General features: G+C 39.8%; 5 protein-coding genes and 1 pseudogene across 5 annotated transcripts; 4 read left to right on the top strand and 2 right to left on the bottom strand.

Annotated features, from left to right (window-relative positions):
• The first annotated feature begins 12998 nt into the window (after positions 1–12998).
• Positions 12999–13922, top strand: LOC135270156 (olfactory receptor 9G19-like). The gene has a single exon (XM_064365476.1). The coding sequence runs from the start codon at positions 12999–13001 to the stop codon at positions 13920–13922; it is 924 nt and encodes a 307-aa protein (XP_064221546.1).
• Positions 13923–19006: 5084 nt separating this feature from the next.
• LOC135270155 (olfactory receptor 8K3-like) lies at positions 19007–19980 on the bottom strand. The gene has a single exon (XM_064365475.1). The coding sequence runs from the start codon at positions 19946–19948 to the stop codon at positions 19007–19009; it is 942 nt and encodes a 313-aa protein (XP_064221545.1). The 5' UTR covers positions 19949–19980.
• Positions 19981–23610: 3630 nt separating this feature from the next.
• LOC135270071 (neuronal PAS domain-containing protein 4-like) lies at positions 23611–26259 on the top strand. Its single transcript, XM_064364795.1, has 4 exons — positions 23611–23988; positions 24754–24905; positions 25085–25187; positions 25306–26259. The coding sequence occupies exons 1-4, from the start codon at positions 23814–23816 to the stop codon at positions 25569–25571; spliced, it is 696 nt and encodes a 231-aa protein (XP_064220865.1). The 5' UTR covers positions 23611–23813; the 3' UTR covers positions 25572–26259.
• A 1290-nt stretch (positions 26260–27549) lies between these two features.
• Positions 27550–30465, top strand: LOC135270228 (putative POM121-like protein 1; annotated as a pseudogene).
• A 15245-nt stretch (positions 30466–45710) lies between these two features.
• On the bottom strand, positions 45711–51168 carry LOC135270154 (olfactory receptor 8K3-like). The gene is made up of 3 exons (XM_064365474.1): positions 51145–51168; positions 50273–50330; positions 45711–48044 (listed from the first exon to the last, which is right to left on the bottom strand). The coding sequence occupies exon 3, from the start codon at positions 48019–48021 to the stop codon at positions 47080–47082; it is 942 nt and encodes a 313-aa protein (XP_064221544.1). The 5' UTR covers positions 48022–48044; positions 50273–50330; positions 51145–51168; the 3' UTR covers positions 45711–47079.
• A 10830-nt stretch (positions 51169–61998) lies between these two features.
• Positions 61999–62937, top strand: LOC105709326 (olfactory receptor 8H1). Its single transcript, XM_012441200.2, has one exon. It carries the CDS (start codon positions 61999–62001, stop codon positions 62935–62937), a length of 939 nt encoding a protein of 312 aa, XP_012296623.2.
• The last annotated feature ends 7920 nt before the right edge of the window (positions 62938–70857 follow it).

Genomic DNA, 70857 nt, shown 5'->3' with positions numbered 1-70857 from the left:
GAGAGCTGTGGGTGCACTTCCAGGCTGGCAGCTTAGAGACCCAGGAGAGTCAATGGTGCAGATTAAGTCCAAGAGCAGAGTGCCAGAGAAGTCCCTCTTGCTTAGGGAGGTCTATTCTTTTTCTTCTTTTTTCTATTTTGGCCATTAACTGATTGGTTTTCTTATTTAAGATTGACCTAGTAGTTTTTTAAGATGGTAGATTGGAGGTTTGGTTAGTGTGCGTCTCACACTTGGACAGACTAAATAGTGCAAAGACATGCTGTGAGGATTTTTCCAAGAAGCAACACAGGAACTTAACAGGAAAACTGAAAGAAACCACAGACCCTTTGAAAGAAGTCGTGGCTGCAGCCTTCACCATGCCAGGTGGAAAACTGAGTTTCCAGAGCGTGAGATGGGGAGGAACTACATCAGGGTATACACGCCCACTGGGGAACCTGGCAATCCAGGCCACGGAGGAAGGCCTTAACGCTACCCAGTACTAGAGTTGGCCTACTGAGCAGTGCTTTGTGCTGATCTCTGTCCCTTGTCTTCCATCAGTCCTTTCTCCATTCTGAACTTCAAGAGTGGGTTTGCATGAATGAGCACTGGGTGAGTTGGGTGGAGGAATTTTTCTTCAAATCCACTTGCAATGGTGATACTATTCCCATGGCACAATAAAGAGGTGACTTGCAGATTTTCAGACATTCAAAGACACAGTATTTTGCTTGACACAGTGTTTTCTCATCCCTTTATTTCCAGAACTCAGGCATGAGTTCTTGGGGATTCCATCAAAAAGCACTTCTCTCAGGGATGTGATGTTGAATTTTGTTTACTATTATAGCAGAGAGTGTCTTACAGGGAGCAATTTCAAGAACTTCATTTGCATGTGAACCTTTCAACAATGATAATTTTCATTTCAAGTGTCAGAGAAATAAAACTAAAATGAAGATTCTGCTTCTTTCTCTGTATCTATACCCAGTATGATTTTGGGCATGAACTATAAACTTGGTGCCATTGAGCCCAACTAGAGATGCACTCAGGCCAAAACAATCTTTCTTACCACATTGGTGAGAATGTACCTCACTGGTATTTTTCCACCTCTAGATATTAGTGTTAGTTCAAAGCCTGTATCAAAGCCAAAAATTCTGGGATGTGTTTTGCAGAGTGTAGGATTACTCTGGTAAATGCCTGAAAATGATTCACAAAAATGCTCGGAAAAAGATGTAAGTACAGTCATGCCCTTCAGAATGACAGCCAGTCAATGATGAACTGCATATATGACAGTGGCCCCATAAGATTATAATGGAGCTATATGATGGAGCTATATAATAGAGATTATATATTAGGTGGAAGGCACCTAATCCCAGCTACTCAGGAGACTGAGGCAGGAGAATTGCTTGAACTCAGAAGGCAGAGGTTGCAGTGAGCTGAGACTGTGCCACTACACTCCAGTCTGGGTAACAGAGTGAGACCTCATCTCAAAAAAAAAAAAAATCTGATCTGGTAATATTTACAGGGCCTTATCAAATTCTATTGGCAAGTATCTGGGGAACAGGTGCAGGAATGGATTCTTATGGGACCAAAGAGAAAAAAATATTAAGTTTCATATAGCCAAGTTTATTGACTTGGGCATATTCAATAAGGATTTGAGATTTAATGTGATAGCTTGAGCTCCTGGAATAATGGCAATAATTTTCTAAGCTGTTTAACTGAATATTAAACCAAAAGAGGTTACAGTTATTGAGGTAAAAATGTTTGATCAACTTAAACTATTGAAGATGATGTCTGAAAGTACATGAAGGTAGATATAGTGTAACTGATGCCACATGTGTAATCTGCTGTCACTAATAAACCTCCTCTTGTCAACCTCTATGTCTGTCTGTCTATCTATCTATCTATCTATTGCCTATTGGTTCTGTCTCTCTGGAGAAACCTCACTAACATATCCTAGGACTAATAACTTCTGAGAGCTGTTGCCACCTCTATCCTTAATGGTACGAGAAGAGAGAGAGGTTATGGGCACTGAAGAAAGAGTTTTGAAAAAGGGTCACCTGTTAGGAGCTATGGTCTGAGGCCATGGATACACCAGCTGTGCCATCTCTGGAGATAAGGAGCCTGGGGGAAACCCTCGGCCTTCACTCTCCTCCCTGCCATTGATAACCATTGGGTAAACCTATTAAATAGAAAGCAAAGATCCCACTGATGCAATTAATACAGGTGAAGATCTTGGAGCAAAAAAAGGAGTTTAGAAGGATGGAGAATGGATTTGGAGGGACAAACGAGATATATCCAACATACAGTAGAAATAGTAAGGAAGGTCATATGTGCTTTAATAGGCATATATATACATATGAATATTTATAACACACGTAATATATGTGTATACATATTATAGTTAAGCTTCTATGCAACTCAAGGGAGAATGAGAATAAAAATTACAACGAATTACATTTTTCACCAGGGAATCATAGTCTCCAGAATTTTTCCTCCTTTCTTAGTAATAATCCCTGATTTGTCAACACACAATTTTGCTTAATTGCCTTGTTTGCTATTCTCCAAACTGTGAAATCCTGAGGGATTTCAGGAATTTGTAACCCTGGGAATTCATATTCTGACATAAAAGATTCTGGGAAAGACAAACTTAAATTCTATTGAGATGATGGTGTTGCTGAGAATTTTAGGTAAGTTGCTTAATTCAAATGTTAAATATAGATGGAAAATTGTGCATCTTCCTCACAACCAGTCCAATAACCATTTACATAGTAATATATAACAAGTGCTAAGGAAAGCTTTTTTTTCCTTGAGACAGGGTCTAACTCTGTTGTCCAGGCTAGAGTGCAATGGTGGTGCTATCATGGCTCACTGCAGCCTCAATCCCCCAAGCTCAAGCAATCTTCCCACCTCAGCCTCTGGAATAACATGGCCTGTAGGCACACCCCACCACAACTGCCAATTTTTTTATTATTAGTTTTTGTAGAAACAAGGTTTCATCATGTTGCCCAGCCTGGTCTTGAACTCCTGAGCTCTGCCTTCTCTTCATGCTTTCCCCAGCTCTATTTGTCAGGTTATATATATATATATTATATGTATACATATATATATACACAGAGACACACACGCATATCTTCTTTTTAACTTTTTTTTGGCAAAAGTGTATTTTCATACCCATAACTTTTTTCCTAGCTTTGTCTCTCTCCTACTTACTGGTTCTTTTCCATTGCATTCTATCCTATCCTTTTATACCTCTTAAATTTATATTTTGCAAAAAAAACCTTTAAGTAACCCCTAAATTGGACAAATTATTCTTTTTCCTTGATAAAGAATATACTTTTATGACTTTCTTATAATTTTTCACTAAAACACATGTTACTTTTTTTGAGAGATTTTATATTATAGTTCTATACATATTAATTAGTATTTTTAATTTAATAACCTTAAATTTTAGTGAAAACCTAGGAAGCCAGAAATCTTCAATTATCTGTCATATCAGTATTTTATACAGAAAAACTTTTATAATTTTTAGAAACATATTTTTATGTATAATAGTAGAATCAATCTATTTAGTCTTTTTATATCATTTAAAAATCCAGGAAAAGAAACATACATTATGGTCAGAGTTTTGTTTTATCTTATAATCTTATTTGGAAATGACTCACACATTTAATGAATATCTATCTTTTCATTCAATATAACATAACGTTAAGATTTCAAATTACATGAAAACTATATTTACAAACATTTACCTCATTTCTATTATCTAATTTATTCAATTTTTTACAGTTTACAGAGATTCATTATGAATATTGAGATATGAAATAAAGCTAATCATAATTTCTAGTTATTTTCCTATTTTTAAAGCTTATGAATATCAGCTATTCACCTAAGTAGAAATCTTAAAGATAAATGCATGAATAATTAACTTAAAACTTAGAAGATACAGCTATTTTTGCCAAACAAACATTATTAAACTAGTCTTAATTACAAAGAGCTGCACAAAGATTATTCTATTTTAGTCTGGATTTATAGTTTTATAACCTTTGTGTCAAACCCCAACACACTAAAACATCTAGCAAAGACAAATATAAAACTTTGACCAGTACATCTGGGCAAAAACACATGTTGACAATTTTGAAGATATTTACAGTTACATTTTATTGATAGTTTTCAAACCAGATTATTTATTAAAGATTTACGTAAGTCATGTGAACTAAAAAGTGGATTATTATACATTTTATATGAATGTTCATTTATCTAAGCTAAGGTGAATAGAATTTCTTAAGAAATTTTTTGCCAAGAATGCCAGATTTTACCATGTAGAAACATGCAACATGTTTGTACACATAAATACACCTAAACACATACGTGCACACACAAATAAAGATGTGATAGCTTTAATCAATAAGTAATCTAATGAAGGCTGCAAACCAAAATTTGGGGTGATGCAATTTATACAGTAGTTTTGTTTTTTTCTTGTTTGTTTGTTTGCTTGCTTTTCTTAGCCTCTTTAATATTTCTATTTTATTTATTCAGTCTCAAATGAGTTTAGGGTTAAATTTTCCATTGTTTAAATTTTAGCCAGGACTGGTTGAATTGTATTAGGAAACAAAATCTCCAAACAGTGTTGAACTAGTAACAAATCTATCCTTTTTTTTTTTTTTTCGCATGTCTATTCTGCTTAATTAAGAAATGAAGGCAAGAAAGAATTTTAGCAGGATTTGTCAGCTTTTTGGCGGGGACTAGGGGATTGGTCTTTGTGTGGCAGAAAAAGCAAATATTTTATGCCAGACAGAGATGCCTTATATTGTTCTGAGTTCAAGATTTTGACCTGGTTAGACCTGAGAGCCTAACATTAATGTATATATATATATACACACACACACATATATATACACACACACACACACACATATATATACACACACACACACACACACACACACACATATATGTGTGTATATATGCCACAGTAAACTATATGCATATTCGGGAGGTAATGGGAAAAAAGTTGTTTTTTTATTTAAGTGAGAATTATGTGATTATTTTGAAGTAATAATCCTTGGCTACAAAGATAGATGACAAGGGTGATGCCTGGTTTTTGTTGTTGTTGTTTTGTTTTGTTTGTTTGTTTTGCTAAAACATGCAGACAATTTTTATTTATCACAAATGTTAATACATATATTTGCTTGCAGAACAGAGTCACAGAGATATATGCAGGCAAGGTATTAGTAGGATTCAAGGGTTTAGCACATATATATGTGTGTGTATATATATGTGTGCATATATAAAGTACTTTTTATAGATTACTAATTTTTCAATAAATTATGTCTTCACCATAAACAAATTTTAGTCAGGCAAACCTAAATTTACATTTTCTAATGATGCCTAGGTTGTTGGTAACCATGGAGCTCTTGTAATTTGTGAAGCTATTAATTTAAAACCCCTTTAAGACTTTTTTTAAAATCTTGACTAGAATGCCATAAGCAGTGAGTTTTATGTCAACCCCAGTAGAAAAGTCAGCAAATTCAAAGTGGGCAGTAAGAAAAAAAAAGAGAGAGAGAGAGAGAACTTAGAAGGTTCTAAATGTTAGCATGACAGTTGCAGGTCTTTACAAACAGTTTAAATAACGAACATTTGAGCTCTGAATTTTTCTTGATGTAGCATTGCTTATCAATTTTAAAGTATGCATAAGTATGGGTCATAAAATTTGGCTAGCTGGAGTCTCAAAAACCTGTTATGCCTTTATGTTTAAAAAACCCATTCTGTTTCTTACTTGTCTCTTGAGAGCAAAGAAATTCCTACCATTACTATCAGGAAATGTCAGGAGTTTAGACCAGGGTTTTACATGGTAGCAATTGCACTAATGGCTTTTAATTGACCTTTCTGCACCCACCATTTAGAATGTATTTTTGCTTTCAGAATAATTTTAGAAAAAAACAAGGGAAAAGAATCAAATCAAATCAAAAGAAACCAAGATAAGAGTGTTCATAAAAATTTCAAGCTCAGCATACGAATCAAACAAAATATTAAACTAGGCACAGAGATCAAAAGTGAATTCACCAGAAAAGACATGCCTCTTAGATAGAATGTAAATTCTGTAGAACCAGAGTACTCAATCCAGAAAGACAGGTGTCTTTACACCAAAAAAGATTTACCACAAAAGACAAAAAGTCTTTTATCACCCCAGGAAGGATGCATGGTCCCTTATTAAGGTAACTATATAAAAAACAGATCCTAACTGATATCAAAAAGCCTTTACTGAAAGAGGCAGGCTCAGCCTAAGAGAAGACTCATTAGGGCAGAAAAGTGTGCCAAGGAAGTAAAGTGCAAAAGCCTCCAGTGATCACTGCACATCTGTTCAAGAATCACCAATTTCATTCAATCGTTATCTTTTTCAGGTTCTAATTCTGACACCACATATGTCAACCTAAATAACAAACACAGAGAGGCTATCTAAAAGAAAAGTAGATTTATCTGAGGATAGAGTGTTGCCACGGGAATACAAATGCCACAGTAAACTATATGCATATTCAGGAGGTAATGGAAAAAAAAGTGTTTTTTTTAAGTGGGAATTATGTGATTATTTTGAAGTAATAATCCTTGGCTACAAAGATAGATGACAAGGGTGATGCCTGGTTTTTGTTGTTGTTGTTTTGTTTTGTTTGTTTTGCTAAAACATGCAGAGAATTTTTATTTATCAAAAATGTTAATACTTATATTTACTTGCAGAACAGAGTCACAGAGATATATGCAGGCAAGGTATTAGTAGGATTCAAGGGTTTAGCACAACATCTAGTACACAGTAGGTTGCTCACTAAGGACTTGTCATATTTTGCTCAAATGCCAAATTTTGGTACAGTAGATTGTCAAGTAGTCATTTCTTATATAGATGCCTTTTTGGAAAGTTGTCATAAAACATTTTACCAATTAAAAAGGCTACAGTAATCAAAACAGCATGGTACTGGTACCAAAACAGAGATATAGACCAATGGAACAGAACAGAGACGTCGGAGGCGACACAACATATCTACAACCACCTGATCTTTGACAAACCTGAAAAAAACAATCAATGGGGAAAGGATTCCATGTTCAATAAGTGGTGTTGGGAAAACTGGCTAGCCATATGCAGAAAGCAGAAACTGGACCCCTTCCTGACACCTTACACTAAAATTGACTCCAGATGGATTAAAGACTTAAACATAAGACGTAACACCATAAAAACACTAGAAGGAAACCTAGGCAAAACCATTCAGGACATAGGCGTAGGCAAGGACTTTATGACCAAAACACCAAAAGCATTGGCAACAAAAGCCAAAATAGACAAATGGGACCTAATCAAACTCCACAGCTTTTGCACGGCAAAAGAAACAGTCAATAGAGTGAATTGGCAACCAACACAATGGGAAAAAATTTTTGCAGCCTACCCGTCTGACAAAGGGCTGATATCCAGAATTTACAATGAACTAAAAAAGATTTACAAGAAAAAAACAAACAAGCCCATTCAAAAATGGGCGAAGGATATGAACAGATACTTTACAAAAGAAGACATACATGAGGCCAACAAACATATGAAAAAATGCTCATCATCACTGGTCATTAGAGAAATGCAAATCAAAACTACATTGAGATACCATCTCACGCCAGTTAGAATGGCGATCATTAAAAAATCTGGAGACAACAGATGCTGGAGAGGATGTGGAGAAATAGGAACACTTTTACACTGTTGGTGGGAGTGTAAATTAGTTCAACCACTGTGGAAAACAGTGTGGCGATTCCTCAAGGACCTAGAAATAGAAATTCCATTTGACCCAGCAATCCCATTACTGGGCATATATCCAAAGGATTATAAATCGTTCTACTATAAGGACACATGCACACGAATGTTCATTGCAGCACAGTTTACAATAGCAAAGACCTGGAACCAGCCCAAATGCCCATCGATGATAGACTGGACAGGAAAAATGTGGCACATATACACCATGGAATATTATGCAGCCATTAAAAAGGAGGAGTTCACATCCTTCGTAGGGACATGGATGAACCTGGAAAACATCATTCTCAGCAAACTGACACAAGAACACAAAATCAAACACCACATGTTCTCACTCATAGGCGGGTGTTGAACAAGGAGAACACATGGACACAGGGAGGGGAGCACTATACACGGGGGTCTGTTGGGGGGGAGGGGGGATAGTGGGGAGGTGGGGAGTTGGGGAGGGATAGCATGGGGAGAAATACCAGATATAGGTGAAGGGGAGGGAGGCAGCAAATCATACTGCCAGGTGTGCACCTGTGCAACAACCTTGCATGTTATTCACATGTACCCCAAAACCTAAAATGCAATAAAAAAAAAAAATTATATTCAACTAAAAAGAAGGAAGATAAAGGAAAAAAAAAAAATTTCAGTTCTTTTTTTTTTTTTTATCATAGTTCAAGGTCAGGTAGTAGCGACCCGCTGCCCCCTCCCCTGCCAGACAACAGAATAGTATTCTTATTAAAAGTTCCTAGAACCAAGCAATTCCGGCATGCGAATTGAGACAGGACATACCCAGGAAAATGAGAAACTGTAGCCCTCATCTAGAGATAATATATTTCATCACTGTTGCTCCTTGCAGCCTGCAGGTCCTCTTCAGCATCCTCTCCATTAAACCCATTAACATGCAGAATCCTCATCTGCTTCACCATGTGCTTTTACCAGGTTCTCCGGCACCCAGCAGTAGCAGATGGGGTGCATGGCCCGGTAGATACCAGTTGGACAGGCAGTTTCTGGGCAGATGTCCTTGCAGAAATACTTTTTGTGTAAGGTTGTGATGACCTCTGTGCGAGGATGTGGTTTTTGCAGTCTTTCATGATAGTTTTATCAGTCATACAAGCATGAGAAACCTTCTTAATTGCCTTCTCTGGCTCTTTTTGTCACTTTTTAAATTATGTCTTATGTATGTATGTATTATAGAGACATGGTCACACTGTGTTGCCCACACTGTTTATGAACTCCTGGGCTCAAGAGCCCCCCCCCCACCTCAGCCTCCCAAAGTGCTGGGATTAAAGGAATGAGCCACCATGCCCAGCCATATTTGTCACTTTTTTTTTTCTAACATGAGTTACTTCATTTTGATTCTGACAACTTTTATAAATGCAACTGATATTCGTTTTAGCATTTCTCAACATAATCTACAGACAGTCCACATTACAAACACTTGGACTGCTTTAATGAAAGCAGATTTTTGGGGGCTCACCTGCAGCCTGCTGAGTTAAAAACACTGGGGCATTCTTAGGTGCAAAGAATTTGAGAACCACTTGTTACTTTAGTGTTTGTCACATGCTAGGTATTGTACATAGTCCTTACTTAAGTAAACTCCTTTATAACAACACTAAGAAGTGATAAATCATCCTTATCTTACAAGTGAAGAAATTTACATTGTTGACTAGTGATGGAGGACTTGAATCCTCAATCGTTGAAAGACGAATGCTTTTTCCAGGATATCCCATCTGTCTCTAGTGTGAGCAGTCAGCTCTGATATCTTAGGCATGCTTCCTAAACGTCATGACATATGACATGCAATCTGTTGCTCAGATGAAAAACACTTTCTTCACAGACACTCCATTTGGGAAAGCAAATATTTGGTTAGGCTGACTATATTACGGAATGATTTCTTTGTTTGTCCCTGCACCTGTCTTCAAAAAACACAAATGACTTGGGATTGCTTGTGCCACAAAATGCATGTGGAATATCAAGCAATTCTTTAATGGTTTTAGAGTGTAATGACATCATTAGAGGACACCCAGAAAATCAGTTCTCTTGACTTGTTTCTCTTTTGAGTCAGGGTTACCCATTTGTTTATTTTGTAAATATTTATTGTATGTCTATTATATGCCAGGTACTATTCTAGGCAGTGGAGGTATGATATGTAACATGCAAAGGAAACAAAAATCCGTGCTCTCACAGAGTTTATCCTGCTGGCTTCTATCTCTACTTCACCCCAGTAACCCAGTGATAAAAAGCAAGTTGACAGCTGTATTGCCACAGGTAATTCGACCACTTCGGAATGTTTTCATTATTTTGTATTTCTTTACATAATTCCTGGAAAAATCTATGAAGATTCACAAAGTAAAATGCAAAGTTTTGGGGTGGAGTCTCCATAGATGATAACATCTTTTAAAGAGTGTTCTTTTTTATTTTATATTCAATATGTTTTATTCAATTATTGTCATTATACTTTTTGATATGAAATTGTCTAAAATGTATCCAATGGAAGGTTCTTCAAGCTAGCTTCGGGGTCCTTTTAACATGTCCCTATAATTTTTTAATATAAGTTTCTGCCACAAGATGTCCCAGACTCATCTTCTCCATTCCTTAATCCAAACCTGGGTTAGCCATTTCTTCAAGGAGTTTTTGGTCCTTTCAGTGGAAAAATGGTATTTAGTTACCAAAACTTGTGCATCATGTGTGCTCATGGCTGCTGGTTTTTATTTTTCTTTATTTTTATTGTTATTTTACTCTTAAGTTCTGGGATACATGTGGAGATGGTGCAGGTTTGTTATATAGGTATACATGTGCCATGATGGTTTGCTGCACTTATCAATCCATCATCTAGGTTTAAATCCTGCATGCATTAGGTATTTGTCCTAATGATCTCCCTCCTCTTGGCCCCCCACCTCCCAACAGGCCCCAGTGTGTGATGTTCCCCTCCCTGTGTCCATGTGTTCTCATTATTCAACTCCCACTTATGAGTGAGAACATGCGGTGTTTGGTTTTCTGTTCATGTGTTAGTTTGCTGAGAATGATGGCTTCCAGTTTCATCCATGTCCCTGAAAAAGACATGAACTCATTCTTTTTTTTTTTTTTTTTATTGCATTTTAGGTTTTGGGGTACATGTGAAAAACATGCGAGGTTGTTGCATAGGTGCATACGTGGCAGTGTGATTTGCTGCCTTCCTCCCCTTCACCTATATCTGGCATTTCTCCCCATGCTATCCCTCCCCAACTCCCCACCCCCCTCTATCCCCCCCTCTCCCCCCAACACATGAACTCATTCTTTTTATGACTGCATAGTATTCCATGGTGTATATGTGGCACATTTTCTTTATCCAGTCTATCATTGATGGGCATTTCTTAAGTGTGTGGTTGCATGTTTTGTGATCACAAAGATCAGAGGACTGCTGGATATTTAATATGTAGTAGACAAGTATGAATACATCCTGCATTTATACAGACAGCCCTATGCAAAGAAAAATGTTCCATTTCTTACATCCAGACTCTCAATGCATATTTGTACATTAGAAAGATTGTTATAATTACATGAGTTTGAAATCCACTCTACAAAGAAAACTTATATTTTGCAAGGTTCTTCTATATAATAATTTAATAAAACCAAAGAAAGATTGTCATATATTTTATTTGGAACTTTGTCAAGACTTGACCAACTTGTCAGAAAAATATCACCAATGTAAATGTGACTCCTGATATTTGAGTCACCAACACATTTATGATGATTCTATATGTGTCGATTTTACTCTCTGTATCTCACCAAGTGATCAAGCATTTATATATGGAAATTCAAATTATTTTATAATGAATCCTATGTTATAATTATTACATGTAATAATTTTATTATGAATTATTTTTCTTTTATATCTCTTTTACATTAGACAAGATAGTTTACATATACATACATATATATGTTTATACTTAGGTTACATTAACTATACATATTATTTCAAGATTCTAAAGGAAGTATTTCTAAATGTTTGTTTTACAAGAAGATTTTTCCAATTTAATAGCATTCAGAACTATTTCTGTAGATAATATCAACTTGGAATAACTTTTTTTATTGTGTTTTAGATTTTGGGGTACATGTGAAGAACATGCAGGATTGCTGCATAGGTACATACATGGCAATATGGTTCGCTGCCTTCCTCCCCATCACCTATATCTGGCATTTCTCCCCACGTTATCCCTCCCCAACTCCCCAGCCCCCACTGTCCCTCCCCTAGTTGCCCCCCACAGACCTCTGTGTGTGATGCTCCCCTCCCTGTGTCCACGTGTTCTCATTATTCAACACCTACCTATGAGTGAGAACATGCAGTGTTTGATTTTCTGTTCTTGTGTCAGCTTTCTGAGAATGATGGTTTCCAAGTTCATCCATGTCCCTGCAAAGAACACAAACTCATCATTTTTTATGGCTGCATAGTATTCCATGGTGTATATGTGCTACATTTTATGTCCATGACTACTTACAGAGACCAAGAAATAATGCTGAGTCTCAACATTTTATACCCTAAAGACCATAAAGACATCACACATTTTTTTACTTGGCAGAAACAGATAAATTCATTGATTTTTACCCAAGCTTCACCTTGATTCTCAATCTGATTCCTTCCCTGAGATTTAAGATAAATGTACCATAGACTCCTGCAGAGTAACTGAGAGGATAATTTTTTCTGTGATTGTGGAAAAATACATCGTTACCATCTTCTAAACCATAGGAATCTTCCCAGATCTCACAGGCACTGAACAATTTGTCCATCCACAGCTGGGAATAGGAAAAGGATTTTTTTCTCCCTGGGTCTAAATTTGATTAACTCTTCCTAGTTTGTTTTTATCCCATCATCTAGTTTTATTTTCTTATTAGCATTGAACATTAATTGACACTGTACTTATTTGTTTTTTACATATCTATCTCTTCTAGAATAAAAGCTCAGTAGGATAGGAGTCAGCCTGTCATCTTCACTGCTATATCCCACTGTCTGGAACAGCACATGAGACTCAATAAAAATTTTGTTCTTCAAGTAAAATTAATAACCATATTAATAGCATTAAGGCTTTCCTGTTATTAAATGCATTTTATCACAAGAAATATAGTGAAGCTCAGAAAACTCCCACCACCTGCCCAAAGTAGCCAAAATTCTTCCTTAGTGTTGATGACATGTCAGGTGCTTAGCATAGAAAATGCCGTCATTTGGTATTGGTTGAGGCAATTAAACTCTTTTCTACTCTATTTGTAGGTGCAGTATCCATAAGCCATGGAGAGGAGCAATCACACAGTGACTGAGTTCATCCTGCTGGGCTTCACCACCGATCGAGGGATGCAGCTGGGACTGTTTGTGGTGTTCCTGGGCGTGTACTCTCTGACTGTGGTAGGAAATATCACCCTCATGGTGTTGATTTGTAATGACTCCCGTCTCCAAACACCCATGTATTTTTTCATTGGAAATCTGTCGTTTCTGGATCTCTGGTACTCCTCTGTCTACACCCCAAAGATCCTAGTGACCTGCATCTCTGAAGACAAAAGAATCTCCTTTGCTGGCTGCCTGTGTCAATTTTTCTTCTCTGCTGGGCTTGCCTATAGTGAGTGCTACCTGCTGGCTGCCATGGCTTATGACCGCTATGTGGCCATCTCCAAGCCCCTGCTTTATGCTCAGGCCATGCCAAGGAGATTGTGCATCTGTTTGGTTTTATATTCCTATGCTGGTGGTTTTGTCAATGCAATAATATTAACCAGCAATACATTCACATTGGATTTTTGTGGTGACAATGTTATTGATGACTTTTTCTGTGATGTCCCACCTCTGGTGAAGCTGGCATGCAATGTGAGAGAGAGCTACCAGGCTGTGCTGTGCTTCCTGCTGGCCTCCAATGTCATCTCCCCTACAGTGTTCATCCTGGCCTCTTACCTCTCCATCATCGCCACCATCCGGAGGATACGCTCCACCCAGGGCCGCCTCAAAGCCTTCTCCACATGCTCCTCCCACCTGATCTCTGTTACTTTGTACTATGGCTCCATTCTTTACATCTACTCTAGGCCAAGTTCCAGCTACTCCCTCGAGAGGGACAAAATAGTTTCTACCTTTTATACTGTGCTGTTTCCCATGTTGAACCCCTTGATCTACAGTCTGAGAAATAAAGACGTGAAAGAAGCTCTGAAAAAATTCTTCAAGTCAGCATAATCCAAAGTCTGAATTGACATAAAGTTCTCAAATCAGTGCTAAGTGATAACAAACTGCTCAGAGAGGTTGCGGAACTGGATTTTTGTATCTTTTTTACCATTGAACAAAATTCAACAGGAAAAATTTTGTTTCTTTGCATTTTTTGTTTGTTTGTTTTGATTTTGAGATTAGACTATAATATATACTACAGAATTGTAGATTCCATTCGATATTAATACAGTTTTTAAATATCAGTATCTTCGATTAATGCAAAATGAAAGAGTAATACTTCTGGCATCCTAAAGTAAAATTATATTTTACTTTGTTTTTTCCCCTAATGTTTTTCCTACATAGAGAGTATTATGGAGAAGAAAAGAAAACATAATATGGATCATTAATATTTGGGGAATACACCCCAAATCCTTCTAGTCAAGTACTCAAAAAGCTTCCTTTTTGATAGAGGCATAAGGAATGTTAAGATTATTTTGATACAAAGAGGTAGGACATGTTAGAAAATAAATGCAGCTGAACAGAAAGATGAGAAATGTCAAAGCAAAGACAGATGAAATGGCTACAACTATTTGTCATAAATTTTTTAATTTTAATTAATTTTGTAAATATGCTCATTAAAGCAAATGCTATAGCCTTTCATTAACCAAGTGAAAACATCTGAGCTGCAAGCTTCTGATTTGAAAAATGTTGGGGAGGAAGATTCAAGATGGTCGATTAGGAGCAGCTCAGGATTGCAGCTCCCCGTGAAAGTGCAGAGGGTGAGTGGATGCCGCATTTCCAGACGGATTTTTATTGCCCACAGACCAGGAGATTCCCAGGTGGAGGAGCCCCACGGGTCACCAGCGTGGCTGGTTTGGCTGGCGCAGCTGCTTTGCCCAGCATGGCTGCTTTGCCGGTGCCCTGGGGCGGTGGTTCTCCATACAAAATACACAGGTCCGGGCAACATTTTAGCTTACAATTGGAGCTCCAGGAAGGCAGAGTCACCCATTCATCTGATTGAAAAGGAGACTGAAACAGGGAGCCAGGCCAGGAGATTCCCGGGCAAAAAAAATGCCACAAATCTCAGTGCCGCTGTTTCAGCCAGTGCAGTGGGTTGCCGCACAGGAAATCACACAGATCCTGGCACCTTTTCAACAGGAGACAGGAACACCTGGGAGAGAGTCAACCGCTCAACTGAAAAAGAAGCTGGGACTACAGGTGCACACCACCACGCCCAGCTAAGTTTTGTATTTTTAGTAGAGACGGGGTTTCACCATGTTGGCCAGGATGGGCTCGATCTCTTAACCTCGTGATCCGCCCGCCTCTGCCTCCCAAAGTGCTGGGATTACAGGCATGAGCCATAACATTTTATACAGAAAGCTAAGGAGGTCCACATAGTGGTCATAGGCCATGGCTGATGATACGAAAAGTTCAGTGATAATGAACGTAATGAAAGCCACCTGCGTGGTACATGCATAACAGGAAATGGCATTTTGAGCCACAGTATCTTGGCATAAATGACCTTAGAATTATCAAGATCAATAAAACTCAGGTACCTGGTTTAAAAAATACTAAGTGTTCTGTAGATCCAAGTTCACGTTGTTCAAAATGATTATGCACTTTTTGCTCACCACTGTGAATGTGTACATGATGAGGAAGACCCCAAAAAGGGGGAGCTGCAGCTCAAGCCACCTCATGATTTCCGTCAGGATGAATTTAGTAAGCACTGTTAGATTCCTTTGGCCCATTTAGTCCAGTTATCTCTTCTAGGAAGAAAGAGAGTGGTTGTTACATGCTTTCATGTAATGTCATCCAAACAAATTATAACATTTGTAGACAAAAGGTTTTATTCACAATAGGAAATAAACATTATTTTCAGATCTGATTCTAAAACTAAAAACAAAGAAAAGAAACTTCTACTACCAAAAGAAGGAACCTATATGAAAGACACACATAATTATGATGTAGATTAAACTCTAAATATCAAAAATGTTTGGAACACAACAATTGATAACAAAATTATATAGGTGTTAGTATAGAAATGCTAGACTTTATTTCATCTACACAGTGACCTCACATTTTTTTTTTTTAGTATGTTTCCATGTTTGCCAAAGAATTCTTGTGGAGCTGTGATATTATTAAAGAGTGAGATAGAGAGCATGAAACTACTGCAGTTTAAATTTTAGTTTCCCTCACTTGCACTTCCTGGTTAGGGATTTAGCAATAAATTCACAAGTCATGTGTCTTTATAAAAGTTCCTAAAGCAAAGATACTTTAACGATAACCAATTAAGCTCACTTTCTTTTCATATTCTGACTTCCACCTTATCACACTTTATCTAAGCAAATATTGCCTTAACAAGTCTGCAGGCATTTGTAGGACCCAGTTAACAAGGGATTTAGTTAATGATACTTTGATGTTTAATGGGTATATTACGTGGTTCAAAATCAATATTTATTATTAAATAATGCTATCTCTTTTGGTGTAGGAATGATCACTAAGAACACTCTTACCACCAAATGTGCAGAGATTCGTCTGGAATTTTATTAATACAATTATATTTATAGATTTTATGATCTTTTTGACCATCAGTTTATGACTAAAATTTTTATTATTTTTTCTTTCTAAATATTTACATATATTTCAACTTAAATGTGGAATTCTTTTAAGAAAAAAGAAAAACTCCCAAACATATATAAGCTTAATGATAACCAACATGTACATCTATTCCTACTAAAATATTTGTTAAGTGTCAATATATAAGGATTTTTAGTATTTAATTTTACATGTTTTCTTTCCTTTATGATAACAATGTAAATACATAGGGTTTACAGGACATTTAACACATCACGTATGAATTACTATTTATTTCTAATATTGCCCAATAGAGTACATATCATTACACTGTAATTTTCAAACATTTCCACTGATAAGTACTGGTCATCTCTAATTAATGTGGGACATGAACAAAAGAAATGCAACAGGTTTGATTAAAGTTACTAGAATCTGCTTTAGCCTAATCTCTTTGTCTCTTCTTTTCTACCATTCAGTTTCTCCTCAGTGAAAACATGGAATTCTGCAAGCACGAATTTCAGTTGGTGCAGTAGTTGCTTTTTAAAAAGTTTAGTCAAGTAAAATACGGAATTTAGTTATGATTTAATGGAATGTCAGCTTTAACCCACACAACTGTCGGGTAGAAACTTCTGGAGCCCACCACAAGGTCCAAACCTGTAGCTTAGAGGAGTTAGAGCACTCACACCTTGTGGAAGTTCGCAGTAACTGATTAGATTTATGTCAAGATTTTGCTGTTCTGATTCAGGAAATAAGAACAGGGGAGGAGAGCAAGGGCAGAGATTGGAGTGCTGCTGGCAACCTTTCTTCCCAGAGGAAGCTGTCTTTTCTTTCTTCATTAAATTCCACTCTGTCTTTTTGGCTCTTTCCTCTCTTACAAGTAAGAACCATAAGTATAGCATTTTTGAAAACATTCATTTGAACTTAAAAGATGTCAGGATATACCTCAGTGTGTGATGCTCCCCTCCCTGTGTCCATGTGTTCTCATTGTTCAACACCTGCCCATGAGTGAGAACATGTGATGTAGAACCTAACTCACAGAGCTGTTATGATGGCTAAATTAATTGAGACATGAAGAATCCCTAAAATATAGTACTCAGTAAGTGTGAGATATTATTATTACCTGGTAATTTCTATGACCATCCTGAAAATTCATTTTCAGTACAACAACAATACGGTAGTCTTTACAATCACATGACAATGTACTATGCATTGATTCAAGTTTCTTTGACTGCACATGGGATTTTATTTTATGATGGTGAACTAAGGAAATATTGTAGACACTGATACTTTCAGTAGAATCTTAGGAGTACTGAAAAGAGTAAAGGAAATCAAAATACATAAGAAAGTTAATGAAAGCAACCATGTTCAAAAGGCAAGATAATGACATCACTACATACAGATCACACCTGACTTGCATGTTGAAGGTCTGTAGCTGTCCAAGGACATCTGCAACAGCCAGCAGATAAATACAGTATGGTATAGTGTGTTTTATTACTTTTATTTCCTTTGTTCAGGTAGAACAATCAACAGATGGAATCAAACAGTGAAGCCAATGAAAATATAATGCATTCTATGTAGTGCATATTGATAAAAATTATGAATTGTCAACTCAATGAGAAAGAGACTATAAAGTTAATTCATCATAAAATGGTTCTCTTACCCAAAGATGTAAAAACAACTGGAACATAAATTTTGATCACAGATTATTGCTCTTTTTAGATAAAAAGGGGAAAATCCATGAAAAAAGGCAAGAACAACTAGAGGAAATGTATAAACCTGAGAGTTTCTATGGTTGTCTTCCAAACTGTATTATAATTGATATATCTACTCATGTACACAGAATTGGCTGACGGAAACAATATCAGGTGCTAATCAGAATACAGATTATTGAGCTACAAAGTATGTTCAATTAACAGACTTATATGTGGAAATAAAGGCATTGATAAGGAAAAGGGGGATCCTAATGTTTGGAATAGTTATTACTCAAGCACATTTATAAGACATAAAATCATCACATATCATGTAAACGACCAGTATTAAATGCAATGTCAAAATACACAAGCAATAAGTATAAAGGCTAAAACAGATGGAAAATGATTATATACAAAAAATACATTAAAAGAAACATACAGAAACACACACACTGCAAATTTATTACAATACTTAATAAACACACTAGAATCCTTGCCACTCCCTTCTGTAATGACTACTGTTTCCTACTCCTACCCAGCATACTAGCTTTCCTTGTCTTCCATTTTTCCTTGTCTGTAAGCATCTTGCACATTCTACTGTTATATAAAATGGACTTAGTGTGAATGTAATTAATCGGTCCATCAAGGAAGGCAAAGATTTCTACTGTTGTTTTTTTTTTTGTTTTTGTTTTTTTAACTAATCTATGTATAGCAATTAGAAGAGTCTGTCATGTTTTAGACATATGTAAATAAATATTGAATCAGTTATGCTTGCTATGTCTTCTGGAGGTATAAAGAGAAAAAACTGATGCCTATAACCTAATTTATAGGAATCATATTGTGCAAAATTTAAAGAAAAATATTACGTAAGTTTTTCCATGTCCTTTGTAGAGCACATTTTACATCTCTGTTTCTTAAACTATAGATCAAGGGATTCAACATGGGGATAACCAGGGTGTAAAATATGGAAGCCACTTTATCAGTGTCAGAGGATTGACTAGACTTGGGCTGCACGTACATGAAAAGCAAAGTCCCATAGAACACTATGACCACCGTCAGGTGGGCTCCACAGGTGGAAAAAGCCTTGTATCTGCCCTCAGCAGAATTCATCCTGAGAATGGCTACAAGGATGAGCAGGTAAGACACAAGAACTATCAGAAGAGATGAAATCAAATCAAAAGCTGCAAAGATTGAAATTATCAATTCAACTTCATGAGTATTGGAGCAGAGTAAGCGTAACAAAGGGAGGCAGTCACAGTAGAAATGACTAATGACATTGTAGCCACAGAAGGATAAAGTAAAAATCTTTAAGGTGACTAGGAGAGAAATGAATGTGCAGTAGAGATAGGGAATTGCCACCAGCACCTGACATACCCTTTCTGACATGATTACCGTGTATAGCAGAGGGTTACAGATGACCACATAGCGGTCATAGGACATTGCTGAGAGAATAAAAAGTTCATTACCAATGAACACAAGAAAGAAAGTTAGCTGTGCTGCACAAAAATAATAGGATATTGTATTCTTATCCACAACAAAATTTACTAACATTTTGGGTCCCACAGCTGTTGAATAACCAAGATCAGTGAGTGCCAGGTGCCTGAGAAAAAAGTACATAGGGGTTTCCAGCCTGGAGTCCAACTTGGTGAGGATGATCATGCTCAAATTTCCTATCACTGAGATCACATAGATCATGAGGAACAATGCAAATAATGGTGCCTGCAGCTCAGGAATATCTGTGATTCCCATGAGAATGAATTCATTCACCACTGTTAGATTGTGGTTTTCCATCCAGGTTCATCAGAAAACCTATTCTGGATAGAGACATTAAGATAGTCAATATCTTTCCTTTATTATCTCCTGAGAAATGTTTTAGTATGCAAAGGTAACATAAATAAGTTATATCTAAATTCACAATTTGTGACATTTAAAAACAAATGTATCTCTCACAAATAAAAACATGTTTAAATATAATTCAAGAAAGAGATAAGACAGGTCAGCAATTTTCATTTGGTTTTGATTTTACTCATCCAACGACATTTTGCAATGTCTAGAGACATTTTCTTTTTCACAGTTTGGAGGTGGGCTACTGTTGCATCTAATGGTTAGAAGCCAGTAACCTGCTAAACATTGTACTATAATCGATATTGAGCCCATCCCAATAATCAGCCCCAAATATCAGTAGTGCTAAGGTTAAGAAACTCTGATTACATACATAAGTAGATGATTGATAGATAGAAAGATAGACAGATAGATAGATAGATAGATTATGGATGATCAGATAGATTCATATGAGAAAGAGAGAGAAAGAGATACAGATAGAAATTCATATCTGTATATATATATATTTTTTAAAGTTAAATACTTTAAAATATATATATATATTTTATATATATATATATATATATACTTTTTTATATATATATATATATACTCTTTTCCTTCCATTGCCCAAGCATCTCTGAGCAGTAGTGCATAGCTGGCTGGGGATGCTGCACACTTGCCCAGTAGGTTTGGCTGAGAGGCTCTGCTCTCCCATTCCTTCTACACACTCACCCCAAAGCCCCTCTCCCAATTCATTCCCTTGCCCACTTTCCCACAGCCAGCAGGCTCTGATGCCTCCCCCATCTCAGGCTTCTAATTCTTAGCTTGTTCTGCTGCTGCTGCCTGCCACTTGGGGGAGAGAGTGGGGTGACTCAGCCAGGCCAGGATGACTCACACTGCCAGTATTTTTAGCAGCGGCCAGGAGCTCTCTAGTGTGCCAGCCACCCCCCTCCTCCTGCTTGCTATTTCGGAACCGTCACTGGTGATATAAATAGCTCCTCTCCCACGACCTGAAGCTGCTGCCAAGCTATTTTTGGTTCTGCACAGTTAAAAATAGCTTCATGGAGGTGGGAGGCAAGGGGAGTGGGAGCTGGCCTAGGGAGAGGAGACATCGGGGCATACAGAGCTTCTTAACTTGAATCAGAGTGGGCGAACTAGGATGAGCTCTTCTCTACCCCCTCCCTTGTCCCTTTCTAGATCCTTCTTCCCTTCCAAAGTGCTTCTTTCTATTCCATTCTGGAAAAAGCCAGGGGCTCTTCCCTTGAGCCCAGTTCTCCTCCCTTGCTTACTTCACTCCTACTAGATCCCAGGAATCTTGGCCCCCTGCAACTCCCCCATATTCATCCACATAGAATAAGGGGACAGTCAAAGAGGAGGCTCACTCTGAGGCCTGTGGGAACCCAAGCCCTACCTTGATGTCCCAGGCAAACTGTAGCCTATCTCACTTCCGTGGTGACTCTTTCAGCACCACGGACAGCTTCCAGAGCCCCATTCCTTCCGTGCAGATTCGCTCAGATTTCTGGAGGCCAAGGGACCCCCCCAGTAGACTCCTCTGATTGTGGAGAAGGACACTCAGAATGTCTCCCAGGCAGCTTTAGCATCAGTGGGTGAAGAACACAGGAACAACCCCCCTAGAATATCATACGGAAGGGGACCCAAAGATCAAGGGGTTCTTCAAATAGAAGCTTGAGAGAGGGGTGGATGGGCACATCAGAGGTCAGATCGAAATGAAAGAAGCAACACAGACCCATGTCCAGAAGGAACCATCTCTCTGTCATCCAGGTCAATAGGATTACAGACAGTGGCAGACAGACACATGGACACCGTTCCCTCCACCTCAGTTGTGACGCTTACCGCAGGATGGCCCCAACCTCTGCCAAATGCATAAGACACCAGGATAGGGTCTCCACAGCTTTGTACCCCTCTTCTAAGACATAGGTCTCCTCGACTGCCTCTCCTCCCACTCTACCTCTCTTGCTACCATCCCTTTCCACGAGGAATGGGGAATTCCCTGGTCTCAAACTGCCCTTTTTGATGTCAAAGTTCATCTCCAGGCTTCCTGTGTGACTGGGACTTCCCAGTCCCACTACCCCAATTTTTAAGTGGCCTGATTTCCAGCCCCTTAAGTGATTCCATGCACACACAGCTACTCCATCAAATGAGATTTCAGATAAGAACATTCGCTAGCCCACTTGCTTCTTGCATTATTGAATCCCCAGGTAAGAACGGCATCTCCTCGCCCCTGTAGAGAGCAATCATCTGTGGTGAAAAGAGAAAGAAGGAGGAGTATCGGATAGGGCAAAGGTGACAGGATATGGAGAAGAAAGAAAGGGGAAGCTTCAGGGGTCGGGGCACTAAGCTGAACCGACCACCAAGTACGCTAGGAGAAAAAGAAACGAAGGTGAGAGGTGGAGAGTTGAAGGTGGAGAGGCAGAGCCAGCAGCCCTAGCGCCACAGATGTGGAGAAGGGTAGAGGGAGCCTGGCGAAGTTACAGGGTCCCTGGTAGCTGCAGGGGTCACGGAGGGTCCGGCGAGGCCCCCTCGCTTCTCGGCTGCTCCCCCATCTTGCCCGCCTAGGCAGAGCGGGGAGCCCTGCAGAGCTGTGCGGAGGCAGTCATGCCCCGCCCGCCGCCGCCGCCGCCGCCGCCGCGGCAGCCGCCGGAGGATTCCTGTCCTAATATGGAGCTGGGATTCCCCCGGCCCCGCCCCCGCCCCCGGCCCGCGGGGAGACCGAGGCTGGCAGCAGGGCGGGGGGAAGCGCTCGCTTGGGGGCCGGTAACGGGGTGGAGGAGGGGGGAAGGGATGCCTAAGTGCAGATCCAGGTCCTCGCTGCCCCCCGCGTCCCTGCCTCAGTTTCCCCCTTCAGCAGCTAAGGTTAATTAGCTGACAGGGAAACCAAGAATCACTGCAGCCTAGCGCTTGTGTTGGTTTCTATTCCTGGCTGTGAGAAGACAGGATCAACGCCAAATTCAGCTGGTCCCTTTCCCACTGGACCCCCTTTCCACCCATCCTAGGGACTTAGACCCCCATGAACACCCCCTGATAAACCGCCAAGGCCCGGTTTGGGAAGAGGGGGAGGGGATTTGATTTGTTTTTTGAAAACGGCCAAGGGAATCCCAGGTTGAGTAGTCCCCAGAGAGGAACCCCAGCTGTGACCTGTCCCACGAAGGCCAAGGAAAGTCCTCCTTCACTGCATGTGAACGTGACCTTGTCTGGCAAGTAACGAGGGAGATTTGTAGACAGCCCTGTTCCTACCCATTCCCTCAAATCCTCAGAAAAATTAGTGTCAGTGCCGGCCCCTCTCTGCCCTCTGCAGACTCCTGCCGGGGGCTTCAGGCCGCCCTAACCCTGGCCCTGTCGCTTCCCTCAACTGAACGCGTTCGGACGCCTGGGTCCCCACACCCCATTCAAGCTTTCCTAACGCAGCGCCTGCCTCTCCGCTCAGCTCCCGCCAGGCTCGGCCCCCTCTGCAGCCTCCTGCTCCCCCCTCGCTCGCCCCCCTCCCGCTCTCATTCTACGTCATGGGATGACGTCGGAAGCCGGGCGGGAGGAGGAGCCCCCCTCCCCAGTGAGCGGCTCCCGCTGCAGCTCGCTTAGCCCAGCCTCCCGCTCTCCCGCCCCCCAGCTCTAAAACGAGCCCCCCACGCCTGGCAGGAGCTATATAAGGCGGCGTGAGGCAGGCGAAGGGGGCAGCGCAGCCGAGCGGAGCCCAGGAGAACAGAGAGCGAGCCTGAGCGAGAGACGGGGAAGCACGGAGGAGGAAGCCGCCGGTGCGTCGGGACGGGAGCGAAGGTGCTCGGGCGCCCGAGCTGGAGCTCCGCAGCCGCCGGTCATGTACCGCTCCACCAAGGGCGCCTCCAAGGCGCGCCGGGACCAGATCAACGCCGAGATCCGGAACCTCAAGGAGCTGCTGCCGCTGGCCGAAGCGGACAAGGTCCGGCTGTCCTACCTGCACATCATGAGCCTCGCCTGCATCTACACTCGCAAGGGCGTCTTCTTTGCTGGAGGTGAGCATGCTGGGACTACCGGAGATCCGAGCTGCCGGGAGCCGGAGACCCTGGAGCTGGGGAACCCGCTGGGGCTGCTGCATGTCTAGGGCAGCGTGCTGGCGAGCTGGGGAGATTCGGGACTGTCTATTTTTCCTCCTGAGCTCCCTCCAAACCTCATCTTAGTTCTGAATGAGAGTTAGAGAGCCTGGACGGTATCTCTAACACCAGGGGCCTTAGAGGAGAGGAGAGGAGAGGAGAAGAGCCAGGACAGAGCGGCCTCGGTGCCCGACAGTGCAAAGGCGCTCGGGGAGCTGGGGAGGGAAGCCCGGGAAGTTGCAGGGATGGAGCGGCCTGAATCTAGGGAAGCGTAGCCCTGTCCGCGGTGCTGAAAGGGATTTCCTGTCGCCTTCGGGGGGTGCTGCCCGTGGTGCTGACGACCGCTTCGGCCGAGCAGGGAGCTGTCCACGGTTCTGAACCCACAGTCCGCTTTGGAGCTCTGTCCGCGGTTCTGAGATTCAGAGCCTCTTGGGAGCTCTGACCACGGTTCAGAAATTCAGAGCCGAGGAGGCGCCGATCCGGTTTAGAAGTCTAGGGCTTGCGGGCTATGGAGATACAGCAACAGGTTCCCTGGCCAAGAACTGCGGGCAGCGGGTCAACAGGTGTTTGCAGAGGCAGGTCCATGAGAAATTCCTCTGGATTCTTTGAAACTCAGGCCATGCCTTCCTCACTTCTGCTTTGCCTCCCAGTCTTACTCCTGACTCACCATGTCTTCTCGCCCTGCAGGCACTCCTCTGACGGGCCCCACGGGGCTTCTCTCAGCTCAAGAACTTGAGGATATCGTAGCAGCACTACCCGGCTTTCTGCTTGTGTTCACAGCTGAGGGGAAGTTGCTCTACCTGTCTGAGAGTGTGAGCGAGCATCTGGGCCACTCCATGGTGAGTGCTGAGAGTCATTTCAGCTGAGGCTGGGCATGAAGGGGGCACCATAAGCCTTACACTCCTGAGGAACTGGGAATTACAATGGAGAGAGAGGTTATACCCTGCAAGATACCATAGATCAAAGATTGGCTCCCTCTGTTCTCACTAATGGTCATCTCTTCTTTTCCTTTCTCCAGGTGGACCTGGTTGCCCAGGGTGACAGCATCTACGACGTCATTGACCCAGCTGACCACCTCACCGTGCGCCAGCAACTCACCCTGCCCTCTGCCCTGGACACTGGTAAGGACTCCCTTCTTCCCTCCTCGGTCCAATTTCCTACTTGCTTCCCTTCTCCCCTGCATCCACTGTCTCGCTCAGCCACTCACCCTCTTATCGGTTTTTCTCTTCACCCATCTAGATCGCCTCTTCCGCTGCCGTTTCAACACCTCCAAGTCCCTCAGGCGCCAGAGTGCAGGCAACAAACTGGTGCTTATTCGAGGCCGATTCCATGCTCACCCACCTGGGGCCTACTGGGCAGGAAACCCCGTGTTCACAGCTTTCTGTGCCCCACTGGAGCCGAGACCCCGCCCTGGCCCTGGCCCTGGCCCTGCCTCACTCTTCCTGGCCATGTTCCAGAGCCGTCATGCTAAAGACCTGGCCCTACTGGACATCTCTGAGAGGTAAGCTTGGAGTGTTCAGATTCCAAGAGAAAGGCAGGCCGGAGATGAGGGAACCCTAGATTCTGGAGTCAGGGGCAGGGAGGATGGGGTTTAGGGGGGCAGAGAAAGGAAAGATATGCTAAATGCTACTGCAAGTTTTCTAGAAGTGTAAAACTATTGGGAAGTAAACTACTTTTTAATTAAAAATGACAAGATTAATATCATGTCACTAAAGCAGAGACAGCAGCATCAAATTTCATTATAGAGGCCAAATCCAACCCAAATCTAGCTCAGGGGACTCTGTAAAACCAAGCGCCCTGGTAAGAGTAGAAACGTTATGTCAGTATTACAGGTGTTACATATGTATGACAGACATCACATCAGTAATATATGTGTTGTATCAGTCTTATTATCTGTTTGTATTACAAATGCTATATTACTATTATGAGCATTACATTAGTATTACAGGTGTTAGATAAGTATTACCGTTGTTCCATCAGTATTACAGTTTTTACATTTGTATTGTAGATGATATATTGGTATTATGAGTATTACAGTTGAATTACAGGTGTCAAGACAGCATTACAGATGTTACAACAGTGTTACCAATGTTTTATTAATATTGTGTATTGTATTTTGTATTGTGAGTGTCACAGTTCTATTATGGGTGTTAGATAAGTAGTATGATCATTATATTTGTATTGTGAATGGTACATTAGTGTTATGAGTGGTTATTTTTGCATTTATGAGTGTTACAGTTCTATTAGGAATGTTAGATCACTCTCACAGGTGTTACATTTGTATTATGCATGTTAAAACTGTATATGGATGACCGAATAGGAACAGCTCCAGAGCCCAGTTTCCAGTGAGAGAGATGCAGAAGGGGAGTGATCTCCACATTTCCAACTGAGGTACCAGGTTCTTTTCAATGGGACTGCCCTAGGAGGGCAAAACAAGGCAGGGCAGGTTGCTGCCCCACCCAGGAAGTGCAACTGACTGGAGAATCAGGGACTTTAACTTCTTGGCGCCCTGGTTCAGATACTGTGCTTCTTCCCTGGCCGTTGCAAACCACAGTCCAGGACAATGCCACTGAGACAAAAAGCACCCCAAGTTACTAACACAGATCTTAGCGACAGCTATGGCTGGCCAGGTGCCACGAGTTGTTGGCGCAAAACTGGGCAGAGGCTTTGACTAATGGCAAGAGTGCCAGCAGAATGGAACTACCCACCTCCCAGATAGAGGGAGAGCTAAAAGCAGGGAGACAGGTGATATAGCTTGGCAGGTCCCAGCCCCATGAAGACCAGTATATCGAAGCCCTTTTGCTTGAGAGTTTCATGGCCAGCACATCAGTTCAGGCTTGACCTGGGACAATCAAGCTCAGTAGGGGAAAGGACATCCACCATTGCAAAGAGGGTTCTAATCTCACCTGTGTCTGTGTAAATTAAAGCCAGAGGAAGCCTACGCAGCAGCCGAGCCAAGTCTGAGGCAGCCCAGCAGCACCTCCGCAGGCAGACAAGGGACAGACTGGCTCCTCAAGAGGCTCCCTGCCCCGTGTATAACCAAAAACAAACAAACAATAACAAAAAAATAAAACAAAACATTGTTGGCCTTGGCCCCAAGTGTCCCCAGGTGCTGATGGAGCTCCTGGGGTGTGTGAGCCCTGCCGCCAGGGCCCGGCTGGGGGTGCGCCAAGGAGCTGTCCGTGGTTCTGAAACGATGCCGGCTGAGGCGCGGGCTGTGACAGGGCGAATGAGCGCTGTCCGTAGTGCTGAAGAGGTTCCTGGGCCCCGGCAGTGGCGGCAGCGGTGCCTAGGAGGCCGGCAGCCGGAAGACCAACCAGGGTCCTTTGTGCTCGCCTCTCCCTCCAGTACCTAGTGCGCGCACCGCTCCCCACCCCGCCCCCGATCCCGCAGTTGCAGTAGGTGCCTTGTGCCCTTACCTTGCCGCGCCGATCCGTTAAGGTCCCAGGTCGTTAGTGCGCGCGCCTCTCCCTACAGTACCTCATGCGCGCGCCGCCCCTTCCGTTGCCATCAGGTGCCTTGCGCGCGAACCTTGCCGGCCAAACCGTTAAGGTCTGGCGTCCGTTGTGCGCGCGCCGCCCCTTCCGTTGCCATCAGGTGCCTTGCGCGCGAACCTTGCCGGCCAAACCGTTAAGGTCTGGCGTCCGTTGTGCGCGCGCCTCTCCTTCCAGTACCTATCAGGCGCCCTCTCTACCCCCGCGCCCTCCCCCGCCGCCATTGCCCGCAGGTGCCTCGCGCTCATATTTTGTCCGCCGACTCCGCATTGCCAGCGGGTGCCTGGCGCGCATACCTTGTCCCGGGAATCCCGTAAGGTCGCACTTCCGGCGCGGATCTGTCACTTGCGCGCGTCTTTGCACGCGCCCCACTCGCTCAGATTTGAATGATGCGTTTCCTGGCAACAGGGGAATGCTCCCTTAGCCTTTGACCGAGTTGGCAGCAGACAAGAGGACGCTCAGAGCCCAGCTCTCGAGAGTTCAAGGGTCTGAAAATACCCCACTGCTCCCAGGAGCGGTTACCTGGACACTCTGTGCCCCTTATCCCTGTCCCGGTCCCGTCCCGGGGCCGAGGACCCGCCAGTAGGACTCAGTTGCCTTGAGCCTGCTGCCTGCATCCCTCGTTCACTTTCCTTGTGGGACCTCTCCGTTGCTCCTGCCCCTGGACGGAGTGGCAAGCCATCCTGCAAGTACCCAGACACACGGAATCAGCCTGGTGTCGAAAGAACTCCAAGGTTTTCGGTATCCTACAAGCCCTGTGTTCCGTTCCGGCGATCCTGCCTTCAATTTGAGGCACAGGTACCGCAGCAAGCCAGTGCTGTGTGCTCGCAATAGCAGAATGTCCTGCAGCTCAGCGAGTGCACTGAGCATGAGGACTCTTAGTGAGGCACTGGAGCAGGTAGTCACCGTTTTGGGGCCCACAACACCCAGCTGTGCCCCACATTCCTATCCAGAGAACCTGATCATGTCGAGGGCCCTCAAGGTGAGTGGGGCAGGGATGCCTGAGCAGGGCAAGGACCCCAGAGCCCAAGAGAAGCCTGATGATCAGAAAGGGGGCCCTGAGGGCACCAGGGATGCACGGTCTGCATTTAGGCCGCTGCGGGACAATGGAGGCCTCTCTCCCTTCGTGCCCAGGCCTGGGCCCCTGCAGAGAGACCTCCATACCCAGAGGTCAGAAATCCCACCTGACAAGAAATCCCAGCCCTCTGGGATGAGCTGCTTCCCCAAACGAAATGCCATCTCCAGCTCCTACAGCTCCACGGGAGGCTTCCCGTGGCTAAAGAGGAGGAAGGGGCCAGCCTCATCCCACTGCCAGCTGCCCCTCACTTCTTCAAAGACAGTGAGTGAGGTCAGCCCTCCGGCTGTCTCTCGGGGTCAGACCCAGTGTGAAAAGGTGGCAGATTCAGCACCTGGGGAGAAACCGGCCCCCAGGAGTGGCTCCCAGACATCTCAGGCCTCTAGGCCTCCTAGACGAAAGTTCCCTCTGCTGCCACGCAGGCAAGGGGAGCCTCTGATGCTGTCACCTCCCTTACAGCTGGGGTTCCGGGTCACTGCTGAAGACCTGGACCTGGAGAAAAAGGTGGCGCTCCTGTGCATTGACAGTGCACTGCGGGGTGAGGCCAAGAGCATCCGGGACTGCAGAGCCTCGCTGCTTTCCCACGCTTTGTCCTCACCTGCAACAGGGGCGTCTTCTTTGCCTTCTGTCCCTAAAGCACCCAGCAGGGATGCACAGCGGGAGAGATGCAAGTCCCAAGGCCGCCGGGACCCCGTGGCCCTCCTACCATCTGCTGCAGGGTCCCCCTCTAGACCTCCTGTGTCTGGGAGGAAGCGCAGGTCAGCAGACCCCTTGGTCTCCTCCTCAGACCCCCTTCCTGCCACCTCTGCACACTCCCGGGACTCAGCCCAGGTCACCTCGCTGATTCCTGCCCGCTTCCCAGCTGCAAGCAGCACCTTGAAGCGGGCTCGTCCATCTTCAGATCTAGCTGCTTCAGCTGCAGCCCAGGGCCCCAGCACAGCCTCAGGTAAGGACACCACCACCCTGGCCGGACAGAGGGTCAGTGGTCCCAGCCCAGGGCTGAAACTTCCCATTACCGCTGCAGCCACCACCCAGCCCAAACCTGTGGTCCTTCATGGGCAGCAGCAGGGAACCCGCGGCTTGAAGCGGGCTCGTTCATCTTCAGATCTAGCTGCTTCAGCTGCAGCCCAGGCCTCATCTTCTGCTCCAAGACAGCCAGCCCAGGGCCCCAGCACAGCCTCAGGAAAGGGCACCACCACCCTGGCCGGACAGAGGGTCAGTGGTCCCAGCCCAGGACTGAAACTTCCCATTACCGCTGCAGCCACCACCCAGCCCAAACCTGTGGTCCTTCATGGGCAGCAGCAGGGAACCCGCGGCTTGAAGCGGGCTCGTTCATCTTCAGATCTAGCTGCTTCAGCTGCAGCTCAGGCCTCATCTTCTGCTCCAAGACAGCCAGCCCAGGGCCCCAGCACAGCCTCAGGAAAGGGCACCACCACCCTGGCCGGACAGAGGGTCAGTGGTCCCAGCCCAGGGCTGAAACTTCCCATTACCGCTGCAGCCACCACCCAGCCCAAACCTGTGGTCCTTCATGGGCAGCAGCAGGGAACCCGCGGCTTGAAGCGGGCTCGTCCATCTTCAGATCTAGCTGCTTCAGCTGCAGCCCAGGCCTCATCTTCTGCTCCAAGACAGCCAGCCCAGGGCCCCACAGCACACTCAGCTGCAGGGGTTTCCTTACCCACCACTTCCACCTCGAGCCCCCCCGCCAAAAGAAAGTCGGCCCGGGCTGCAGGCCCAGCTGGGACCCTAGCTGGCCCAACTTCTACCTCTCCCCGTGATGCACATGCTCCCTTCTCACGCTGTGGCTTGGCCAAAGCTAGGCGGCTCCACTAAACACTTGGAAGCAGGACCCTGGCCCCCTCGAGGTTGGTGGTTTCTGTAACATAAATGGGGCTGCAGCAGCAAAGTGGCAAAGAGAAAGGCCCTGAGAACCACAAGGCAATGCAACGTGAGGGGGCCTGAAAATGAGGCCCCCCACCAAAGGCAGAGCACCCCCATGGTGACTGGGGGACCCAGCACCAGGAGCAACTCTGTTGGGTGGCATGCTTTTTTTTTTTTTAAGAGATGGAGTTTTACTCTTGTTGCCCAGGCTGGAGTGCAATGGTGCGATCTCAGCTCACTGCAACCTCCGCCTCCCAGATTCAAGCAATTCTCCTGCCTCAGCCTTCCAAGTAGCTGGGATTACAGGCATGTGCCATGACGCCTGGCTAATTTTGTATTTTTAGTAGAGATGGGATTTCCCCATGTTGATCAGGCTGGTCTCGAACTCCTGACCTGAGGTGATCTGCCTGCCTCGGCCTCCCAAAGTGCTGGAATTACAGATGTGAGCCACCATGCCCGGCCCTTGCTTTGCTTTTAGTGACTTAAAAATAACATTGATTGAACACTTTGCATACACCAGTCATTGTCCTAAGCTCTTCACATGTATCCACTCTTTTAATCATCACAGCCTTATGAGGGAGGTGCTGTAACTTCCCCATTTTATGGGGGAGGAGATGGAAGCACACAGAAGTTATGTCACTTGTCTGTGGCCTTGCAGATGGAAAGAGACAGAGCCAGGACTCGAACCCAGGACATCTTGCTTCTGAGTTGGTGTCCTGAAGCAGCACATGTTACTACCATATGCCAGCATGATAAGAAGAAAGATGAGTAACATCTCACTGCAACCTCTGCCTCCCAGGTTCAAGCGATTCTTCTGACTCAGCCTCCTGAGTAGCTGGGATTACAGGTGCACGCCACCATGCCTGGCTAATTTTTGTATTTTTAGTAGAAATGGGGTTTTGCCATGTTGGTCAGGCTGGTTTCGAACTCCTGACCTCAAGCAATCCACCCGCCTCAGCCTCCCATAGTGCTGGGATTACAGGCGTGAGCCACCATGCCCGGCAGGCAGCAAATCCTAAAGCTCTGAAGTGATCTCCTTTGACTTCGTTTCTCACACCGAGGTCACACTGATGCAAGAGGTGGGCTCCCGTGGCCTCGGGCAGCTCTGCCCCTGAAGCTTTGCAGGGTACAGCCCCCATCTTGAATGCTTTCACGAGCTGGTGTTGAGTGTCTGCAACTTTTCCAGGTGCACAGTGCAAGCTGTGGGTGGATCTACCATTCTGGGGTCTGGAGGATGGTGGCCCTTTTCTCACAGCTCCACTAGGCAGTGCCCCAGTGGGGACTCCGTGTAGGGGCTCCCACCCAACATTTCCATTCCTCACTGCTACCCAGGAGGCTGAGGCAGGAGAATCTCTTGAAGCCAAGAGGTGGAGGTTGCAGTGAGCTGAGATCGTGCCATTGCACTCCAGTCTCGGGGACAAGATCGAGACTCCATCCCCCCCCAAAAAAAAAAAATTAGTTGGGCATGGTGGTATGTGCCTGTAGTCTTAGCTGATCAGGAGGCTGAGGTAGGGGCATAGTTTGAGTCCAGAAGTTGCACAGAGAACACCACTGCATTCCAGCCTGGGTGACAGAGTGAGACCATGTTTGTTTGTTTCTTTCTTTCTTTCTTTCTTTCTTTCTTTCTTTCTTCTTTCTTCTTTCTTTCTCTCTCCCTCTTTCTTTCTTTCAGACAGGCTCTCACTCTGTCACCCAGGCTGGAGTGCAGTGGCACCATCTTGGCTCACTGCAAACTCTGCCTCCCCGGTTGAAGCTATTCTCCTGCCTCAGCCTCCTGAGTAGATGGGATTACAGGTGTCCACCACCGCGCCTGGTCAAGACCGTGTTTCTTTATATATATGTAGACATAAGCAGAGAGACAGGGATCAGGAACATCACACAATTTCACATCCTAGGGTCCTCCAGAGCTGAGTCACTCTTGTGTCACTCAGTGCAAAAGTATTCCCCCTTAAACATAGGTGGGCGCCCTCTCAGATTATAGATGGATGGCAGGGAGGGGTGTGTCTACCACTCTAATTTGTTAATCTCCAGAGAGTCGCTTGAACCTGGGAGACGGAGGTTGCAGTGAGCTGAGATTGTGCCACTGCACTCCAGTCTGGGGAAGAGAGCGAGACTATTTGTCAAATAAAAACAGATTGCCTAAAAAGGCCATCTCGGCCTTGCCTGAAGTCTCCACAAAGGGGCAGTCGAACATTTGCTTACGAGTTCCCCAAGGGAGAAAGACTGGTTTTTAACCGCATTCGGGAACAGAAGATGGAATCTCAGGTTTTGACAGGGGTTAAATTAGCAATAAGATCCTTGCACAAAGCCAGGACCCGTGAAGGGCTGCAATCACTTTGTAAGGAAGACCAATAAGCTTCCCACTGGCCAGGAAGGCAACCAGAAAGCTCGTCTCAGCTGTTGCCTTGGCTGGGAATAAAACAAGGTTTCCTTATCTCCAGGCCGGCAAGGAGCCTGACTCAGTCTATTCCGAGGGAAATTTAAGCTGATAAATTATCGTAAAAATTAATCCCAGGCGGCCAGGCGCAGTGGCTGACGCCTGTAATCCTAGCACTTTGGGAGGCCGAGGAACGTGGATTGCCTGAGCTCAAGAGTTTGAGACCTGCCTGGGCAACACAGTGAAACCCTGTCTCTACTAAAATACAAAAAATTAGCTGGGCGTAATGGCATGCACCTGTAGTCCTAACAATTTGGGAGGCTGAGGCAGGAGAATTGCTAGAACCGGGGAGGCAGAGGTTGCAGTGAGCTGAGATTACATCACTGCACTCCAGCCTGGGCAACACAGTGAGACTCTGTCTCTAAAAATAAAATAAAATAAAATGAATCCCAGGTTGTTTCTGTAAGGTTGGCTGCCTCGCAGGGCGTTCGGACACGCCCCCTCCCCTCGCGGGGAGTTCGGACACGCCCCCTCCCCTCGCGGGGAGTTCGGACACGCCCCCTCCCCTCGCGGGGAGTTCGGACACGCCTCCTTCCCTTGCCAGGAGCTCAGACATGCCTCCTCCCCCCCGCCGGGAGCCCGGGAAAAAAGCCCCATCAGGACATACCTGATACCATTTTGTCCCATCCAGGCTCCACTCCCTGTCTACTATTTTGTCCTATCCGGGTCCCACTCCCCTTCAGTTTGTCCCACTCACCTTGGCCACAGCCAATCGGACGCCTCCACCCCGTGCCTGAGAGGAGTCCGCGCGACTTCTCCGGCCCCTCCTGTCGGGCCGCAGAACCTCGTCCGGGAGCCTGAATAAATTCCCTGGCATTGGATCATTTTTGTGCTGGCCTCAGTTTCTTCATTTCGTCCTCGGTGAGAACAGACCTTACAGATGGTGCGTTGGCCGGGAAGGAGTTTTAAGACCCCTCCCCGGGGAAACTGACTCCTCCACGCAGAGCCGGACCGGGAAGCTGCCGTTTGTTTCACCACAAGGTAAGACTTCTGTTACGCACTACCCCACCTGCTGCTTTCAGGGAGTCCCTGTCAGGAAACCGCTGCGCAGCGTCAGGGATTCCCACCGCCGCGGGGTCCGTGACCCCCGGCTTCCCTGCTGCGGGGTCCGTGACCCCCGGCTTCCCTCCCCACGGGTCCGTGACCCCAGGAGGCCTCCCGCCGCGAGTCCGTAGAATTCTAGTAATTCTACTTTCTCCTGCTTTCTATTAACTCTGCTTTCTAGTAATTCTGCTTTCTAGTAATTCTGCTTTCTAGTAATTCTGCTTTCTAGTAACTGCTTTCTAGTAATTCTGCTTTCTAGTAATTCTGCTTTCTAGTAATTCTGCTTTCTAGTAACTGCTTTCTAGTAATTCTGCTTTCTAGTAACTGCTTTCTAGTAATTCTGCTTTCTAGTAACTGCTTTCTAGTAATTCTGCTTTCTAGTAATTCTGCTTTCTAGAAACTGCTTTCTAGTAATTCTGCTTTCTAGTAATTCTGCTTTCTAGTAATTCTGCTTTCTAGTAATTCTGCTTTCTAGTAACTCTGCTTTCTAGTAATTCTGCTTTCTAGTAACTCTGCTTTCTATTAACTCTGCTTTCTCCCGCTTTCTATTAATTCCTTCTATTAACTCTGCTTTTTCCCGCTTTCTATTAATTCTACTTTCTCCTGCTTTCTACTTTTAACTCTACCATCTCCTGCTTTCTACTTTTTATTTATTTATTTATTTATTTATTTATTTATTTATTTTTTTATTGCATTTTAGGTTTTGGGGTACATGTGAAAAACATGCAAGGTTGTTGCTTAGGTGCATATGTGGCAGTGTGATTTGCTGCCTTCCTCCCCTTCACCCATATCTGGTATTTCTCCCCATGCTATCCCTCCCCAATTCCCCACCCCCCCGCTGTCCCCCCCACTCCCCCACAACAGACCCCCATGTATAGTGCTCCCCTCCCTGTGTCCATGTGTTCTCCTTGTTCAACACCCGCCTATGAGTGAGAACATGTTTTTTCTCCTTTTTCTTCCTAATTCCGGAGTAAGTAAGTGAGTGAGTGAGTGAGTGAATGTATGTGTAGTTCCGCGGCCTAACAGCTACGGGGCTTGTGTGGGCCTCAACCCGCGGTTCCACAGGGACGTGACCAGGAAAGCATCAGACTGGTCTCCCATCTGGGGGACACCCACCCTTTCTTTGTCAGTCTTGTATGTAATACTGTCTTAATTGTAGCCATGTGACACATAGCCCTGGCCATGTCTTTTCTTGGTTTCTGTCTAATTATGATTATTAAAAACGTGCAGGCTTTCTGGTATCTTCGTTCCCAACCCACCCTCTGTTCCTCTTGCACCACCACCAAGGTACTTCTGGCCAAAGAAACCTCCTCTTTGCCCTTAGCCCCTCCACCCTCCTCTTCCTTTTCTGACCCTGATGTGTCTGAGGAACTCTCCTTTCCGCTGGCCCGACCCAATGATCCTCCGCCTTATGATAAACCTCAAACCCCTTCAGCTCCTCCACCTCCTAATTACAACCTGGCCTCACCTTCTCTACTAAAATACAAAAAATTAGCCAGGCGTGGCAGCACGTGCCTATAGTCCCAGCTACTCGGGAAGCTGAGGCAGGGGAATCGCTTGAACCTGGGAGGTGGAGGTTGCAGTGGGCCGAGATTGCACCACTGAACTCCAGCCTGGCAACAGAGCATGACTCCATCTCAAAAAAAAAGAAGAAAAAAGAATAAAAAGAAAGAAAGAAAGAAAAGGAAAGAAAAAAATCGTATCTGAATATGGTGGTGCACCCCTGTAATCCCCGCTACTTGGGAGGCTGAGGCATGAGAGTCACTTGAACCTGAGAGGTGGAGGTTACAGTGAGCCAAGATCTTACCACTGTGCTCCAGGCTGGGTGACCAAAAGAGACTCTGTCTGAAAAAACCAACCAAACAAATAAATATATATATATATATATATATATATATAAAAATATATATATATATATATATAAAACAAATAACAGTAGATTTTTAATATCCGTGTCCATGCGATCATTGCTAGTGCATAAAAATACAATTGATTTTTGTATGTTGAGCTTATATCCTGCAATCTTTTTTTTTTTTTAATAAAGACAGGATTTTACTATGTTGCCCACGCTAGTCTTGAACTCCTGAGCTCAAGCTAACTGCCCACCTCAGCCTCCAAAAGTGCTAGGATTAGAAGTGTTAGCCACCACACCCAGCCATATATCCTGCAATTTTGTTATTTATTACTTCTAGAGTTGAGTGTTGTTGTTTTGTTTTTTTCTTTTTTTGGTAGATTCTATGTAAAGAATCATATCATTTGCAAATAGGCACAGTTTCATTCCTTCTTTCAATCTGTATGCCTTTCATTTCCTTTTCTTGACTTATCTCAGTGGCAAAAACTTCTAGTACTAAGTTGAATTAAGATGGTAGTGCACACCTGTAATTCTAGCTATTTGAGAGTTTGAGGTGGGAGAATTGTCTGAGCCCGGGAGGTCAAGGTTGCAGTGAGCACCATTGCACTCCAGCCTAGGCGACAGAGCAAGACCCTGTCTCAAAAATAACACTAAAATAAAAATAAAAGCAGTGAGATCTGACATCCTTTCCTTGTTCCCAATCTTAGAAGCCATTCAGTTTTGCCATTAAGTATAGTGTTAGCTGTTGTGCTTTTGTAAATGCTTTTTATCAAGTTCAGAGCATTTCCCCTATTCTTATTTTTATTAATGTATTATTATTATTATTATTATTTTCGAACGAAATCTTGCTCTGTCGTCCAGGCTGGAGTACAATGGTGCCATCTTGGCTCACTGCAACCTCTGTCTCCTGGGTTCAAGTGATTCTTCTGTTTCAGCCTCCTGAGTAGCTGGGATTACAGGTGCCTGCCGCCACACCTGGCTAATTTTTTTGTATTTTAGTAGAGATGGGGTTTCATCGTGTTGCCCAGGCTGGTCTCAAACTCCTGAGCTCAGGCAATCCACCCATCTCAATCCTAGCCTCCCAAAGTGCTAGGATTACAGGTGTGAGCCACTGCCCCCGGCCTCCTATTCCTACTTTTGTGAAAGTCTTTATCATGAATGATTGTTGAATTTTGCAAAATGCTTTTTTGAGGCAGGATCTCAATCTGTCACCCAAGCAGGATTGCAATGGCACGATCACGGCTCACTGCAGCCTCGACCTCCCAGGCTCAAGTGATCCTCCTATCTCACCTTTTGAGTAGCTGGGACCACAGGAACCCACCACCATGCCTGGCTAATTTTTTTTTCTTTTTCAGATGGAGTCTCACTCTGTCACCCTGGCTAGAGTGCAGTGGGGTGATCTTGGCTCACCCCCACCCCCATCTTAGCGCCCCCACCCACTATGGGGACATTTCAACCAGAGAGAAAGGAGGTCCTGCCCTTGCCCCTCGCCCCCTCCCCCCTCCTCCGACAGGGGAGACTTCTGTCCAAACCTTGGAAGGAAGCGAGATGCCAGGCCTAGCGCCTTCGGAGATCCTCTCTGGACAAGGCCACAGGGTGAAAACACCAGGTGAGGACTTCACTGCCCTCGGGGCCACCCTGGAACTCTGGAGGCCTTTGCCTCCTCCAGGCCCCCGGCCCCTTAACTTTTTTCTTCCTGAGCTCGGCCTGGAGCAGAGTTAGGATCCCGAGAAAGCCCCTTACCAGTTGCTCCAACCCTCTCCTTAAACTGGAAGGGAAACTGAGGCCCGGAGGAAAGTTGTGATTGACCAGGGCCACACGGCACGTTCCTGGGGGAAGAGCGTGGGCCAGAGTCCACGGCTGCTGACCTCTTGGCCAGAGGTCAAGCCCTGTTCCTTACAGTTGAGTACAGCCAGCCCCGTCTGTGTGCACCAAGCAGAGGTGCTGGACACCTCTGCTCTGCCACCAGCTGCCTCCCCTTCCCCAGCGCAGTCTGAACCTGGGCAGGCTTTTTGGAAAAGCTTCTGGATGTCACGGACTCCACGACCAACCAACTAGGCTGCTGCTGCTTGCAAACGTCACCTCCATTGAAGGATTCCTGCAGCCACCAGCTCTGGAACTTTCTGGAACCAAACCTTTCCCCAGACTGCCTACAAGGACCAGTCGGCTTCTGGATGGAGGTGTGGCCTGTGGGGGGTCCGGCAGGGATCCCCAGAGCCAAATGGACCCAGCCCTTTGGACCCGCTGCCGGTCTTATTGACCTCTGCCCTCTCCCTGCAGCATTTCCTGGAGGCATTTGACCAGGACCCGCAGGACAGCTGGGAAGTGCCTGACCCTTCTCAAGGAGCTGCATGGCTTCCAGACATCCCTAGGCCCCTCTCTGGACCAGGATGGGGGACCCAGAGGTGGAGCTGAACACACAAGGCAGCACTTGAGGGCTCCGAGGGTGGTGAGGAGAGTTCCTGCTCTCACACAGCTGGCCCTGGGACCTTGAATGGTTCCTCCGTGGAGCATCCACTCCCAGTGCCACGCAGTCAGTGCAGAAGGGGGAGACTCAGGCAGCCCTTGGAGAGACACAATTTGCCAAGGTCACACAGCAAGTCAGGGAGCTGCTGAGACTAGGACCTAGAACCCCACCCCCTGGCCCAGGCTCCTTCTCAGCCACCTGGACCCGAGAGGCCAGCCCATGGGAGGCCCACATGGCCACTGCACCACGAAACAAGGACCTGGTCCAGGTCCACCTCCGCCAAGTGCCAGCCGTGTCCTTTGGGTCACTCCATTCTCTGCTTTAGGCCTCAGTTATCCAAGACCATCTTTCAAAGGCCCCCACTCCAATTATGAGACTGGGATTTTCTGAAATTGAGCATCTTGGCCAGGCTGTGGGGGCCTCTGTGGCCGCCTGTAGGACACTGCCAAGGGGATTTTTTTCCTCCCACCAGACTGAAGCTAAGGAGTGCTGGAGACAGCAGTTGCTTTAGCCACAGGCTGTGTAGACCACCTGAGGACGATCTGGGCGTCTGTTTTGTGCACCTTGGAACCCATCGGATCCCTCCAGCGGTGAGTCCCCTGGTGTACCTAGCACCAAGCTGTGAGAATGGCCCCCGATGGGTTGAGTGGAAGAAGAAAAACTACAGGCTCAGTCCCAGTACTTGCTCCCCTGCGTCCACACAGGCCAGGTCTCCAGGGTCCCTGCCCATCCAAGGCCGAGGACTTGGTCCTCTGGGAGCCTTCAGGGCCACTCAGACCCTAGCCCTGGACAATGGGCTTGTCGCCACCTGAAACTGGGGCTTGGGGTTGCAGCATTCAACTTCCAAAGCCAAGAGGCTCTGGGACAGGGGGCCCAGCAGGCCCGGAGATGCTCCAGAGGGTTGGGAGGGCCCTTTGAGGCTAAGGGGTCCGACCCACTGCCATTTCGCAAATACAAAAGCTGAGGCCCAGAGAGGGGAAGAGGTTTGCAGAACACTTCTAACAGGCTAGTGGCAGAGCTGGGAACAGAATCCACGTCTTCCGCTGCTCCTGTCCAGAACTATCCCCCTGCACCAAACACAATCCGCTGACATCTAGACTGAGCTCACCTCTTCTTCTTCCTGGACCTTGGATTCCTTGGCAGAAGGCTCTCCCAGCTCACACCCTGTCAGGGCTGGGGACTCAGGAGCTTTCCCTTCAACCCGATGGTCCTTTCCACCAAAGCTTCCTGGTGCTCCTCCCCTCCCACCAGTGCTCAGCCCTTCCTGGCTTCAAAAGCTGCTCCATCAGCAGCCATAACAGTAACTCTGCCCTGTTCACCATGGTTCACCCAACTCCCTGTGGTTCCCACATTCCCAGGCATGGAGAGCATCATTTTCCCTGCTCGTGGGTGTCTCTTCTTTGTGGCTCCTAGGCCCAGTCCCTGCCCCTCTCTGACCACTGGAGCCTTAAACCCCATTAGTCTTTCCTGGGACCCCTGGACCATTCCCTGTAGACTCCCTCTCGGCTGGCCTAGGGCCTGTGGGAGTAATAATGGCTGGCATGTCATAGGCTGTGAGTTTTCATGACACTTCGATCTTGGACTTCCAGCCTCCAGAACCGTGAGATATACATTTCTCACAGTGCTTTCCCCGAGTCTGTGGTCCTTTGCAGCACCATACCCTCTTCAGAACACAAGCTGAGATACTCATAAAGAACTGAGTTTTGCCTGATCCACCAAGCCATGGGCTGGGCTTGCAAAGTCGTTCCTCATCCTTAAGTCAAAGGTACCCATATGGCCTCAAGCTCAAGCATAGCCTGGAAACAGAAGTGGGTCCAATGAGCAGGAGACTCCCACTTCCAGTGACCCCAGACTCTCCCTGCCTGGCCGCGTTTCCCTCAACTCACACCTATGGCCTGGTGAGGAGTTCTGAGCCCAGTGCACAGAGGGTTCTGCGTGATGTGGTGCCAGCTGGAATTGGACTGCTACAGCATCACAGCCCGCATATGGGTGTCACTGAAAGACAATGCGAAGAGATACCTCCAAGCAGACAGTTTTCAGGGGCACATCTAGTCCACTTTGTTTTGTGGAGATTTGTTCTAAACTGTGGCTCTACACAAGGGCCTTGGATAACAGTTTAGCTGTTGTGAGAAGTATTACTACCTTAGGAGTTAAGAGCTCAGATTTGAGCTGACTGCCTGGGTTCAAGTCCTGGCTTTGCTACTTACTGTCCATGTGACCTTAAGCAAGTTATTAAACTTTCTGTACACCTATTACCTCTTCTTATCATTTTAAAGAAGATAATAGTACTATCTTACCTCATAAAGTTCTGTGCTGTCGACTGAATTAATATAGGTAAAGTACTTACTTAGCACCTGGAGCATAGTAAGCACTGTGTAAGTTTATCTGTAATGGATGTTGGTGGTGATGATGATGCCCAATAGCCCGGATTTGGAAGGAACAGAACTGAGGACTCATAACAAAAACTTCTGGCAGATTCACTAATGGTTCAAATCCTACAGAGTTGAAAATTTGGGTCACCCCACCAGAGAAAACACCCTGATCCGCCATGGTTGGCTGAAGGCAAAGAGAAGGTGGAGGGGGTCATGAAGAAAGGTTGTAGCCAGGTGCGGTGGCTCACACCTGTAATCCCAGCACTTTGGGAGGCCGAGGTGGGTGGATCACTTGAGATCAGGAGTTCAAGGCCAGCCTGGCCATCTTGGTGAAACCCCATCTCTACTAAAAATGCAAAAATTAGCGAGGCATGGTGGCGTGTGCCTGTAACCCCAGCTACTTGGGAGGCCAATAGTGTAAGTTATCTAAAAATATTTGTTCTTATATCCAGAACCAACATGTCACTGCAGAATTGATAGAAAAGATGAGTGAAGTTTAAGTGACTCAACGTGTCTGTGCTGCCTAGAATTAGTTCTAAAATATCAAGCACATTGTGAGTTTTCTTCTTATTATTTGTTTTAATTGTGAGAGTGCCTTACTTGAAAGAGGTTTTCTTTACATATGTACACGTAAATTATTCTGACTGCGAATTAACTTCTTTGCCAGAACCATAATGATGCCTAGGTGGGTTACAGGTCATGTAGGATGTAATACTTGCAATTTTGGCCAGTTCTCCACTCCCCCAATTCAAGACTAAACTTGGGCAACTGGTATGCTATTTTTTTGGATTACTTTTCTGTTTTTCACAACAATTTTAATAACATTTTACATAAATTATTTTGACATAAACTTTATTAAAACATTAATCTTCCCATAGTTTTATTCTCCTTATTATTGAGAAATACCCTCTTGAATGTGAATGTTAATTTTATTTTATCATACAAAACCTTAGGGGAGTTTGAGGACATCTGAACAAATTGGGAGATAATGTGACCCTCATATTGGTTTTGTATAATGAAAATTAGTAAAAGCTCTTTTTGGATAAAGGGATACTATAGTGAAAAGAAATGATTAAAAGTCACTTTATTACACAATAACATAGAGACAAAATGAATACATAAAATATGAGATATACATGGATTTCTAGTTGTGATTTGAAATCCTTCTGGTCATGCAGGTTACAGAAACTAGAAAATAGAGTATAATGCACAATGCAAATAAACATATACATAATCAAATAAATATATATCTAAATATCCCCAATAACTCACCAATTTAAAATATCTAGAGCATGAGATGGAAGGCATGATAATGTAAGATAATTATTATTGGTTAAAAAAATTGTAAGCCCCAATGTTTCCTGAAAAAAAAAGGAAGAAAGAAAATAGTGTTTATAATGAAAATCATAATGACAGCAATCTCAGAGTTAGCTATGAAAAATTAACACATGCAATTTTGTCACATTAAATATAAAGAAGATTACATATAATTTGAACTTAAATTGATTTTTTAAAATAAAATTGTGACTTCCTTCTATCCTACCCTGACTCAATGAACACACCTTTCTTATATTACATACACGGTAATGTTTGCCAGTAGATAGAAATGTTATATAAATATCTTTAGTAAATACGATGATAAGCAGCATAAATCTTGTATTTTGTTTGCTTGTTTTGTACAGTTTGGCAATCTAGAAAGGCAAAAAAATAATATAATCATTTTTAAGTCCCTATTTTCTTGTTAGGTAAGGAAATATAAATGAGCATACTTTCAACATCTTTGGAGTTCTCTAGAAAGAACCAGATTGCTTTTTAAATATTTTGGTATCTTTGTCGAATATCAATTATATTTTTTAAAGCTACAATCTTTGAGAAAATAATATCTGCTTTTGTCAACTCTTAGAGGAAGTTGAAGTACATTCTGAAAATTGTATTGTGCCATAAAACTGGGTACTTAACAGTCTCCTAATTTTATTTTATTACAGTTTTAAACGTTTTTTTCTGTGCCTATGTTTACTCAAAAAGCCTCAAAAGTTTAATAATTCTTTTCATATTCAAATGTAAGGTAGAAACCCCCTTTTTATCTCATCAAGAAGTGATGAATCATATCTACACATGTATTTAAACAATCATTGAGTGTTAAACTATTGTTAAGGGATCTAAGAGCCTAGAGCATCTGAATAACAAGTATTTGGAAGGACATGAACATGAGTGACTAAATAGTTGTAGTTTCTTCATTCTTTCATTAAAAATATATTCATCTCCTTGTAGTTTTGCTTTGTTTTCTCCAAGTTTTGGCCTCAATTAGAGAAAAATATTTTATGTAAAATAAATACTTTACAAACAATATCGTGATGATGCTTCAAAGATGCTTATGAGCATCCAGCCTGTTAAACGATGTAAAATACCTACAAAATTATATGAAAAAATGGAGCACTGTTATTTCAGCTCAGGCATTATTGAGTAAAAGAAATCCTAGAGAAATGAATCAGAGATTGTCACACTTTACTATTGTTATGTCATCAAATTAAAGTGGCAGTTTGCCAATGTCACTGAAGCATTGTATATATCTGTAACATATGGCACCACAAGAAACATGCTTACTTTTTTTTTTTTTTTTTTTTTTTTTTTTTTACCTGTAATGAAGCCTCTCTCTTGACTCCTCCATGTGTCTCTAACATGGGACAGTGAGAACAATTTATCCATTTTTTAATCTTTTGAGACACTGACTGAGGAGATGGAAGGCAATTTGTTGATAATCTCTAAAGCAAGTGAGAGCATAACAAAATGTTTTGAGGCTGTTCATTAGCTGTAGAATACAATTTGTATTCACTAGTGTATCAGAGTTCTCCAGAAAAACAGAACCAAGAGGAGCTGTTTAGATAATTGATAGATAGATACATAGATAGATAGAGATTTATTATGAGAAATGGTTTTATGCAATTATGTAGGCTGAGGATTTCTGTAATTTGCTGTCTTTAAACTCCAAGAAAGCTGGTTGTGTAGTTTCAGTTAAAACTTGAAATATTGGGAGCTAGGGGAGCCAAGGGTGTAGATCATAGTCTGATTTCGAAGGCTCTAGAATCTGGGATGTCAATGCCTGATGGCAGGAAACGAAGGATGTCCTAGCTTAAGCAGGGAGTGAACTCACCCTTTCTCTTTTTGTTCTATTGAAGGCCTCAATTGATTGCAGTGATACCCACCTATATTGGTGAGGATGATCATTACTCTGCCTACCTATTCTCCCTCTTCCAGGAGCATCCTCACAGGGACACCCAGAAATAATGTTTACCAGCTATCAGGGCATCATATAGCCTAGTTAAGTCAACACCTTAACCATCAGTATTCCATCCTCTGTCAACTTAGCAAACATAAGCATGTACTTAAACCACACTTAGTCTCTAAACACAGACAATAACAAAGTCATAGTTGTGCTCTACATGACACAACTATCCTGCATATAAATAATAACTCACTAATCCCTTATTCCAAAGAGCAAATATATTCTTTAAGTGGTATTGACTCTTCTCCTGCTGTTCTTAGAGTAAAATTCTGTAATGTAAAATTAACAATATTTAAATATTGATATAAAGTTTACATATTTTATTTATATAATAAGGGAATAAAAGAGGGAATAAAGTATCTTTACTTAATAAATATGTACACATATTTATAATAAAATAAGGTTGGAATTCTCATTACAATTACAGGCCTCATTTCTGTAACTGGCCACATGATTATAGCTGCTATTTATAACCGTCTTCTAGCCATACTGTGTTCCCTGTCTTTAGCAAGCATCTTAGCTGCTCATGGGTTTCTTCCTTGTGACGTGACCCAAACCCTTATTCCTGAAGAGTTTAGGCAATTAGCAGTTCTGGGTTTGGGCTATTACAGTTTTCCATTAATAAGAAATTCCCTAAGGGATGTCTCATATTCCAGACTTATTCTTCCTTGTATTAGGAAGTAATTGCCCAATTTTCCCTGGAAATTCAGGATCAATTATAATAACTTCCTGCTTTGTCTATTGATTCAGTAGCATGAGGAGCTCAAAATGGCTGGGTAAAAGTCTAAACTTCCAATTCTATAGAATTATTACTATGTCTCTAGTTGGAAGCATTCATTCCTCTGTAACTAAGACCTGTAGGCCAGCAAAGTTTAAAGTCAATGGAGCCAAAAGCAGAAATTTTGAGAGTGGGTCACTAGGGTTAACAGTGAGTGGTGTCACTCTCATTTCCGTCTCTATTCCTAGACTCCTAAATTCAGACTATGGCAAAAACACAACAATATACGGAGACTAATTCAAAGTATATGTACCTTTGTCGGGAACTTTTCCCAGCTCTTCAAGTTATTGCCATCTATTTGGATTGTAATTAAATTTTCAAAGCCAGTTACTTTGGAATGATGGGCAGCATGGTAAGACTAGTGAATTCCATGATCATAAACGCATTGCTACACTTCTTTATCTGTGAAGTGAATTTCTTGATTATATGTAATGCTGTGTGGAATATCATGATGGCACATAAGGCGTTCTCTAACTTGGAAAGTAGTTATGGAAGAATTGCTTGCAGAGAATGACAATCTGTATACAGAATAAGTATATCTTGCAGTAAGAACAAAATGCCGCTCTCAAATGGTGGAAAGAGTCCAATGTAACCAAACACCTGCTAGGTAGCTGACTGCTACCACTGGGTAATGGTGCCATATTAGTGGATATGTATTGTTCTCTGCTGCTGGCAGATTGGACACTCAGCAGTGACTATGGCCAGGTTGGCCCTCATGAGCAGAAGTCTATGTTGCTGTGAGACCACACATAACCTATGTCCCTGCCACCATGTACATGTTTTTTGTGAGCCCATTGGGAGATGACAGGGTGCCTGAGGGAAAAGGTTGACCAGTATCCACAGAATGGGTCGTACTATTGACTTGACCTAAAATATAGTACTCAGTAAGTGTGAAATATTATTATTGCCTGGTAGTTTCTATGACTATCCTAAAGATTCATTTTTAGCACATCAACAACAGTAGTACTATTTTTCCTTATATGACAATGTTTAAAGTATTCCAATGAAATATATTCATTCAAGTTTCTTTGGCTGCACATGGGGGTTTACTTTATGATGGTGAACTAAGGAAATATTGTAGACTCTGATACTTTCAATAAAATCTTAGGTGTATTAAAAAGAATAAAGGAAATCAAAATACATAAGAAAGTTAAGGAAAGCAACGTGTTCAAAAGGCAAGGTAATGATATCATTGCATGCAGATCAGACCTCATTGCATGGTGAAGGTCTGTAACTGTCAAAGGACATCTGTAACTGCCAGCAGATAACTACAGTATAGTACAGTGTGTTTAATTACTGTTATTTGCTTTGTACAAGTAGAACAATCAACTGATGCGATCAAACAGTGAAATCAATGAAAATATACTGCATTCAATATAGTGTATATAGATAAAAATCATGAATTGTCAACTCAGTGAGAAACAGACTACAAAGTTAATTCATCATAGAGTAGTCTTCTTACTCAAAGATGTGAAAACAACCTGAAAACAAATTTTAACCACAGGTTGTTACTTTTTTAGATAAATAAGGGAAAATTCATGAAAATGGCATTTATTAAACAAGAGCAACTAGAGGAAAGGTATAAACCTGATAGTTTCTACCAATGTCTTCTAAACTTAATCATAATTTATATATCTACTTATGTAAAAAGAATGGACTGACAGAAACAAATTGAGGTGCTAATCAGAATTTACAGATTATTGAGCTACAAAGGATGTTCAACTAACAGACTTACATGTGTAAATAAAGGCACTGATAAAGAATGAGTGGGATCCTAATATTTGGAATAGTTATTATTCAAGCACATTCATAAGACTTAAAATCATCACATACATATCATGTAAAAAACCAGTATTAAATGCAATGTCAAAATATACAAGTAAAAATATGAAGGCTAAAACAGAAGGAAAGTGCCAACATACACAAACACACAAAACAGAAACATACAGAAACACACACTGCAAATGAATTACAATAGCTGATAAAAACACTAGTATCCTTGCCCCTCCCTCCTGTAATTGCCACTGTTCCCTACTCAAACCAAGCATAATAGCTTTCCTTGTCTCCCTTTCTTCTTTGTCTATATCCATCTAGCACATTCTACTGTTATGTAAGATGGGCTTACTGTGAATATAATTCACCTATCATCAAGGAAGGCAAATATTTATACTGTTATGTTTATTAATCTACTTATAGCAATTAGAAGAGTCTATCATGTTTAATACATATGTAAATATATGTTGAATCAGTTACACTTACTATGTTTTCTAGAAGTATACAGAGCAAAAACTGATGCCGATAACCTAATTTATAGGCACCATATTGTACAAAGTTTAAATAATAATATTACATAAGTTATTCCATGTCCTTTGTAGAGCATATTTTACATCTTTGTTCCTTAAACTATAAATCAAGGGATTCAACATGGGGATAACCAGGGTGTAAAATATGGAAGCCACTTTATCAGTGTCGGAGGATTGACTAGACTTGGGCTGCACATACATGAAAAGCAAAGTCCCATAGAACACTAGGACCACTGTCAGGTGAGCTCCACAGGTGGAAAATGCCTTGTGTCTGCCCTCAGCAGAATTCATCCTAAGAATGGCTACAAGGATGAGCAGGTAAGACACAAGGACTATCAGAAGAGATGAAATTAAATCAAAAGCTGCAAAGATCAGAATTATCAATTCAATTTCATGAGTATTTGAACAAAGTAAAGGTAATAAGGGGAGACCGTCACAGTAGAAATGACTAATGACATTGTAGCCACAGAAGGATAGAGTAAAAAGCTTTATGGTGACTAGAAGAGAAATGAATGTGCAGTAGAGATAGGGGATTACCACCAGCACCTGACATACCCTTTCTGACATGATTACCATGTATAGCAGAGGGTTACAGATGGCCACATAGCGGTCATAGGACATCACTGAGAGAATAAAAAGTTCACTACTAATGAACACAATAAAGAAAGCCAGCTGTGTTGCACAAAAATAATAGGATATTGTATTCTTATCCACAACAAAATTTACTAACATTTTGGGTCCCACAGCTGTTGAATAACCAAGATCAGTGAGTGCCAGGTGCCTGAGAAAAAAGTACATAGGGGTTTCCAGCCTGGAGTCCAACTTGGTGAGGATGATCATGCCCAAATTGCCCATCACTGAGATCACATAGATCATGAGGAACAATGCAAATAATGGTGCCTGCAGCTCAGGAATATCCGTGATTCCCATGAGAATGAATTCATTCACCACTGTTAGATTGTGGTTTTCCATCCAGGTTCATCAGAAAACCTATTCTGGATAGAGACATCAACATAGTCAGCAGCTTTTCTCTATTATCACCTAAGAAATTTTTTTAGCATGTAAAGCTAACGTAAGTAAGATATATCTAAATGTCACAATTTTCGACGTTTAAAAACAAACATATCTCTCACAAATAAAAACGTTTAAATATAATTCAAGATAGAGATGTCAGTAGTCTTCAGTTAGTTTCGATTTTACTCAATCAACAACATTTTCCAATGTGTAGAGACAATTTCTTTATCACAATTTGGAGGTGCGCTACTGTTGCATCTTACGGCTACAAGCCAGTATGCTGATAAACATTCTACTATAATCAATATTGAGCCCATCCCAATAACCAGCCCTAAATATCAGTAGTGTTAAGGTTGAGAAACTCTGATGAGATACATGAATAGATAGATGATAGAGATGGATAGATACATAGAAGATGGATAGATAGATAGATAATAACAGATAGATTCATATGAGAGAGATAAAGAGATATAGATAGATATTCTTACCTGTATAGATATATAAAGAAAATTTTTAAAGTTAAAAGTATTGTTAATATTGTGGATATTTGATATATGAACAATTATTGTACTATGTTGTTAGAGTTTGGTTATATTTATAGATTACAGTTACTATCATGACATAATACAATTTTAGTTATATAAAAATTTCTGTCACAAATTCCAAAAATGCATAAAACCACCTGCTTCAAAATATCATCCCATGAAAACCCTTATCCCTTTCAGTGGTTCAGCTGAGATTTTAACATAGTTGACAGATATTAGGCATATGAATAAGAGCAGCATACAGATGACAGTGGCAATATTTGTATTTACATAGCAAAAAAATCATGAAATATATGGATACAGATATATTCTACACTATATCTCAATTTATGTCATATTTGAAACTTTATTTTAGGCAAATAGTGTTAAGTTATCTAAAAATAGTTGTTCTTATATCCAAAACCAACATGTCATTGCAGAATTGTTGGGAAAGATGAATGAAGGTTAAATGATTCATTGTGTCTGTGCTGCCTAGAAGTCATTCTAAAATATCAAGTTCATTGTGAGATTTCTTCTTCTTGTTACTCGTTTTAATTGTGAGAGTGCCTTACTTGAAAAGAGCTTTTCTTTACATATGTACACGTAAATTATTCTGATTTAACTCCTTTGCTAGAACCATAATGATGCCTATATGATGCCCATAATGATGTGAGTTACAGGTCAAGTAGGATGTAATACTTGCAACTTAAGCCAGTTCCTCTCTCCCCCAATTCGGGACTAAACATGGGCAATCAGTATGCTATTGTTTTGGATTACTTATATAATTTTCACCACTATTTTAATAACATGTTAAATAAATGATTTTGACATAAACTTTATTAAAACATTAATCTTCCCATAGTTTTATTACCTTTATAATTGAGAAACACTCACATGAATGTGAATGTTAATTTTATCATACAAAATCTTAGGGGAGTTTGATGAAATCTGAACAAACTGGGAGAAAATGTTTTTCTTCATATTGGTTTCGTATAATTAAAGAAGATATTTTATTAGAGAAAATAAATGATTAAAGTAACTTGGTAACACAGTAACATAGAGACAACACGTTAAACAGGAGATATACATGGATTTCTGGTGTGTTTTAAAATCCTTCTGGGCTTGCAGGCCACAGAAACTTGGAAATTTGGTATAGCACATAATGTAAATAAGCATATGTATAATCAAATATATATGTATCTAAATATCACCAATAGCTCACAGATTTAAAATATACTACAGTAGGAGATAGAGGGCATGATAATATCAGATAATTATTATTGGTTAAAAAAACTGTAAGCCTCAATGTTTCTTGAAAAAAAATAAAGAAATAAAATAGTGTTTACAGTGAAGATTATGGTAACAGCAATCTCAGAGTGAGCTATGAAAAATAAAGACATGCAATTTTGTCACATTAAATATAAAGATGATTACATTTTATTTGAACTTAAATCATTTAATTTTTTAATAAAATTATGGCCTCCTCCTATCTTACCCTGACTCAATGAACACATCTTTCTTATATTAGATATTTGGTAATGTGTGCCAGTAGATAGAAATGTTAGAGAAATATCTTTAGTAAATACTATGATAAGCAACATAAATCTTGTATTTTGTTTGCTAGGTTTGTACAGCTTGGCAATTTAGAAAGGCAAAAAAGAAATAATATCATCATTGATAAGTACCTATTTTCTTATTAGTCAAGAAAATATAAATGAGCTTATTCTCACCAGCTTTGGAGTTCTGTGGAAAGAACCAGATTGCTTTTTTCATATATTGCTATCTTTCTTGAATATCAGTTGTAATTTTCAAAGCTACAATCTTTGAGAAAATCATACCTGCTTTTTTAACTCAGTGGAAATTGAAGTACATTCTGAAAATTGTATTGTGCCATAAAACTGGTTACTTAAAAGCCTCCTAATTTTATTTTCTTATATTTTAAAATAATTTTTTCTGTGCCTTTACTTACCCAAAAAGCCTCATACTAATTTTAATAATACTTTTCACATTTGAATGTAAGGTAGAAACCCCCTTTTTGTCGCATCAGTAAGTGAGAAAAGAATAATATTTACACATTTATTTAAATAATCATCAAGTGTTAAATTATAGTTAAGGGATCGAAGAGCCTACAGCATCTGAATAACAAGTATTTGGAAGGACATGAACATGAGTGACTAAATAGTTGCAGCTTCTTCATTCTTTGATTAAAAATATATTTATCTTCTTGTAGTTGTCCTTTACTTTCTCCAAGTTTTTACCTCAATTAGAGAAAAACAAGTTATGTAAAATGAACAATTTAGAAACAATATGATGGTGCTTCAAAGATGCTTATGAACAGTCAGCCTGTTAAGCCATGTAAAATACTTACAAAATTATATGATAAAATGGAGCACTGTTATTTCAGCTCAGGCATTATTGAGTAAAAGAAATCCTAGAGAAATGAATCAGAGATTGTCACACTTTACTATTGTTATGTCATCAAATTAAAATGGCAGTTTGCCAATGTCACTGAAGCATTGTGGATATCTTTAACATAAACATTCTTACTTGTTTTTACCTGTAATTAAGCCTCTGTCTTGACTCTTTCATGTGTCTCTAACATGGGACAGCGAGAACAATTTATCCATTTTTTAATCTTTTGAGACTCTCTCTGAGGAGATGGAAGGCAATTTGTTGATAATCCCTAAAGCATATGAGAGCTTAACAAAATGTTTCCAGGCTGCCCATTAGTTGTAGAAGACAATTTGTATTCACTGGTGCATCAGAGTTCTCCAGAAAAACAGACAAGAGGAGATATTTAGATGACAGATAGATAGATAGATAGATAGATAGATAGATAGATACACAGACAGACAGATAGATAGATGATAGAGATTTATTATGAGAAATTGCTTTACACAGTTAAGTAGACAGGATTCCTGTGGTTTTCTGTCTGCAAGTTCCAAGAAAGCATGTGATATACATTCAGTTAGAACTTGAAATATTGGGGAGCCAAGGGTGTAGGTCATAGTCTGAATTCAAAGTCTCTAAAATCTTGGATGTTAATGTCTGATGGCAGGAAACAAAGGAGGTCCTAGCTTAAGCAGGGAGTGAACTCACTCTTGCTCTGTTTATTTTTTTCTATCCAAGGCCTCTGATCCCCACCTATATTGATGAGGATGATCATTACTCTGCCTACCAATTGTAGTCTCTTCCAGGAACATCCTCACAAGGACACCACATCCAGAAATAATGTTTACCAGCTATCAGGGCATCATACAGCCTAGTTAAGTCAACACCTTAACTATCATTTCTCCATCTCTTGTCAACTTGGCAAACATAAGCATGTACTTAAACCATACTTAGTCTCTAAACATAGACAATAACAAGGTCATAGTTGTGCTTTACGTGACACAACTATTCTGCATTTAAGTTAAAACTCACTAATCCCTTATTGCAAAAAAGAAATATATTCTTTGAGTTATATTGACTCTTCTCCTGATTTTCTCAGACTAAAATTCTATAATGTAAAACTAACAATATTTAAACATTGCTGTAAAGTCCATGTATCTTATTGATATAATAAGGGAATCAAAGAGGGAATAAAGGTTCTTCACTTAATAAATACACATATTTCTAATAAAATTAGGGTGGAATTCTCATTACAATTACAGGCCTCATTTCTGTAACTGGCCACATGATTATAGATGGTATTTATAACTGTCTTCTATCCATAATGTATTCCCTTTGTCTTTAGCAAGCACCTTAGCTGACCATGATTTTGTTCCTTGTGAAGTGACCCAAACCTTGATTCCTGAAGAGTTTGGGCCATTAGTCGTTCTGGCTAGTTTGGGCTATTACATGCATAGCACTTAAGAGATGTCCCGTACTCCAGACTTATTCTTCCTTGAATTGTGAAGGAATAGCCCTATTTCCCCTGGAAAGTCAAGATCAGTTATGGTAACTTCCTGCCTTGTCTAATGATTCAGTAGCATTAGGAGCTGAAAATGGCTGGGTAAAAGTCTTAACTTCCAATTCAATAGAATTATTGTTGTATCTCTAGGTGGAAGCATTTCTTCTTCTGTGACTAAGACCTATGGGCCAGTAAAGCTTAAAGTCAATGAAACAGGAAGAAGAAATTTTGAGAGTGGGTCACTAGAGTTAACAGTGTGTGGTATCACTCCCATTTCCATCTCTTCATTCCTAAACTCCTAAATCCAGACTTTGGCAAAAACAACACAATATACAGCAGACTAATCCAAAGTATATATAGCTTTCTTGGGAACTTTTCCCCAACTATTCAAGTCATTGCCATCTATTTGGATTGTAATTAAATTTTCAAAGCCAGCTTCTTTGAGGTGATGGGCAGCATGGTAAGACTAGTGAATTCCATGATCATGGACACATTGCTGCACTTCCTTATCTGTCAAGTGAGTTTCTTGATTATGTGTAATGCCGTGTGATATACCCTAATGGTGCATAAGGCATTCTATAACTTGGAAGGTAGTTTAGGCAGAATTGCTTGAAGAGAAGGATAATCTGTATCCAGAGTAAATATACATTGCAGTAAGAACAAAATACTACTCTTAGATGATGGAAACAGTCCAATATAAACAAACTCCTGACAGGTACCTGGTTACTCCCACTGGGTAATAGTTCTCTATTAGTGACTTCATGTTGTTCTCTGCTGCTGGCAGATTGGACACTCAGCAATGACTATGGCCAGGTTGGGCCTAGTTAATTGCATTCAATTTTCTTTCCTAAATGAGCTTTATATTTTTTCTAAGAGTATCATATAATTAATTTCATTAGCAAATTGCTGAGTATCATACAATTGATTTCATTGTATAATTTGCCAATTAATTTCATTAAATAAATTACTGTCTTCATTAGATAAAATTAATTTTGTTGGATAAGTTGGTATATTTATTAGATAAAATTAGTTTCATTAGATAAATTGCTATATTCATTAGATACAATTATTTTCATTAAATTACAAGACCTGATGATAGACTGGGGCAGAGAATGGTACAACTCAGGAGGAATGTTTCCTCCTAGGCATCCTTCCACACACATGTTTTTTAGTCCCCAAAATTGTTAACGTGAGTTTTTTTTTTATTAATGTCTGTCAGTTAGTAAAAAAAAAAAATTATGCATAAATCCCCAACTAACTTGAAATCACTAAATTTTACTTCCCATTTGTAACCCTCTCATTGTTGGAGTCTGAGTCAACTCTGATTATAGGCCTTTAGATTTGAATCTGTCTCTCACTTTCATTATTATTATTCAGCAGGTAAGTCAAAGGCCTGAGTTGATATAAAAGGCTGGGAACAATTTCACTGAGGTGACTGTCTTCATTCTCTGGATTTACAAATCACCAAGAATTACAAGGCAGTCTTCTCTTGCTATTTCTCTTCATTTATCTATTTACTATTTTGGGAAACCTGGAACTGATCATGTTAATCAGAATTGATTCTCAGCTCCATACCCTAGGTACTTTTCCCGAGCAGTTTATTGACATATTTTTATAAATTCACTGACTTATTTTACTCCCCTACTGTATCCAATCAGAGATCCATCTCCTTTTGGCTGCTTTGTTCAAATGCACTTTTTTGTTGGGTTGGTGTGTAGTGAGTGTTTTCTTCTGGAATCAATGGCCTATGATCATTGTGTAGCAATCTACAATCCTTTGTTTCAGTAGTCACGTCTTAGAAAGCATGCAACTGGTAGGGAGTCGTGCGATATGTGACTGGCAGGTCACATATTCTCTGATATCTGCCTGTGTGATAAACAGTTTGGCATTCTGTGATTCCAGCATCAATAATTTTTTCTGTGACACACAGCTCTTTTGGCACTGGCCTGTAGAGTTCCAAATGGTGATCATTGTCTTAGACAAATGGTGATCTTAGAAATGGTGATCTTTGTCTTAGCTGGATTCACTCTTCTTAGCTCTTTCCTTGTCATCATGGTCACTTATATCACCATCACCTCAGCCATCCTGAGTATCCAGTTGGCAGCAGGCAGGCAGAAGGCCTTCTCCACCTGCGCATCCTACCTCATGGATGTAACTATCTTCTATGGGTCCCTGATTTTTCACCTAGTTGCATCCTAATAACACATCATCACTGATCCACACACAGTGGCATTTGTGTTCTATACAATTGTCATTTCCATGCTGAATCTACTCATCTACAATCTAAGAAACAAATGTGTGAAAAATGCTCTTCTTAGAGTCATGCATAGAAAACTTTTTCCATGAAAAATTTATGTACATTACAATTAAAACAAACCTGGATGGCTTCAGGAATTCAATTATGCCAATAACAAGGAAAATAGTAGAGTAACCTCAAAAAGCATAACACAAACTAAATGAGGACTGAGAGTGTTGAAGTTTGTGAATTGAGTCAGTATATTATTTGTTTATATGGAACACTGACTCACTAGATTTGGAGGTCAATTCAGCATATAAATTATTCAGACATAGACATGTACAAGGAAATAAGAGGTCTCTAAACACCATATGTGACCATGCCATCACACTGAAACATGTTCAAAATTATTAAATTGAGAACATGCAGTTTTTGTCATTCTGTGCCTAGCTTATATCATGTAACTGGATTGTTTGTATTAGAATGGTACAAAAGTGATTGTGTTTTTCTCATTTTTAAAAAATGGCAAAAACCACAATTACTTTTGCATTAACAAATGGATAAGTGCTTAAGAAGAAGGATAAACCGTTCCCCACGATGTGCTTATTTCACATTGCATGCCTGTATCAGAACATCACATGTACCCCATAAATATACACATTTACAATAACTCCATAAAAATTAAAAATTAATTTAAAAAACTAAAAAAAATTAAATTGACAGTATAATTTGGCATTGTGTTTTCTCAGCTATTAGCAACTTAAGAGTAAGAAAACAGAAGATTAAGGCATAAGAACAGTTAGATTTTACTAAAAATATTAAAAGGTGATCATCTTAAAGCAAAGAGTACAGGACTAAATAAACAAACAAAACACAAAAATAACAAGGCAAATATTAGCCACAGGGAAAAATAAGAGATTGAAATAATTGCAGTGCAATCACTAATGGAACAACAAACATCAGGCGGTATAGACAAATCTCTTGATAATATGGAGGCATTTGAACCTCATGGTTAAGTTCTTGATCCTGTATCTATGAACACAATTTTAGATTACATAGAAAAATGCTCTGTTTATGGTGTATATTTTCTATTAAAAAGAGTTTAATTTCTCATTAACTATATAATGTCTCTTTAGTGGTAGCATAATTTCTAGAATACTTCGGGCATATACAGAGATTCTTGCATCTTCAAATCAAATGGAAATTCTTTATTAATTCTTCAGTATTAAAGGAAGAAAATGTGTGTGTATTGTTTGTGTGTGCGGGGTTGGAGAGGTGGTACTTTTCTTGAAAAGAGACTTAAAGCTGATTTTATAAACGCTTCCAGGTGTTATTAGAAGATAACCATTGAAAAAGTTTTATCAGTACTGACTTAAATGTCTATGAATCAATGAATAATGATCAGAGTTGGGCTATGATATTTAAAATGTATGTTGAGGGAATTGAAGATTAATTTGATGAGGCTCCTTTAAAAGTAAATGTATGTGCTTATACTATTTCTCTCCAGCAAGATTGTAAAGTCTTTACTAGACCAGTTTGCCTATTTATATTTGCGCACTTCATAACAACTAGCAAATGTATCAGTATGAAATATTTAAGTAAATATTTTCTTTGGTTTTTCTTTGTGTGTGGAAGCACAGTTTTGAATTCATTAAGGCCAAGAGGACTGTCTTACTCAAATGTATATATTTCTTTGTTGTTTGGACAGTTCTGTATATAATCTCATTCAAATAATGTTAGTACAGTTAGAAATTCTATCTCTAGAATTCTTTCTCAAACATTTCTTATTTATATATTAAACATGGCATAGTGATTTGTATTTCTCCCAAAATGACTTTCTGAATGGCTAGAATATGGAACTAAGTATACACAAAGTTATGTGTTGTACATATAAATTTAAATAATAGAATGCAATGATTATGAATTCTCAGTTCTCCATATATCACAAACCATCCTTCTGTAAAGAGAATGTCAGTGTTCAGTCTTGGGAGTCTCTAAGGATAGTTCATGTGAATGGATCTGAGTGTGTACATCCTTGGGTCTCCAAAAATGATATTGCAAAGAATGATGCTTTGGCATACTGATCACTTTGAAATAAGAGTTTACAAAACCTTAGAAGCTGCCTCAGAGCCAAAGAGTTGCCCACCCTCTCCCTTTCCCTCCCACCAAGCACAGAGAGGGACAGGCTCTGGAATTTTCTTATCTGTCTTTTCAGAAGAAGGAAATATCTTCTGAAAAGAAATGCAATTGTCTTAAACTCCTTCTCTAGGTATCTCATTGACTAGGAAAGATTAACCACTGAAGAAGAGACTAAAAGTTGCCACCATACCTACACATACTTTGCAGCTCCAAGAGATGATCAGAGAATTTTATCTGCATAATAGATGGCCTTTGTTCACTATGCAGTTCTATCCCTACCCTTAAACGGCTGGTTACATTCAGTTTCCTACTAGAATCATTTGCAAACACACTGTCTATGCTTTGGGCTCATTCATTTCTCCCCCATGAAAAGTGTATTTATGCCTCAAGCATCTAACACTTCTTTGAATCTCATATTTTGAGTGGCTCTTGTGCTTATGCAGACTAGTAAATTTGCATACATTTTCTCCTGTTTATCTACTGTCAGTTCATTTCAGCAGACTTGAAACTTCAGAGGGGAAAAGAAATTCACTTTAGCACTACACATTGATACATTCTAAAGTAAATGATCATTTTTATAAGTGAATAAAACATCATAACTTTTCTATTATAGTACATTTTTCCTGATTCGAATGTATGTATTTTTACATTGTATTGAATACATATTTTCTGTAGATAATGGCATATTCTTATTTACTTAGTATCAATAAAATTATATGTCAAATTTCTCTTTTTACGTTATTAATGTTTTATTGCTAGTGTTTCTAGGAACAAAACCATAGTCTACTTTTTTTGTAACACATAGTAATATGTTTTATGTGCCCCAAATTATGTCTAAATGTCCCTATATACTCTTCTCAATATGCTTCTCTCAATTTCCCCTGGCATATTATATCTCCCATCATTGTCTCTTCTAGCTGCTCTGTGTGCAACTTCCCTCTAGATCTTGTAACACAGGTCTTTCCAGAATAAGCCTTGCCTTTTCTCCACTCATTCCTTCTACCTCATTCTCCTAGCACTCTTGATCTTTCCCACATCAGATGATTAATTATAGTCTTTGAAACTGAGTTTCTGGCAGTAACCTACTGTGTGAAATAGCCCAGGTATCTTCGTCCTTTTTTAATGTGCTGAGCAAAGACACTCAATTTAAAATATGTTCACTGTATCAGGTTTCAAAATAAAGATACTGAGTTTTGGTTCTGTCTGTTTAATGAGTGGTAACTTTGTAATGTTTCTGTTAACCATTTGTATTCCTTGAGTTTATGTTCTATTTCACCAACTATAAGACAACTTTTTGCATCAAAAGTTATAAAAATATTATTTTATAAATGATTTATTTCAAAAATATTTCAACAAATTCTGAAGAAACAAATCAGTGAAAATAAATTCAATAAAATTGATTTTTGATATCATAGGGATTCTGACTCTCTCATAGCTATGTATTAAAAGTCCATTTAAAAAGCATTTAAAGTTTATCTGTTACTTGAAGTAACTAATTGTAGCATGGCTTGGATTTTGCACAGTTGTTTTTTAAAATAGGGGATGAGCAGGATGGGTAGAAAAGCTATCTAAAATAATAGCTAAAGACAACATATACAAAAGAAAAATGCATTTTAGGAAAGAATGTATAGAAATATTAATATTATAAAATATAAATATAATAGGTAACTGCATGACTAATTTTATATTTATTCATGGCAATAAATGCATCTAAAAAACCAAAGATTATCAGAGTGAATCAAAATACAAAATCCAGTATATTATTTTGCTTACATAATTTTTACTAAAATAAAGCGATATAAGACAGCAGGACAAAGTAACTAATTTTATAGAACATTGTTTTCACTCTTTCATTTCTCTGAATCTCATTTTCTCCTAGTATTTTTATGGCTCTCTATTTTACTTATTTCAGTATGGCCCTCTCACTGAAGACTTCCTTAAAAATTATTTTTTTGGAGAGAAAGCTCAAAAGTGTCCATGCACTATCTGTACTTTGTTTTTCTTCACAATGCTCTTACCACATAGTCATCCTTGTCATTCTTCCAACTTTCTGGACATCCTCTGCACAGGCCTTCACTCTGATATGCCCCCTGCCCTGGTGTGGAACACTTTCCTATGATGTACCTACATGACTAACTCTTCCCTTCGTCAAGTCTTGACTTAGCTGTCACTTTTTATTGAGATCTACTTTGACCTCCCTTTTGGTTGCTTCCTCATGTCCCTGCTTCTGAATGATCCACCACTTCCATGTCCTATGCTGTCTTACATTTCCTTTGTTTTATTTATAGTGCATTTGAACTTCTAATATGTTGTATCATTGATTCTTGTATTTATTTCTGTTTCCACCTGTTGATAATTTAAAATCTATGAATACTGTAACAGAAAAAAAACAGACTTAGATATTGACATTTGAATCTTTCTTTCCCAGAATCCATGAGAAATTTATACTAGTTGAATAAAAGTAATTCATAAATTTACAAAGCAAGCAGTCATGACCCCAGTGCAATGCAATTTAAAAATAAATACCGGGTGCGGTGGCTCATACCTGCAATCTCACACTTGGGAGGCCAAGGTAGGGAGATTACTTGAAGTCAGGAGTTTGAGACCAGCCTGGCTAACGTTGTGAAACCCCGTCTCTACCAAAAAGATATAAAACTTAGCCAGACGTGGTGGCACACACCTGTAGTCCTAGCTACTAGGGAGGCTGAGGGAGGAGAATCTCTTGAACCCAGGAGGCAGAGGCTGCAGTGAGCCAAGACCATGCCACTGCACTCCAGCCTGGGCAACAGAGTGACGCTCCATCTCTAAAAGTAAATAAATAAATAAACATCAATCAATTAATCAATCAAAATTTATAACATAAAAATAATTTTCACTAAAAATTTTTAAATGAGTTCTAGATTATGAGCATGCTTCCTTCTAGACTCACGTTTACATTTACATGAAAATTGATTTCATTTTAATGACAACACAAAATTCACATTAATATTTTACTCTGATTCACATTGTGTTTTATTGCAGACTCTTCCTTTGCTTCCTCAAATTGGGCAAATAGTACTCAGTACAATATTTCAGCTATATTTCTATATTTTAATTTTTAACTTATATTTAACAAAAAAATGACCTGATTATATATGGAGGAAGTAAGTTTTGAGCAACTAAATTAATTATAAAACATTTACTAGTCTCAGGGCTGATTTTGTCTTTCTGCCCTCACTTTTATTTCATAAAATTTTTTAAAATATATGAAAATAGCAAAAATTTGCACAAATATTGCATGTAGATGAATTAGTAGACACTGACAAATTACAATAATAATCTGTACTCTTTTTTTTGTAATGCTTCAAAATGTCTATTTATCAGCTGGAGAACACTTAGTTAACTTAGTAAGTTATGAGGCATCAGCCAATAGATGAACCATAGAATTGTGGGGTTTATAAAAGTTTAACATAGTTCATGGTATAGCATAAAATTTTGGTTATTAAATGATGAAAATGCACTGAATATATAGTATAATTATTATACAACATATACATTCATGTACAAGTAAACATTGAGTACACAAAGGAAAAAAATAGAAAAAATTTTAATGTTGACAAAATGTTAACAACAGTTTTGACTTTATTCTCTTTTTTGGATTTTGTTATATTCTGATTCTTCTCTAATTAACATGCTTTATTTCTATAGTAGTATCATACTTTTAAATATACAAAATTTTAATTATAAAAACTGTATTATTCCATCTTTGGTGGTGTCAGTCATAGAGTAACTGTTTTTCTGGAAATGGCTTCTCCACCACCCCAGAAAAAATTGAGAACATCACAAGAAAAGGCCAATCCATAATTTTCTTCATTTATGTGGCTTCTAAGGTAAAAAGGGAAACCTTTGTGCAATATTTAACATGGCTGCATTTAGTCCTTGAACTTTTGTCCTTGGAAACATGCCAAGCAATCTTCCTTGGCAAATGATCCCCAGGTATTACCAAAAGGTTCATTATCATCAGCCTCTAATATATGAGGTCCTCTGGAATTATCAGAGTGAGGGAAAGAATAATCTCCTTACAGTCACAGTGGCTGCCAGGATATCTTAACAGGTAACTTATTGGTAATCTTTCCATTTGACCAGGACCTAAACAAAGTTTATAGGTTGGTTTATCTTAGAATAAAATGTAATGAATGCACAAAAATGTAAAAACAACTTATCTCAAGGAAAACAAGTATTATAGAAAATGTCATCTCCTTAGTTTTCATATTTTATTTATAACAAAAATTTGAGGTTAACGAATTTTCAGACAGATAATATAAGAAAGCTTTTTCATCAATTTTGACTTACACACAGTAAGTATTATTCTCAAAATTGGAAGATTTGAGTAATGCCAGGGCTTGTGAAACAAATGTACAGTTGATAGAATCAGAGTCTAAGAGCAAAGTACATATTTTAAAAATAAAATTTTTGGAAGAAATTAGATTTTGATTAGTTAAGTCAAGAAAATGTCACATTTTTATAAATTAATACTTACACATCATCTATAATTTAAAGTAGTCTACTAAAATCCCCAAGGGTGAAATTTGTTGAAAATTAATATTAAATAATATTGGAAACAAAAGGGCAGTAAATAGTATAATAAAACTGTTTACTCTCATTTTTTATTACACGTCTCTCTCCTTTCTCAACTTCCTGAAATTATTTATAAACAAGAGTGTAGAATTATAAGCCTTATCACTGAAGTTAACATATCTTGGTAGATTCAGCATCAAAATGTAATTGATCTGACTTGGATACATTACTCAAAGCTTCTACGCTCTTTTTTCCTCATCTAAAATTTGTGGATAATAATAGTATCTATGGTATGATATTTTCATATGGATAAAATGTGTTAATAAAAGAAGGCATTCAGAACAATGTCAGGTTCATTCGAATTATGCAGTATCTTACATTTTTCTTATATGCAAGTGTTAATTTCTACTTATATCTATATTGGCAATAAAATTAGTTTCTTTAGTCATATTCTGTAAATTTATTGTCAAATTATAGAACACTAAACTAATAATTAAATGCTAGGTCATTCCTATAGACAGAAACCCTTTAAAGTCATTCCTGTTAAGTATCAACTTTGGTTTCTCAGCAGTTTAAAACAGTTGAACATGATGAGTAGAAGGAATAACACGAATGTGCCTGACTTCATCCTAATGGGGCTGACGGATTCTGAAGAGATCCAGCTGGCTCTCTTTATAGTATTCCTCCTGATATATTTAATTACTTTGCTGGGGAATGTGGGGATGATATTGATAATCCGCCTGGACCTCCAGCTTCACACTCCCATGTATTTCTTCCTCACTCACCTGTCATTTATTGACCTCAGTTACTCAACTGTCATCACACCTAAAACCTTAGCAAACTTACTGACTTCCAACTATATTTCCTTCAGGGACTGCTTTACCCAGATGTTCTTTTTTGTCTTCTTGGGAGCTGCAGAATGTTTTCTTCTCTCCTCAATGGCCTGTGATCGCTATGTAGCTATCTGCTGTCCTCTACACTACCCAGTTATTATGTCCAAAAGGCTCTGCCACGCTCTTGTCACTGGGCCCTATATGATTGGCTTTATCAACTCCTTTGTCAACGTGGTTTGCATGAGCAGACTGCATTTCTGTGAATCAAATGTAGTTCATCACTTTTTCTGCGACACGTCCCCAATTTTAGCTTTGTCCTGCACGGACACATACGACATTGAAATCATGATACACATTTTAGCTGGTTCCACTCTGATGGCATCCCTTATCACAATATCTGCATCCTATGTGTCCATTCTCTCTACTATCCTGAAATTTAATTCCACTTCAGGAAAACAGAAAGCTTTCTCTACTTGTGCCTCTCATCTCTTGGGAGTCACCATCTTTTATGGAACTATGATTTTTACTTATTTAAAACCAAGAAAGTCTTCTTCCTTGGGAAGAAATCAAGTGGCTTCTGTGTTTTATACTATTGTGATTCCCATGCTGAATCCACTCATTTATAGTCTTAGAAACAAAGAAGTGAAAAACGCTCTTATTAGAGTCGTGCAGAGAAGAGAGTACTCCAGGTAATTAAAATAGCAGGAATGCTGATCATTTAACTCATGTGTTCTTTCTTTCATATTCGGTATTTTCTTGGTCTGTCTAGCAACACAATTGAATCCTTTATTTTTTTTCATTTCTGTTATGCTACCCTTTGCTTGGCTAAACATGAACATTTCAAGGCGTATGTTTTTAGAAATCAAAATTGTAATTAGAAATCATAATATGTGTGTCATATTCACAGTCTATATATATGTTTTTAAAAGCAACTGATGTAAGAAATAAGAAAATATGGTTGTCCTTTAAAATTATATAACACAAATTCCTATGCATACTTCAGTTGGAAGTAAACTTATTATGGAAAAGAACTATTTGGGGACAATAATAACAGTTCCAGAAGTTATTTCATTTATTATATGGGGAAGACTTCTAACAGAGGCTTTAAGAGTACTATTTTGAAATAAAGTTTTCCAAGAGTTAGATCCTAAGTATGCTACATTTTTAGCTACATAACCCAGAATATGTAACCAAAATTTAAGACTTCATTTACTTAAGCGAACAAGATAAATAAAAACTACAAATTTGATCAGAGGGTAGTTGTAAAGTATTTAAGGTGACAATAACCAATGCTGCCCATTATCATTAGAAGATTTACATTCCTGCCCAATGCCTTTTTCGAAGAATATTTGTTTGTGTCTTACACATTACTTTTGGTTAATTTAATTGACAGACACACAAGCAACTAAAAAGGAAAACAATGTTAGCAGTTCACAATTTGGGATTTAGGAAGTAAAATATTTCAATAAAATTAAAACAGCATATATTATAGAAAAATAGCATATATTATGTTAGAGAAAAGTTAAAAAATATTATAAAGAATTAAGGAAAATAGAAACCCTCAAAATATTGAGTTTTGGCTGTTCTTTTTATGGAATAGCCATTCTTTTGTTTCTTTATTTTTCTAATAAATTTTCAGTTTAAGGAAAACAAATATTGAGTGTTGTACAGGTTCTTCTAGATCAATAGTTTTGAATATGTGAATATATAAAATATATGTAAACAAAATTTCTTTAACTTTCTATGTACTGATTTTCAGCTTTCTGTATCCATTTACAAATTTAACACTGGATAACCTCTTTGTCATCAACAACACTAATATAAATCTTTTCTTGGCACATGAGCAAAATCAAGACCCATTTCACAATGTTTAGGACTTGAAATATAAACTCACCAAGTTCAAAATCTACATGCAATGATACCTCTTTTGCATGCTAAACATTTGAAAACTTGATTTTTTTTAATGTGTCAAAAGTTTCTTGTTAAACTTCTGTGTGTTTTTAAAAATCATTGACTCATGATTTCTACAGGTTTATTTTAGTTTTAAAAATAAATTCTTTAATTAAATGCTTTATTCATTTATTTTACATTTCTGAATACAGAAAAGTTGTAAAGCAAAGAATTGAGGTTGAATTCAGATGTTGTAACATCCCATAAACTTTAGTCAGGCACAGTACTAAAATATCTTTTATTTTTTAATTTTTTTTTTACACATTCTGGAATCACAGTATTGTTTTGCTCTGCTATTTATTTATTTATCTTAATTTGTTTATTATACTTTAAGTTATGGGGTTCATGTGCAGAACGTGCAGGTTTGTTACATAGGTATATGCGTGCCATGGTGGTTTGCTGCATCCATCCCCCCATCATCTACATTAGGTATTTCTCCTAATGTTATCCCTCCTCAATCCCCCCACCCCCTGTTATCTTTCCCCTAGTCCCCCACCCCCGGACAGGCCCCAGTGTGTGATGTTCCCCTCCCTGTGTCCATGTGTTCTCATTGTTCAACACCCCCTTATGATGAGAATATGTGTTGTTTGGTTTTTCTGTTCTTGTGTCAGTTTGTTGAGAATGATGGTTTCCAGCTTCATCCATGTCACTGCAAAGGACATGAACTCATCCTTTTTTATAGCTGTATAGTATTTGTGGTGTATATGTGCCATATTTTCTTTATCCAGTCTATAATTGATGGGCATTTAGGTTGGTTCCAAGTCTTTGCTATTGTGAACAGTGCCACAATAAACATACATGTGCATATGTCTTTATAATAGAATAACTTATAATCCTTTGGGTATATACCCAGTAATAAGATTGTTGGGTCAAATGGTATTTCTATTTCTAGATCCTTGAGGAATCACCACACTGTCTTCCACAATAGTTGAACTAATTTATACTATCACCAACAGTGTAAAAGTGTTCCTGTTTCTCCACATCCTCTCCAGCATCTGTTGTCTACTGACTTTTTAATGATCACCAGTCTAACTAGTGTGAGATGATATCTCAATGTGGTTTTGATTTGCATTTCTCTAATGACCAGTGATAATAAGCTTTTTAAAATGTTTGTTGGTTGCATGAATGTCTTCTTTTGAGAAGTGTCTGTTCACATTCTTTGCCCACTTTTTGATGGGTTTTTTTTTTCTTGTAAATTTTTTTAAGTTGTTTATAGATTCTATAATCTACAAAGAATCAACTCATCTGTCAGATGGGTAGATTGCAAACAATTTTTCCCATGCTGTTGGTTGCCTGTTCACTTTGATAGTTTCTTTTGCTGTGCAGAAGCTCTGGAGTTTAATCAGATTCCATTTGTCTATTTTGGCTTTTGTTGCCATTGCTTTGGTGTTTTAGTCATGAAGTCCTTCCCCATGCCTATCTCTTGAATGGTGTGGCCCAAGTTTTCTTCTAGGGTTTTTATGGTGTTAGGTCTTATATTATTTTAGAAGCTATTTTCCATTTTCCAAGTATTTGACTATTTTAATTTAAACTTTTGTAACAGTTACTAGACAGATTTTCATCCAAGCAATATTTTTTTATCTTTTGTAATTTGTTTTATTTATAAAATTGTATTTGATTTTTAAACTGCTTTATTAATGTTAAAAATAGAGTGTAACCTCCATTTTAAGGGTTAATATTTTGATACTTTTTCACTCATTCAAACTGTCAACTAATTTATTCAGATCTTTTTTATATATATCATTTCCTCTACTTTCTTAATTTATTTCAAAACTACAACTTATCAAATATAATGCTAGGTAAAATTACTGTGATTTAACTTTTTATTTGAGATCCATATTGTCCAGAATATGTGTTTATAATTTCTCCTATTTGTTTTCATTTGCAATTAGAAATAAGTATTTAGTAGACATTTATTGTTTAATAATACTAAATGCATGATATAATTTCATATATTTACAGAATCTTTTTATTTTTCTAGTCATTTTTATAAGCTATGGTTTTATCTTGCTTTCCTTTAGGTCTGCTTCTATAATTTAGGAAATGGATTCTGTCAATTTGTGTTGCAAAGTTGGTCTACAGAATGCGTAACTTTGTAGACAACACTTATGTTGAGAAACTGCTTAAATTATAATTTAATTAGGACTACCCTATCTTCTTCATCATATAGGCTAAAATGTATTCACACAATATTATAGAAAAGTGTACAATAATCTATGTGCAATATGAAAGATTTAGACTGTTCATATTTGACCTATACTTTTCCTATTATATTGGTGTAAAGTATATTTTATGTAAGATACTATCTAAGATACAGTCCTCTGATTCATAGTGTCATGCCAAAATGCCATAAAACATAGATATGAAAAAACCCATAAATCACCATAGCAAAATAGGAACAGCTATTTTTGCTTCCAAATAATTATGACTGGATGAAAATACTAATAAAATATTTTTCTGAGCATTTATCATGTTCAGACAATATTCAATGGGCTTTACATATATAATTAACATACTTTGTCATTATAATTTAACTGCCAGGTCAGTACTAGGAATATGTAAATTTTAATCACACATTAATGGAAAACCCCCTTTACTTGTTCAAGCAAAGACTTAGGACTTATCTTGGGCTGATGTGATTATTATGTATTGTCTGCCTGTATCAAATTATCTCATATACTCTATAAATATGTCTTATGTACTTACACAAAATGACAAATTAAGAATTTTTTAAAAAATAAATAAACACAGAGGAGCTTCAGAACTGGGTAAACGTAGGCTCTAGCTTGAGCTGAAAGAAGCATTCAAGCCCGCAATGGGTGGGCCTGAGGCCTTTACTTGGCTTAATGTGAGGACAGTGCTCCCTCTCCTGAGGACTCATTTGTACACTCAGCTGATAATTATTATGTAATGCTTGTCACCTTTCATTAACTTCTCTTGCAAGCTTAACCACCTAACTTTTTTTTCAACTCTACGTGGGCAGGAGAGGCTTTCTGGAACTATCTCAGATATAGACACACATCTTAGGGAGAACAATCTGTGAGTGACACCTTTCTCAGCCACAAGTCAGAGAAGTGGAGAAATCTTTTTGAATTCTGGGCATCCAATCACATATTCAGAAAAGGACACTTTTTCCTTTGAAAGTTGCACAGTAAATGGAAGTTCAGCCTGGGAAGCAAATTACTTCTGATTATTTAAACTGAAGTTCTAGAGAGGATGAGACTGTCAGTAGTTTCAACAACTTCAGTGAGGGAATTTCAGACAAATGCAGAAAAGAAATGCAAAGTAATATCAAAGTATTATATAAAGTATTATATTTATAAAATACTTTATATAATATAAAGTATTATATTTATAAAATACTTTATATAATATAAAGTATTATATTTATAAAATACTTTATATTATATAAAGTATTATATTTATAAAAAGTATATATACTTTATATAATATAAAGTATATATAAAATATAAAGTATAATATAAAATGTATTATATAAAGTAGTATATTATATAAAGTATAATATGAAGTATTTTATAAATATAATAAAATACTTTATATTATATAAAGTATATATAGCTGATAGATACATATCAGAATCTTATTAATGCATTACATCTTGGAAAGTGTTTCTCTCTACATAGATATATTATAATATTCTGCAATATTTTATCCACTAAATAAAATGTTGAAATATTTTATCCACTGATTGATTGATGGATATTTGGGATCCTTTTCTTAACAACAATAATCCTTACACCCTATTAAAGGCATTTACAAAATAACAGAGGTTATTAAAAGGTATATGCTGCTGACAGACATTCTCTAGGGCTGTTGATGAAGGACAGTGCAATTTTGGCAGTACTAGCTAAATCTCAAATGTATAGGTACAGCCCTATTTACAGAAAAAGCACTCAATAAAGGAAAGAATAGTTTATCAGATGATGGAATGATGCTGGGGAGAGAATTTGTGTTTAATCAGGATTCAGCCTTTTTTGATGTTAAAGAAAAAAAAAATAAAGAATTCAGAAATACAGTGGCCCAACAACAAGGTATTCTTAAATGTAACCTGCAGAGTTTTCTGTGTTTTATTCTTATTACTCTTGACCTGACTAGACTTTGTGGGGAGCTGTTTTTCACAAGGCAATCCTAGGACACAGATTCTTCTATGTTATTGCTCTATCATCTCCCTGATGTTTCCTTCTATGTGTTTGAAGAGGGTTAATCTAATACTTTGTTCACATTGCAGTCTGAGAGAAAGGCAAGATTTTTTGACACTAGGAAGATAATTCCAAAGTTTTTCTTCATATGGATGGTTTTTAGGAACATATTAATTTATTAAGTAGACATAAGACTACCCTGGTTACTCATTTCTTCTGATGTAAGCCTCTTTAGAGAATGGTACTTTTTATTTAATTATCAATTTTATTAACAAAATGTTGTTTATAATATTCTTATTTTCCTTTTCATATTTGTGGAGACCAGAGTAAAATATCTTATTTCATTCCTGATATTGGTTATATTTATCTTTTCTCTTCTTGGTGTTGACCCTGGATTATAAAACACGTTTTATATATTATAGTTTACCTAAAATAATCTATATCACAACTTTTCATGTAAGACCCTTAGGGTAGTGTAAAATCAGATCTCTCCCATTCATTTTGCTGTATTTGTCATAAATTTTACATTTATGTATAGTCTAAACCCCAAACACACCAGCATAATTTCACTTGATATTTATTTCTTAAAGCAATTAAACTGTCAAGTATTTGTCATTTTTTATTTTCAGTTATACATTTTTGGTGCTATTTCTTTATTTATGTGAAGCCATGTTTCTTTCTGTTAGAGTACAAGTCTGCTGATTATCAGTTATTTCAGCATAAGTGTGAACTGGGCATGTGTGTTTGTATGAGTATGTATGTTTATTTTCCTAAAAATAGGCTTCATTTAGTTTTACTTTTTGTGTCTATCCTTACTGGGATCCTCTGACATTTTTGGACCAGTAATTTGATGGATTCCTTACTTTTGCAAAATTATTCAACATTGTATCTTCAAATGCTTCTTAAGCTTCATTTCTTCTTCATTATTCTTTTGTATGTTATTAGACTACTTGACATTGCCATGCAGTTCTTGTGTACTTTTGTTCCAACTTTTTTCTTTAACTTTCTTTCTGTTTGATTAACTTCTATTGGTTAATCTCCCAGTTCACAAATTGTTTCCCGATCTTTATTAACAGACTGATAAGTCTGTTGAATAAATGCTTTGTCTCCAGTATTGTGCATATGTGGGGAGTTTGGGGATTTGGATGGGTGGTCCAACATTTCACTGGACACTTTCTGTAGAGTCTGTCTGAGGAAATTTCTGGCATATTTATGCATGTTCTTTACTCTCTCCACTATAACTTTTATTCCTTTAGTTTTCAGTGCTCTAAGTCAACACCAATCAAGAATACCTGTAATTTAAAAATTGATGTTATTAGTAAATCTCATAAACACTTGGTAGGGCCAGGAGAGAAAACTTTAATAGTGAATATAAATCCTTCCAATCTAGAACTTTTTGATGTTCTCAATAGCACACACTTGGCTTTAAGTTTGTTTGTTTGTTTTTTAATTTAGCTGATTTATTCCTACTTGCCTATATGATGGCCACATTTTTCCCTCATCCTACGCCAAAAGTGAAACAGTTCGTGTGTCTTACTTCCTCTTGGAGGGGACTTATCTCTGCTTAGAGTTGATATTATTTAGATGAATGCAACCTCAGCTCCAAGACAGATTCATACAAATTATGATTTTATAGATTAACTGGATTGTTTTAAATAGGGTGCAAGCAACGTTCTTTGTAACTTTCTACATCCTATGTGGAAATAAAAGTTCTATATATCCTTTAAATCCTCTTCATTGCTATGCCTTAAATCCACTTACCCATGTAATATCTCATTCTGCACCTTGAAATTGTAATGGAATCTCATAATTGGTCCAGATATAACTGATCATATCTACTGTGTTCTTACATTGTTTATTTATTTGCCTCTGCTTTTTTCCCCTTTTTTCCCCTTTTTTCTCTCTCTCCTTCCTTTCTTCCCTTTTCTCTTTTTCTTATTGATCACTGAAACCCAAAACCACTTCACATCCCAATGAAAAGAATAAATTAGCAAGTTCAGTAAACCAGTCTCCAATATTTTTAAGTGCATTCTTTTTCTCTTATTTCTGTCATTGGCTGTATGAAAACTGTTAATGTTTCCTAATGTGTTGTCTAGAGGCAGAAAAATAAGTTGGTAAAGTGAAAAGATCAGTCAATTCTTTCAACGCATATATAACAAGCTTTAAAAAGCTGTAGCTAGGCAAATTAGGCTTGAGTCCTCACATCATTCTTAAGGGCCACATGGCATTGAGCAAATTATTTATAGTTTAGGTGCACTGTTTCTTCATCTGTGATAAAAGGTAATACTACAACAACTTGGAGTAGTTATGAGCATTACATGAGTTAATAATTGTAAAACATTTATATGAGTGTCCATTGCCTAATAAGCAGCACGTAAGTATTACTGTTGAAAGGGAGGAAGCTTTCCTCTACTATTCTAGAGTCCCTGGCTAAGTCTGAAAATAAAACTGACAAAGACAGATTAACAGGAGAGAGAATACAAATTTATTTAATAAAATTTTA

Source organism: Aotus nancymaae, unplaced genomic scaffold (genome assembly GCF_030222135.1).
Source record: "Aotus nancymaae isolate 86718 unplaced genomic scaffold, 86718_ANA_hifiasm-v0.15.2.pri h1tg000059l, whole genome shotgun sequence".
Taxonomy (NCBI): domain Eukaryota; kingdom Metazoa; phylum Chordata; class Mammalia; order Primates; family Aotidae; genus Aotus; species Aotus nancymaae.
Note: the sequence above shows the minus strand (reverse complement) of the source record. Positions and strands in the feature narration are given on the sequence as shown.

Excerpts from the sequence above, each read along its gene's own strand:
- LOC135270156 (XM_064365476.1), top strand. The coding sequence starts at position 12,999 with ATGGAGAGGAGCAATCACACAGTGACTGAGTTCATCCTGCTGGGCTTC.
- LOC135270155 (XM_064365475.1), bottom strand. The coding sequence starts at position 19,948 with ATGGAAAACCACAATCTAACAGTGGTGAATGAATTCATTCTCATGGGA.
- LOC135270071 (XM_064364795.1), top strand. The coding sequence starts at position 23,814 with ATGTACCGCTCCACCAAGGGCGCCTCCAAGGCGCGCCGGGACCAGATC. Across the intron at positions 23,989-24,753 it reads GGGCGTCTTCTTTGCTGGAG|GCACTCCTCTGACGGGCCCC; the intron begins GTGAGCATGCTG and ends CTCGCCCTGCAG. Across the intron at positions 25,188-25,305 it reads GCCCTCTGCCCTGGACACTG|ATCGCCTCTTCCGCTGCCGT; the intron begins GTAAGGACTCCC and ends TCACCCATCTAG.
- LOC135270154 (XM_064365474.1), bottom strand. The coding sequence starts at position 48,021 with ATGGAAAACCACAATCTAACAGTGGTGAATGAATTCATTCTCATGGGA.
- LOC105709326 (XM_012441200.2), top strand. The coding sequence starts at position 61,999 with ATGATGAGTAGAAGGAATAACACGAATGTGCCTGACTTCATCCTAATG.